The following is a 72,089-nucleotide window of genomic DNA, read 5'->3' on the forward strand; positions in this document are numbered from 1 at the left end:
AATCTAAATTTTTCGTTTTTGGAAAGTTTTATAAAAATTTTAATTTCTTCCATCTAAATCTGAAATAAATGATGAATATAGGCTTAGATTTATGAAATATAATAACTATATGATAAAGAACACTTACCCAGTTCGAAATCATGAAAAACTCCTTTGAAATCACCCCTAAGCCGAGTTATAATTGAGGGTTTGTGAAAAACTGGAAAATCTCGTTTTGGTTCTGTTTTAAGTCACAGGGGTCAGGTCTTCTTCACGTTTGCGATGAGTAGCAGCCCGTGGCTTTCGCGTTCGTGAAGGCTTTTCCCCCCTTGGCCTTCGTGTTCGCATGCCAGTGCTCGCGTTCGCGTATAAGGATAACTGACCCCTCCCTCGGGCCTCTAAAGCTTCGCGTTGAGCTGGTCGCGTTCGCGAAGGGTAAAGTCCCAATAACTACGCATTCGCGCTCCAATCTTCGCGTTCGCGAAGAAGGAAAAATCAGCCAGCTCAGTTTGCTCTTCGCGTTCGCGAGAGTACATTCGCGAACGCGATGAAGGAAATATCAGAAGCCCAAAGTTTGCAGAAAACCAGATTTCCTATGTCTGAAATCATCTCGTAGCCTATCCGAAACTCATCCGAGCCCTCGGGGCTCCAAACCAAACATGCACACAAGTTCTAAAACATCATACGAACTTGCTCGCGCAATCAAATTACCAAAATAACACCATGAACTACGAATCGGACACCAAATCAAAGGAAATTTCCAAGAAAACAATAAAACTTATATTTTTTACAACTGGACGTCTGTATCACGTCAAATCAACTCCGATTCTCACCAAATTCGGCAGACAAGTCATAATTATTATAGTGGACCTATACCGGGCTCTGGAATCAAAATACGGACCCGATGAAAATAAATCCAACATTAGTAATTTCTTAAAAATCATTAAGCTTTCAAGCTTTTAATGTTTCATCAAAATTCCATATCTCGAGCTAGAGACCTCGGAATTCAATTTCGGGCATACGCCCAAGTTCCAAATCACGATACGGACCTACCGGAATTGTCAAAATACTGATCCTGGTCCGTTTTCTCAAAATGTTGAACAAAGTCAACTTAGTTGAGTTTTAAAGCTCTATTTCACATTTTAATCTATTTTTCACATAAAAACTTTCTGGAACATTGTACGGACTTTGCACGGAGGTCGAAGAATGATAAATGGTGCTTTTGAGGTCTTAGAACATAGAATTACTTATTAAATTTAGAGATGACATTTTGCGTCATCACATGCTGCGAAGCCACTGAGCTTCGAACATTGAGTCCTTGGGTGAAAGCTTTAATGGCCCAATCATCAGCGACCGGTGGCAGGTCTATTTGTTCTATTTGGAGTCGAGAAATGAATTCTCTGAGCATTTAGTTGTCCTTTTGCCTTACCTTGAAAAGGTCCGACTTCCTAGTTTCAACCTTGATGGGCCCCAGCGTGTGCCTTTACAAAAAAATCTGCAAGCATAGTAAATGGGTCAATAGAATTAGGTGGTAAATTATGGTACCATATCATAGCCCCCTTCGACAGGGTTTTTCCGAATTTCTTTAGCAAGACAGATTCGATCTCATCATCCTCTAGATCATTCCCTTTGATAGCACATGTGTAAGAGGTGACATGCTCGTTCGGGTCAGTGGTTCCATTGTATTTAGGAATCTCGGGCATGCGGAACTTCTTGGGAATTGGTTTGGGAGCCACGCTCGAGGGGAAAGGTTTTTGCACGAACTCTTTAGAATCCAAACCCTTCAATATTGGCGGTGCCCCCGGGATTTGATCGACCCTAGAGTTGTAAGTTTCCACCTTCTTGTCGTTTGCCTCAATCTTCATTTCCCCCGACTCAATTCATTTTGTTAGTTCTTCGAGCATCTTCATGATTGCAGGATCAGCACCCGATTCTTTCTTGCTCGATTTCCTTGAAGCCGATTGACCCTATGAACAACTTCCTAGGACGGTTCAGGCTCGATCCTGTTCAGTGGGTGGTTCTAGTTTTGGAACTGGGCTATTGCTGCCTGTTGAGCCTGCAACATTTCAAAGATCACCCGCAGGCTGATCCCGCCCTCTTCGCTGCCATGTGTGCTTTGAGTGGCTGATCGAACATCCCTACGGACGCTGCCCTCGGGGTCGACGGCCAAATTTGCGGTGATGGCTACATGCAAGCTGACGTCGATTGGATCTACAATCGGAACTCCATCGGGGCCCACCGGAGGTACGTCGTTCCCTGGCGCTTTGTTATCATTTTTGCCGTGATGACTGAAATCATTATCCACGTGTAGGGGTGCTGACTGAGAGTTCGAAATTTTGGTCCTGGAATCAAAGATATTCCAAAGAACAAGTGTAAAATAGTGTGTGCTATAAAAGTTTGTACCAGATAATCACTATAATTCTTAGTCCCACGGTGGGCGCCAAACTGTTTATCCTCAAAATCGAATAACAATTGAATTTATACGCGGTTTTAAGGATACGTGATACAACTTGATACAAATTAAGAAAATAGATTGATATTGAAATTGACGAGAGAAGAATAAATGCAAACCACACGAATTGAACAGCCTTGGCCTTCGAGTTCGATCACCCTCGAACCAAGAAATGCTTCAACTGATGTATGAATAGAATAACAAGATGATAAGAATTAGAGATAAAAGTATATTGCTTTGTGCTACGTATTGCAATGTGTGTTACAAATGATCAGACCCCCTTTATATAGTAGGGGAGTCCTACTCTTGATACAATTATATACAAGGTAAAAAAAATGTAACGACCCGACTTGTCATTTTAAGAATTTATGCCTTGTTCAGTTACTTAAGGTCTTGACCAGCCTCGCAATATGTATTATGACCTGCGTGTGTGGTCGAGTTTGATTTACGGATAATTCGGAGAGATTTGGGACACTTAGTCTATGAGATGGAAGCTTAAGTCTTAGAATTTTTACTATAGTCGGAACTGTGTGAAGACGACTCCGGAATAGAATTTTGATGATGTCAATAGCTCTGTATGGTGATTATGGACTTAGGAGCATGTCCGAAAAATTATTTGGAGGTCCGTAGAGGAATTTGGCTTGAAATGGCGAAAAATGAATTTTTGGAAAGTTTGACCTGGGGGTTGACTTTTTGATATCGGGGCCTAAATCCGATTCTGGAAATTGGAATAGCTTCGTTATGTCAATTATGACTTGTGTACAAAATTTGAAGTCATTCCAGATTGATTTGATGTGTTTCGGCATAAGATATAGAATTTGAAATTTTAAAGTTCATTAGGCTTGAATTGGGAAATGATTCGTGGCTTTGATGTTATTTGATGTGATTTGAGGCATCGAGCAGGTTCGTGTTATGTATTGGGACTGGTTGGTACGATTGGACGGGGCCTCGGGTTTGATTCGGGGTGGTTTCGGACCAAGTTTGGGTGTTTTGATGATGTTGGTTGCTGGTTCTGGTGTTATTCTTCGCGTTCGCGAGGAGCCTCTCGCTTTCACGAAGAAGGATTTTGATGTTAGGACTTTGTTCTTCGCGTTCGCGAAGAGGTTCTCGCGTTCGCGAAGAAGGAAATTTTATTGTTCGTTGTCTGACTTTAGAGGCTCATATCTCGCAATCTATAAGGAATTTGGAGATTATTAAAAACTGAAAGGTGTAGCACTTTGTGTCTAGTTTTCAGAAAGGTAAATCATTTATCATTTGGGGTTGTGTAAAAAACGTTATGGTAGATATACTATAGGCTATTCGGGAAGCGTTTGGAAATCTCTGTTGCACAGGGCTGACGTTGGAAGCTTATATCTCATAATCTATAAGGAATTGAGAGATGAGCAACAAATAAAAGTTATATTCCTTGGAGTCTAGTTTTCAGAAAGGCAAACCATTAATCATTTGGAGGTGTGTACAAAAAGTTATAACCATTATACTAAACGCTATTTGAGAAGAGTTTGAAAATGACTTTTGAAGAATTTGTTCTTCGCGAACGCGAAGAACAAACCCCTGGGCAGCAGAATAAAGTCCAAATTCGTGTCATTCTTCCATTTTTGGACCAAGGAAGCTCAGGTGAGGCGATTTTTCAAGCGTTTTTCAAGGAAAATATTGGGGTAAGAATTCCTAACTTGATTTTGGTTAAATTACATGAATCTATTGTTGTTTTTATCACTAAATTAGTGAATTGGGTTGAAAATTTTAGAAAACCCTCTTGGTTTAAATTTAAGATTTGGAGGTCGATTTATTATTAGAATTCGATAAAATTGGTATGGTTGAACTCATATCGGAATGGGTATTCGGATTTCATAAAAATTATGTTGGGTTCCGAGAGGCGAGTCCCGCGTTGACTTTTATTTACTTTTTGGAATAAAATTTTAAGTCGACGTATTATTATCCGAAATTGTTTTTGATGAATTTTAATGAAGTTATACAATTAATTTGGATAGATTTGAGCTGTCCGGAGGTCAATTCAAGCAAGAACGTTATTTTAGAATATCGGCCTAACTTCAAAAAGGTAAGTGCCTTGCTTAACCTCGAGTGGGGGAAATTCTCCTTAGGCAATGAGTCTTATGTGCAACTTGGGTAATTGAAAACCATGTACGCGAGGTGACGAGTACGTACTTGGTTTATATGTGCAAATTTTATTGAGTTAAAGTCTTGAGCATATTGTGTAGTAAATTGGATAATTGTTAGAATATATTTTATCATCTACTTGTCGTGCCTAAACCCTTATTGTCGATTTTGTTGTTATATGACAATGTGATGTGATTGTTATTTGATTATTTATGAAATTTCGTAAATTTGCTGGCTTGATAATTATTATAATTTAATTTCATTTTTGATTTTTTTCTCTGCAAATAATTAATTAAATGAGCTTAAAAAGAGGTATTTATATAATTATTAAAAATTTGATCTTTTATGAAGACTTTGCTTTATGTTGAGTAATTTCTATCTCTATTGATTATTTTTGGGTGTTGTACACATTGTGTGGAGCATTTGGCTATCTGTTGTGAAATTAATTGACTTGGTTGTAGCTTTGAAATTTGGTTGTGGCCATTGGATAAATTGTGATATGAACTGATTTTTGTTATTTTGTTATGATAATTTCCCGTGTGAATTATTGTGTTGTGTGAGTTGTTATTTTGGGGAGATAAGGGTGGCATTTCACCGTTGATATTATGTGGTTATAAGGGTGCCATTTTACTGTTGTATTTGTTGGCTATTGATATTATCTGGGCGGAGCGATAAGGGTGGCTATTGTCAGGGACGATATGTGATGATGCGGGATTGTGGGGTTGAAAATTTTCATGTGATATTGTGATTTTTTTGTGTTTATTTTTATACCTTGTGCAACTTGTCTTGTTGTTAGTAAATTGATAATAATCTCATTTTGTTGAAATTGGGAGCCTGTGGCTTTTGTCAGGCGGTTTATAAAATGAAATGTGGGCACGAGGTGACGTGAATTGGGATATGAAATGGGGATATTGGCACGTGAATTGTCCATGCAGTTGTGATATAAAATGTGGGTACGATGTGCTGTGATGAAATGATAATGATATTTGGCACATAAATTGTCCGTGCAGTTGTGATATGAAATGAGGGCATGAGGTGCCGGGCAAATATGATAATTTAATTATGGGCACGATGCCGTAAAAATATAAAAATGGGTTGAGACCCGTATTTTGATGATTTTGAAATGAGGTGTCACATGGTGACTTTTTAATTGAAAGAATTATATTCAAAATATTTATTTGAAAGTATTTTTACTTAGAAAGTATCATATAAAAGAATTGTATTTTGAAAGATATTTATTTGAGGAAATTGTATTTGAAAAGATTTATTGAAAGAATTATATTTGAAAAATAATTATTTGAGAGAATTATATTTGAAAGAGAGTTATCTGGAAGAACTATGTGAAAAATATTTATTTGAAGGGCTTGATTTAATTGGGTGTAATTGTATTTATTAATTGTTGAGTGATATTAATGGTGTTCTTGTTGTCTGTTGTGCATTTCACTGGTTGTTTTATCCTGCCTTTATTATTATTTGTTTCCTATTATTTTGTATATTATATTGCACAGGTTATTAGACTAGTGAGTATCTTGACGGTACCTCGTCTCTACTCCATTGAGGTTAGTATTGATACTTACTGGGCACCGCTGTGGTGTGCTCACTCTACACTTCTGGACATTTTGTTGCAGAGCCAGGTATTGAAGATATCGGACTTGAGCAGAGTTAAAGCGCGATCATAAGGATTCAAGGTAGAGCTGCTTGGCCGTCGCAGTTCCTTGGAGTCTTTTCATTTCATTATACTATTAATTTGTAATCAAACAGTATTGTATATTCGGTACTCGTGATTATTCCATGTATTCAGTTAGAGTTTGTGACTCAGTACTACCAGTCTTGGGAGGTTGTGTATTGTAATTATTTTCGTTATTTAGATTTTATTTTATTTTTAAATGGCTTCAAAATGTAATAGAAATCGGCTTACCTAGTCTTAGAGACTAGGTGTCATCACGTCGCCTGTGGTGGTATTTTGGGTCGTGACAAAAAACTCATGATTTGCTCGAGATCGGCAAACTCATTATTTGGCTCGGTAAATTTTTCCCGATCTTGTTCGGTCCCGAGGTCACGAGCTCAACGATGTAACTTCACACCTTGGTTCGATATAACTCGAGATCGAGCTCTAACCTATCATGTTTCGGTTTCGATTGGTCACACAAGAGGCGAACCCGATTTTGACCGTATAGAACTATGTCAACGTAAAAGACTTTGATATCCAAAACTAAAAACTACGATGAAAAATAAAGAAGCACAACATAAAAAAAAATTACAACAAAAGTTAAGATGTCATGTTTTTCTCTCTAATCCATATACATGACCCTAAAGTATTAGTACTCAATTATGAAAAATCGGGAACAATAGAGAGAACTAATAATACTTTTGAAGAAAATTGCTTCTTTCTACATCAATACCTTTAGAGAACATTGAATAATGTAGAACAATGGCATCTTTTATAAGAATAACTGTCTTATTCTTTTTTTACATGGATTCATGTAATAAATCCTATGCAAATGGGAGAAGATTAAATAAGGAAGTATATTGTTGTCAAAAAAAAAAAGAATAGGCTAACAAAAAAAGTAGGCCATGATTGTAAGGAACAATAAAATATCAATCATGAGAAATTTTAATGTCTTGTTGGAGTAATTAGATAATAATGTTTTAACAAAGTTTCAATAGCCATCTAGCTTGTTTCTTAACGTAATGTATCGTATAACAAAATCTTTGTGAAATTAAAGAAAATAAATCATATAGTCATTAAATAACTTGATTGGATGCATAATTTTCTTGATCATAGTAACTCAAATAACATACATAATTTGAATACCTTGAAATTGGTGAGGTCGCGTGAGCTGCATGCATAACTACTATGACAGCTTATGTTAGATTCTTCTAATGTAGCATGAGTGTTCTACTAATTCGTCCGAAAAAGTAATTGAAATATTGTTCCTCCTACAAAAAAATAAATAGTAACTTAATTATTAGAAAAATAATCGTCTTAGATTTATATATTAATATTAATAATGATCGTCAACTTACTGGTGATCTTGGAGCTCCAAATTCATGAAAACACTAGTATTACTATTTTGCTTGCGTGATTGCACTTCTTCATGACTAACCATCTCTCCTATAACATTTATATTATATTAAAAAAATTTAATCATGATCAAGTTGAAAAAACTAATTAAACTAATTAAAAAAGCAAATTGGATAATTACCAAATAGGTCATTCTCGTCGATATCAAGTTAGTTTATCAATTTCTCATAAGTTCGAAGATTGAAGATACTCATATCAAATGTGAATCATTTGTTTCCTCCACTCGTTCTATTGGTAAATGGTAGCTTAAGTTGTGTTTATTGGTCTTATATTTCACGATATTTGTTCCAACAACAAAATTCTTCATAATATACAAACTCGGTTTATTTATTTTTTTCTATTTTGAACATACGAATAATAGACCTTTCTACGGTTGCATGAATACGATTTTCTTACAAATAAATATTTCATTAATAATATTAAGAAAGTCAAACTTTATGGGTACAAAAAAACATATTAATGTGATATTGAAAAAAAATGAAGTTTTTGGCTCATAACACATTAAAATATCTTATAGTTTTTGTATCCATAAAGTTTGTCTTCCTTAATGTTATTAATGAAATATTTGTTTGTATAGAGATTGTATCCACGCAACTGTAAGGTCAATTATCTGTATGTTCAAAACAAAAATAAATGAACTGGAATTGTATATTATGAAGAATTTTATTAATGGAACAAATAATGTGAAATATAAGACCAATAAGTACAAATTAAAGCTAACGCTTACTAATCGAACAAGAGTGGAGGAAACAAATAATCTACACTTCGGTATGATTATCTTTAATCTTCGACCTTATGATCAGTTGATAAACCAACTTGATGTTGATGAGAATGACTTATTTGGTAATTATCAAAGTTACTTGTTTATGTAGTTTGATTTGTTTTATTATCTTGATCATGATTATTTTTTTAAAAGGTAATAAATGTCATAGGAGAAGTTGTTAGTCATGGAGAAGTGCAATCATACAAGCAAGGTAGTACGACCAGTATTTGTATGAATTTGGAACTCCAAGATTACAAGTAAGCTCGCAACCATGATTAGAATTAATATATAGATTTCAAGATGATTATTTTTCTCAAGATTAAGTTGCTATTTATTTTTGTGCAGGAGGAACAATATTTCAGCTAATTTTTGGGGCAAATTTGTAGAACAGATCAAGCCACACTTAGATGGATCTAACAATAAGCCTGTCATAATGGTTATGCAGCTAATAGGAGCTCATAAATTTCAAGGTATTCAAATTATATATGTATATTGAGTTTTCTTATGCGTATAATTAACAACTTATGATCACACAAAAAATAATCAATCAAGTTATTTAAAAACTATAATATGATTTATTTCCTTTAATTTCATAGAGATTTTATTATAAGGTACATTACATTAAGAAACAAGATAACTATTGAGTTTTATTAAAATGATTTGATCTTATGACTGTCACGACCCCAAATTTCCTCCGTAGGATAGCGTGATGGCACCTAGTCTCTAGGACTAGGTAAGCCTATCAATGCGGAATAAAAATAGAAATCTGAAACTTCACATAATTACAACTCCCAAAACCTGGTAGAAATAAGTCGCAAGCTTCTAAGAATTTTATCCTCAATGTCTCTATATATCAAGATCTAAAGAAAAATAAGGAAGCAACATAATAATGATAGAAGGGGACTCCGGAGTCTTCGGACGCTGGCAGATATACCTTGAAATCTCCGTGCACAGGTAACTCACTGAAGACGGGGCTGGAAAATAGTACCTAGATCTGCACAAAAAGATGTACAGAAGCGTAGTATGAGTACATCACAGCGGTACCCAGTAAGTGCTAAGTCTAACCTCGGTAGAGTAGTGACGAGATTAGGTCAGGCCCTACTGGAAAATAATAATTTCATGGTAAAATGTTTAACAATATAATAAAGTAAAATGACAATGGAAATGAATCAAGTAGCATGTCACCATTTAATTACACAAAATAATGGCAAATAATATCTCGTGGAATCAAAACAGAATTTCTTTCAACTTTATGAAAATCACAACAAATAATCAAAGGCAACTATGGTCATAAATCAATATCAACAAGGCCACTCACGAGGTACTGCCTCATAGTCCCAAATCATGAATAAATTCACAATATCTCATTTTCTTATCTCACCGCGGGAGCCTTCACAATTTATTTTAAAGAAAATATTTTTTTTTCGAAATAGCATCCCGTGTTTTAGCCATCCTTATCACACCACATGACTTTTACTAGTTTTCCCTACTAGCCACCCGTATCAAGCCACCCTTATCTCACCGCATGCGTATCCATATCACAATATATCACAATTTGTACCTCAAGTGCTCAAATAATTTAACTTGCCAAAATAATTCAACAATAATATTTTTCCACAATAAAGAGCTCACGACTCATGCCAAAATAAATCATCAATAATATTTTTCCATAATAAAGAGCTCAAGGCTCCATCACAATGAGTACAAAAATCTTACGAAAATATTCAGGAATAAATAATTCAGAAAAATAATATTTCAAACTCTTTAATACGTTGCTTCAATATCAAATTTAAAAATGTCAAATACTTCATATTAATAATATTTAATTTAAAGAAAATCAACGTTCAAATAATGCACAGTATAAAAGAAACCAAGTTTCAACTAAACAGGTAAAACAATTAGTAAGAAAAGATCAAACAAATTTAAAGTATATATCTCACATCAATGATGAAGAATATAACAAGATAAAATAATTTAATAAATGCGCAACAGTGATCTATACAATTTAAAAATATAATCTTTCACATTTAACCAATGTACACACTCGCCACCTCGTGTACACGACTTTCAACACATTATAATTTATCACTTCAATACCAATCCTAGGGAAAATTTCTCCCACACAAGGTTAGACAAATCACTTACCTCGACTTGCTCTAATTTAATCACGTACTATGCATTTTCCTCGATTTTCCGACTCCGATCGAATCTTATCTACTCATAATTAATTCGATACAGTCAACAAAAATTATAGAATCAATTCCATAAGAAAATACTACATTTTTCAAAAAAAATCTAAAATTAACTCAAAAATGGTCTGTGGGGCTCACGTCTCGGAAATCCGGCGAAAGTTACGAAATATGAACGCTCATTCAACTACGAGTCCAACCATACTATTTTTACTAAAATCCAACATCAACTTGACCTTCAAATCTCAAATTCGCATTTTAAAATTCCTAGGCCCAAATCCTCTAATTTCACCTCAAAAACATGTAATCTATTCGAAATATTCAATGCTAATCCAATATAATTGACTAACAATGATCACATGTGACTTACCTCAAGTTTCTCCGTGAATTCTCTATGAAAAATCGCCCAAAACCGTGTTGGAAATGTCCAAAATAACAAAAATGTCGGAACCCCTCTGTTTTGTAAACTGGTCAGTGCTTTCGCACCTGCGGAACATGGTCCTCTTCTGCGCAACCGCACGTGCGACCGTGCCTTTCGCTTCTGCGCATCCTTCGCTTCTGCGGTGGGTTCAATCGCAGAAGCGGCTTCGCTTCTGCGGAGCTCTTTCCGCTTCTGCGGCTCCAACTGGGCAGCCCTTTTTCCGCTTCTGCGCGCCACAGCTCGCTTGTGCAAGTCCGCCCCTGCGGTCAGTCCCTCCACATGTGCAATGACACCAGAAGCTGCAAATTTCAAAATTTGCCTAAGTCCAAAAATTGATCCGATTTCGATTCGGATCGCACTCGGGGTACTCGGGACCCCGTCCGAAAATACCAACAAGTCCTAAAACATCATACGAACTTTGTCAAAACTTTAAATCACATCAAACAACACTAAAATCACAAATCACACCCCAATTCAAGCTTAATGAAACTTAAGAATTTTCAACTTCTACATTCGATGTCGAAACTTATCAAATCAAGTTCGATTGACCTCAAATTTTACACACAATTCATAAATGACATAACAGAGCTTTGAAAATTTTCAGAACTGGATTCCGACCCCGATATCAAAAAGTCAACTTTCCGGTCAAACTTCCAAACTTAAATTCTTATTTTAGCCATTTCAAGCCTAATTTCACTACGGACTTCCAAATAAATTTTCGATCATGCTCCTAAGACCAAAATCACCATACGGAGCTGTTGGAATCATCAAAATTCCATTCCGGGGTCGTTTGCACAAAATTCGACATCCGGTCACTATTTAAACTTAAACTTTTAATTTTTCATCAAAATTCTATATCTCGGGCTAGGGACCTCAGAATTTGATTCTGGGCATACGCCCAAGTCCCAAATCACAATACGGACCTACCGGAATTATCAAAATACTGATCCGAGTCTGTTTGCTCAAAATATTGACCAAAGTCAACTCAGTTGAGTTTTAAAGCTCTAATTCACATTTTAATCCTTTTTTTTCACATAAAAACTTTCCGAAAAATTTTACGGAATGCGCACGCAAGTCGTGTAATGATAAATAGTGCTTTTCGAGGTCTTAGAATACAGAATTAATTATTAACTTTAAAGATGACATTTTGGGTCATCACAATGACAATTTTGTTCAATTTAAAATCTATTTTAAAAGAGTAAAAAGGTCAATCAACATTATTCATTGAAGTTTCATGCTTTATAATAGTATCGATATATATTTAGTTTTTACTGATTGGCTTCCAAAGATCCAAAAGATTTTAAAACTTAAAACCCCACAACCTTAAATTGTTAAGGGCGAGCTAGCTCACTTGGTGTCCTCCCTTTAGATTATCATCCTTTTTTTCCTTTGTTCTCTCCTCTCGTGATGTAATAAAAAGATTATTAAAAAAAAGCTCACAAAGTCCAATAAATAATGGCTGCGAGAGAAAGATGGAACAAGAGTATGCCTGTACCGAGCTATTAGTTATGCTAATTAAGTGAACGTGAAATAAAGCAGGCACTCGATTCCTATTAAATTTAGATCTGTTATATTAAAAGTTTCTATATTAGACCCAGAAGTCATATACAAATTTTCCATAATCACCTATCCTAATTAGGTAAAACTCTGAAGTTGGTGGCGTAGTTTTGGCTTCCACTTTCCTTTTGTTCTTTTAAGCTTTTATTTTCCATTTTCGATTCGAATTGGCAAAAAGCCTCTTCTATTAAAATTTGGGTTCCATAAAATATAACTTGATCTCCAAGTTGTACAAACATGATCGAATAGGATCTGTGTTGGCCTAAGTAAGTTTGTCTTGATGATTGACAAAGGAACACACGCATGAACCAGGTCCATGCAAAGTATACACAGGGCAACGGGCAGATTCAAGCTCAAGACATGCACGTGAAGGGGATAAGCATAAGTGGTTACATCTGATATCTCCTGAACGAAAAGGTTGCATAATTGATAAGGAGCAGGACTCCTTACTCGAAGATAATTGTATCCTAAATAAGGGAGGAGTTAGAAGTTGAAGATAACTAGAACTCTTCCACCAAGGAAGAGTAAAGCATTAGAACTCTAGTTAATTCTTACTCTACTAACTCTATATATATCAATTGTGTTCTCTTTTACAGGCGACGCACAAACGCGGAAGTTAAGCAAGAATTGAGAGCAAAATAGCAAGGCATTTTGCAAGCAATTCATGTATGTTCAAGTGTGCGAACCTGAATCTACATGAACCAGATAGAAGAACCAGTTCCAAGTGTCTGTCTTTTATTCTAGTTCAGTTTAGTAGGGCTTCTGAGTTGTACATTTCAGCTTTTTGTTAGAAGCATTTGTACTAGGTACTTTGAGTTGTATTCTTCAAGTTAGAGTTAACTTAAAGTTGTCGCAACAGCCTGAGGCTGGTTTCCATAAAGGGTTAGACGTAATCCTTAGGTTTATAAGAGTTTTGTAAACGTTGTTTTTGGCTCAATAATTTAGTGGAGTGTTGAAAAAAATCCTACTGGAATGTAATGACCCAACCGGTAATTTTAACTTTTAGAACCCCGTTCCCTAAAATAAAACTTTCTGTAGGTGCTTGTATTGATTTATGACTTGCGGGGATGATTGGTTCGGGATTTGGAAGTGTTTGGGGTGAAACCGGAACACTTGGTTCCTTAAGTTGACCTTAAAGTGCTAAGTTTGACTTCGGTCAACATTTTGAGAAAACGACCCCGGAATAGAATTTTAATTATTCCAACAGTTTCGTATGGTAATTTTGGACTTAGGAGCGTGTTCGAAATTTTATTTGGAAGTCCGTAGTTAAATTAAGCTTGAAATGGCTAAAAACAAGAATTTAAGTTTGGAAGATTGACTGATGAGTTGACTTTTTGATACCGGAGTCGGAATCCAGTTCCGAAAATTTTCATAGCTCTGTTATGTAATTTATGACTTGTGTGTAAAATTTGAGGTCAATCGGAGTTGATTTGATAGGTTCCGACATCGAATGTAGAAGTTGAAAACTCTTAGTTTCATTAAGCTTGAATTGGGGTATGATTCATGGTTTTAGCATTGTTTGATGTGATATAGAGGTTCGACTAAGTTCGTATGATGTTTTAGGACTTGTTGGTATATTTGGTTGAGGTCCCGAAGGCCTCGGGTGAGTTTCAGATAATTAACGGATCAAAAGTTGGACTTAAAAAGCTGCTGCAATTTTCCCTTCTGCTGTATATTCTGGGCTATGATCGAGCCCCAGATCGAACCCAGATATCGAGCCCACGATCGAGGCCTGAGTCGAAGTCAGGTACGAGGCTCAGTATCGAAGCCACGATCGAAGGCAAGGCTCGAGGGCCATGATCGAAGGCAAGGCTCGAGGGCCAGGATCAAGACCCAAGATCGAACTTGATCGAGGCCATGACCATGTCCCAGGAACGAGGCCTGATCGAGGCCATGACCAGCTCCCAAGATGGAGCACCCAAGATCGAGCTCCTTGATCGATCTCCCAAGATCGAGCTCCCTGAGATCGAGCTCCCCTGATCGCGCTCCTTGATCGAACTGGACAGAGCTGTAAGTTATAAAAACAGAGGACATTCGTCCCATTTGCCATTTTTGACGAACTTGAGCTTGAGCAGAGGGGACTTTTGTCAGATTTTCAAGGGAAAAATATTGGGGTAAGTGATTCTAACTCGGATTTGGTCTACATATACAAGTATATCATTGTTTTCACCATAAATTAGTGTTTTGAGATTTAAATTTGGGAAATTTTTAGAAATCTCATAGAAACGAATTTTTGAGATTTCGGTATCGATTCGGAGTCAGATTTGAGTGAAACTGGTATGGTTGGACTCGTAATTGAATGGGTTGTCGGATTTCGTAATTTTTGCCAGATTTTGAGACATGGGCCCCACGAACGAATTTTTAATTAATTTCGGGATTTTTATTTAAAATATAGTATTTTCTTATAGAATTGATTCATATAATTTTTAGTGATTGTATCGAATTATTTTGGATAGATTCGAGCCAGACAGAGTTGGATAATCGTAGAAAAGGCCTTATAGTAGATTAATTGGAGCAAGACGAGGTAAGACTCTTGTCTAATCTTGTGAGGGGGAAATTATCACATAGGGATTAAATTGAATAATTATTGCTAATTGCGGGGGCTACGTACGCACGAGGTAACGAGAGTCCGTGCGTAGCTACTATTAATGCTAAAGTCCGGGTAGTTTAAGACTCAAAGCATGAATTACTTGTGTGAATTGTATTCTTTATTAATTAAAATAATTGATGTATATATTGTGAATTGTTATGAAAAGTTGAAAAATATGAAATTTTCATATGCTTAATTTTTGTTTAAATCAATTAATTGTTAAAAAAAATTGTTCTCCTCCCAAATTCATCTTATAATAAATATACTCTCCTTCCGGAGGCACATAAGAAAATGTCCTCCTTTCTTGTGGAGCGGGCCGAACGCCTCGGCAGGATAGATGCATCTATGGATCGCGTCGCACGTCCCTCGGCAGTGTACACGACACTCTGGATCGGGACGTACGTCCTCGGCAGAAATCGTGCTTAATAATAATAATTACACGATACTTTAATAATTTATTTCAGCTTGTGAAGCTAATTAATAAATTAAAAAATCCTTAAAATTTAATGAATTATTATTCTTGCTTGTTAAGGAATTAATTGTTACTCCTGTAAATGAGGTTTAATTGATAAATTAGAAATTATTTGAAATGAAGGAATTTAATTAATATATTGAGAATTGTTACATTTGAAGGAATTTGATTATTTTTGCTGATTAAATAAATTATTGTAAATTCTGTAAATCATGCTGATTTAAATATCCTAGTTTTATTTCAGTTATTATTATTGACCCATAGTGAGTGTCAAAGTCGACCATCTCGTCTCTACCACTTCGAGATTAGGCTTGATACTTACTGGGTACACGTTGTTTACGTACTCATACTACACTTGCTGCACTTTTTGTGCAGGATCTGAGACAGGTACTAGTGGAGGACCTATCATCACATACCCACGTCATCCCGAGGCATAGTGGTGAGCTGCCTTTCTGAGCCATTCTGCAGCTACCAATGTCTCTTCTTATATTTATATTCTGTCTATTTCATTTCAGACAGTATTTGAAATTTTATATAATCTACTAGATGCTCATGCACTTGTGACACCGGATCTTGGCACACACACATTGGTAGAAGTTGATATTTTATTATTTTCTTGGAATAAAAGTTTAACAAATGTACGTTTGACTTATTAGTTGGCTTGCCTAGCTGTAGTGTTGGGTGCCATCACGACCTATAGGTGAAATTGGGTCGTGACAGGGAAGTAGGTAGTGGTTTTTTTTTACCTTTTAAGCCATGTGTTTTTTACTTTCTGTCAGGGGCGTATCTAGGGGGTTCCATGGGGCACGTGAACCCATGTTCCCCGCCCTAAATCATGTATAGTAATGTTATATTTTTTCAAAAATATTTAAATATATGTGTGTGCACCCATGCTCAAACTATTATATGATGTGATAGTTATTGAGTGTACCTCTCGAGGTGAGGTTGTGAGTTCAAATCTTATGTCAATCTTGTTATTTTTTCCTTTTCTTTTCTAAAAGTAGACGCCCACGGGAGATGAGTGTGTTGAGTGTTATTTTTTGCGTATTAATTAAGTACTTTTTATTTTTTTTGGTTTATTCGTTCAACATTTTCACACATTGAAATTCCTATTCTTCTTTTGTCGCTGTAAAATCTTAAATGATTAAACAAAATGTATATATTAAAACTAGTAGCAGTGTATGATGTAGCATGTAGTCAATGGGTTCAACTGATCTCAATATATTCAACATGGAAAATAGATATAGATGTAAGAAAATTACTATTTTAAAAAAATTAAACTTATAATTCCAAAAGTGTAATGGGTACGCAATCCTAAGAACTAAAGGTTGAACCCGTAAAATTTATATTCTGGATCCACCTCTTCTTAATAGTGCACCCATCCTGCCAAAATATTGGATCCGCCTCTGCTTTCTGCATTTACTATTCCGCAATTGTATTGTAAGGATTACGTAGAAGAATAAGGTCCTTCTATAATCTGTGCACGCAAAAAAAAATAGACACCACACAAATCACACACATCCTCTTGTGTGGTATTGAAGTACAAAATATCAATTAGTATCAGAGCGGGTTATCCTTGAAGAGGCTAACACCTTAGGATAAGATCAAGATGAGTGCACCACCTGAAAATTAGGAAGGGTAATATCACTAATCTCTAATGATATTACCCTTATTTTCTTTGAAGATTAAGACTTACACAAGAGAATTCTCAGTGAAGAACCTGGTTCATCAAGATTACATGGTATGTACTCTCCACTCCACATATTTTGAAATAACTGTAATTGGATCATGATAAAAAAGAGAGACCCATTTAATCCCAATCTCCTTCAAGCCTATATATCACAAACAAACCAGTTTCACCAAAGGAGTCTCACTTGCCATAATTGCCTAAAATCTAGGAAAGAGCCCAATGTCTATTCAAACTGGCTTTCCCAGATTGATAAGACTTCTAAACTTCAAAAATCTGACGTTACCCATTCCAACTTTTCTTCTTTAAATTGATTGAACTCTAACAATTTCTTCACTTTTAATCTTTGAATAAAATTCAAGAAGCCAAAAATTCTTACAACCTTTTATTATTTCTTCTACACTCATCTAATGGCCAACTCTTGTACCCCCCCCCCCCCAAAATGGCAGAGAACCCTTTTTCACCACCCAAAGAACCATCACTCATACCCTCAACCACTCAAACTCTCAAGAAAGGACGTGTTAAGGTGCTTACTCGTAAAACTGTTGTTGGTAGTGAACAAATCAAGAGACTAAATGAGAAATTAAAAGCAAGCCAAGTAGAGAAACCCCAAAAATCAAATGAATCTTTCAATTCTGCAACTGAGCGTGAAGAACCCGTTTCATCTGAAACAGAACGGGTAACTTCTAGGCAAATATTTATAACTGATGTTGTTTCTGATGTGGCTGAAAATCTGGAGAATAGATTTGTTCTTGTTGGTACTATAGCAGGAGTAGAGTCTGAGTCTGTTAAAATTGGTAGTAAAAATAAAAAGGGAAAAGAAAAAGAGAGTGAGGGTGAAATAGAAGATGTGAGGGGAAAAGGAGAAAAATGAGTGGTTGAATCTTTACCTACTCCTATTGGGTTGACTGAAGAAACAGGGACAATGGTGATATGGAGTGAGGAAGCAGTTGAGGCGAAAGAGAGTTGGAGAGAAGAAGGAGGCAGTGGATCTGGAGATGAAAATGCAGCTGAGGGGCTGGTTAGATTGAGGATGAGGTTCCAAGAACCTGTTCCATCTGTGAAGGAACCCCTCGAAGATTTACTAAAAAGGGTGTATGATAGCTACAATTAAAAAAAGAAGAAAAGTTCAGGCGTTAAAATCCCTAGAGCTGCTAGGACACACAAAAAGAGAAAGGTTGCCTCTTCTATCCCTGTAGAGACTCCTCCCATGAGAGGAAGAGCTACAAGTAGTCAGAGGATGCAGAGTGAGGCTGACCTTGAAAGGGCCCTGCAGAGAGTAAAAGAAAAGATGCTGAAAAGCGAAAGAAGAAAGTGAGTGAATTAGTTGAGGCAATTAAAATTGAGGAGATGGACCTGGTCCTACATGATGAGGACGAGACAGAGGAGGTGGAGGATGTGACTCCAAAATCAAAGAAAAGAAAGACTTCCAAAAAGAAGTCTCCTTCAAAGCCTATCAATACAAAGCCTTCTGCCATGGGAAAAAGAACCAGGTTTGTCAGAAAATCAAGGAAAGTGCAAATAGTGGAAGAAGAAGAGAGTGAGGAAGAAGAGGAAACTGATGAAGAACAGGACAAGATGGTGAAGTTTGGCAAGAGAACAATTTTGAAGGGTAGACTCCTTAGGGACTTGGAGGAGGAAGGAATGGTGATGCTGTTGGAGAAGCTAGAATTTCAGAGACGGAAGGACATGGTCCTTTAGATGAAAGGAAAACTAGCCCGAGCAAAAATTGTGGAGTTCTTGGCTAACTGTGAGATCAAGAATGTTAGTGTAACCAGTGCAATGAATGGGGTGACTGTGAGCTTTGATGACAAGGAACTAGGAGAAATTCTAAGGGTACATGCTGAAGGGTACAATGATCACAAGAAGCTGAAATGACCAAGCCTAGAAATTTGCCATTACCAAGAAATTTGTTGACAAGGACTTAGAGCTACAGGCCAGGGCTGTGTACATGAGTGGGATGAAGCCTGCCCACAAGCTGCTCTTTGAATTTGTCAATAAGGTTGTTCTGCCCAGGTAGGAGAGAAGGCACATTGCAACTTTCAAGGACCTGGTCCTTATAGAGTGCCTGGATGGTGGGAGGCAGATCAACTGGCCGGGGTTTATCATCCAGCTCCTTGATAGGGTACTCACTGGCACTAAAACTCATACCATACCCTATAGGTTTCATTCTTACGGTTGTGCTTGCTCACTTCAAGGTTCCCCTCAAGAAATGGGACGTTAGCACAAGTAAAGGTCACTTTGGGGCCAATACTTTGATTGCATGTGACTATGAGGTCCATGCTGCTCCCAAAGAACCTGGTTCATCCAAGAGGGTGCCTGTGAACAGCAAAGTGAGAGCTTTGGAATAGGAGAGTGGGGCCAAGGATGCTGAGATTGAGAGGCTGAAGAAGAAGCTGGCTGAAATAGAAACTGAGAGGGGTGCTCTCATGTCTGAGCTTGCAAAGGATAAAGAGAAGAATGAAGGCATTCTTCATGACATGTTGAAGGTACTTAATGCTAGAAATCAAGAACTTGGTCCTTCCCAGTATTAAACCCTTCCTAGCCTAGTTAGAAAACAGTGACCCGAATGGGATGTTTTTTTTTTTTGCTCATGGTGCAGTACTTTTATTTCCTTCTATGCTTTGTGGATGACTCTTATCAATGATAATCACTGCTTTTGCTCTAATTATTTGTTGATATTTTTTAGATGGCTAATATCCTTAGATTGATAGGTGATACTTGAATCCATGATTGCATTTAAAGTAGCCTCAGTGGCCATTAGTAAGATTTGCTAAAATCTTGTTATATCACTTAATTATGCAACTTTTCGATGATGCCAAAAGGGGGAAGATAGGTTGTACTTTGATAGGTTGTCCTTTGCTTTGGACTGTGATATTTATAACCTAATGAACCTGGTCATTGACGATTTGTGACTGTAAATGGAAAGTGTTCTAACATTGTATTGGTGTTGAGCTAAGTTGAAACAGGATTCATGCTTATGAAAAGCACCGAGTTTGTCATCATCAAAAAGGGTGAATTTGTTGGCATGGGGTAAGTTTGTTTTGATGATTGACAAAGGAACACACGCATGAACCAGGTCCATACACAGTATGCGCAGGGCACGGGAAGATTAAAGCACAAGACATGCACGTGAAAGGGATAAGCACAAGTGGTTACATCTGATATCTCCTGAACGAAAAGGTTGCATAACTGATAAGGAGGAGGACTCCTTACTCAAAGAGAACTCTATCCTAGATAAGAGAGGAGTTAGAAGTTGAAGATAATTAGAATTTTTCCACCAAGGAAGAGTAAAGTATTAGAACTCTAGTTAATTCTTACTCTACTAACTCTATATATATCAGTTGTGTTCTCTTTTACAGGCGACGCACAAACGCAGAAGTTAAGCAAGAATTGAGAGCAAAATAGCAAGGCATTTTGCAAGCAATTCTTGTGTGTTCAAGTGTGCGAACCTGAAGCTACATGAACCAAATAGAAGAACCAGTTCCAAGTGTCTGTCTTTTATTCTAGTTCAATTGTAGTAGGGCTTTTGAGTTGTACCTTTCATCTTTTTTTAGAAGCATTTGTACTAGGTACTTTAAGTTGTATTTTTCAAGTTAGAGTTAACTTGAAGTTGTCGCAACAGTCTGAGGTTGGTTGCCACAAAGGGTTAGAGGTAATCCTTAGATTTACAAGAGTTTTGTAAATGTTGTTTTTGACTCAGTGATTTAGTGGAGTGTTGGAAAAAATTCTATTGGGAAGTAGGTCATGGTTTTTTCACCTTTTGAGCCATGTGTTTTTCACATAAAAATACTTGAGTTCTTTATTTTCTGCAGTTACTATTCTGCATATGTAGTGTAAGGAACACGTAGAAGAATCAGGTCCTTTTATAATTTGTAAACGCAAAAAATTAGACACCGCACAAATCATCCCCCTCTTGTGTGGTATTGAAGTACAAAATATCAATCTAATTCGTTCATTCTACCGCATAAATACAATTCCCTTTGTTTCAATTTATATGATGTAGTTTGACTTGACACAAAGTTTAATAAAAAAAACTTTTGAAACATGTGGCCGTAAAACCTTGAGGGGCAAAAGTTTTGTGGGGCCATAATATTTGTGTGGCTATAAAAGCTTCTCATTAAGGGTAAAGTGGGTAAAATAAATAGTTTAAAGTTAAATTATTTCCAAATATAGAAATGTGTCATTCTTTTTTTAACGGACTAATAAAAAAAGTGTGTCATTTAAATTGAAACAAATGGAGTATATATATAGGTCAATATTACTTTTTATACATATTAATTAGATAATTACAACATAAGTACAATCCATACACATATTTTGCAACTGAGTGGCTCAGTCATAATTTTTTAAATGGAAATTTTACCTCTTATAGCAAAAGTATACACCCTATTTATTATAAATCAAAATTATTTTAAAATATTATTTTCTATAGCTACCTTATATATTTTATAGCAAAATAAGTATTTATGGTATATAATATCGTTGAGGCATAAAATAAGGCATGAAATACGCTATTTATGTTTTTCCTTTCTTTTAGACAACTGGACATACCTATTTTTAAGGTGGTTGTTGTTACTGTATTCATGAATACATGGCGCGAATACATGTGAATACATGCGCATACACCTGGACTGCCCTGATTTTAGGCGCTTTTTGTTGTTGTATTCATGAATACATGGCACGAATACATGTGAATACATGCGCATACACCTGGACTGCCCTGATTTTAGGCGTTTTTTGTTGTTGTATTCATGAATACATGGCGCGAATACATGTGAATACATACGCATACACCTGGACTGCCTGATTTTAGGCGCTTTTTACTGTTGTATTCATGAATACAGCAGCGCGAATACATGTGAATACATGCGCGTACAGCTGGACTGCCCTGATTTTAGGCGCTTTTTGATGTTGTATTCATGAATACATGGCACGAATACATGTGAATACATGCGCATACACCTGGACTGCCCTGATTTTAGGCGCTTTTTGTTGTTGTATTCATGAATACATGGCGCGAATACATGTGAATACATGCGCGCACAGCTGGACTGCCCGATTTTAGGCTTTTTTTAGTGTTGTATTCATGAATACAGCAGCGCAAATACATGTGAATACATGCGCGTACAGCTGGACTGCCCTAATTTTAGGCGCTTTTTGATGTTGTATTCATGAATACATGGCACGAATACATGTGAATACATGCGCGTACAGCTGGACTACCCTGATTTTTTGGCGCTTTTTGTTGCTGTATTCATGAATACAGCAGCGCGAATACAGCGAATACACTACCGTAACAACTGAATGTAGCTATAGAAAGTTAATAGCCACTAAACAATAGTGGTTTCTAAAAATTCCTCTTTTTAAATTTGTAACCTAAAGATAATGTCCCAGATCCAAAAAAAAAAAACCAGTAATTTATCACACAACCAACATCTGCTGCGGCCTAAGCTGATCGTTCAACATTTCTATTGCCTATTGCTGAGGAGCTTAGAATTTTTACATATTGCTTAATCTGCAAATTTTTCAATAAATCGACAAATTGCTCTAAAGAAGAATTTGTTGGGAGACATGCCATAATTTCTTTGCCAAGGAAGCATCGAAGCCAAAATAACATATAGGTGTAGTAGTATTTTGTAGTGCAATCAAAACCAAAGCCGAAAGCCGAGTGTCCGTCAACCTCACTGTTTTGACCAGCTGTGAACAAATATTATTTGCTAGAAGTAGAACCACTAATTCCCTAGTCAATTAGAATCAATTTCCAAATTCCTACTAAAACATTAGCGATAACAATGACGGATGGATTGGGAAGTACTATGAAAATCAAAGAACCACAAAGAAAATGAGTAAAGGAGGTTGCCCAGCTCTCTTCCTCGTTGTAATTTTGTTGCAAGTTCATAATTTGCCAAAGAAATTAACAAGTATATCGACTTTATACATAGATTATTCGAGAAAAGATAAGAAAACATACAAAAAATTAAGTTTTGAACTCCTCCAATCGATTGAAACAACATTTAGTAATGTTTCCAAGCAAATCCAATAACATCCATTTCGAAATTAATCTCAAATCTCAAATTGAAGTTTGGCTTTCAAACTCTAAATCTTAGATATGGTTCAAACTTAAAGGTTCAACTCTTCAATGGACCTTTTTTCAATCAATCAAATTTCAGATATGAGAAACTTGAGCTCCAACAATGGAGGTTTTCTTATATCTTCGATAGCATTTGATCTCAACGTATTCTTATTAGAAAAAAAATAATCAGCAAAAACCAACTTAGATTTTGTTGATCAAAAAGTTGCGAGGTTGAGATTCAGTGGAAATGTTAAACGGCTGGGTAGTGGTGGCCGCCGTAAAAGAAGTAGCTACGGGGTGGAGGAGAAGGCGGCGAATGAGATTTTGTAGTGAAGTTCTGTGAAGCCTAAATATAGTAGCCATGGTTGCAAAAGTTGAAAGCACTCGCGTTAATTTCTATTGAACGAACGAGTTTTAAAAGGGTAAAATATGCGCCCCAATTTGGTAGGAATGTTGCCCCAACTGATAGAGAGAATTTTTTTCTTTATTAAATGTTGAATAAAACCTCTATATCAAAATTATTGATTCCGTACAAACTAAGCCTATCTTAATGTTTTACAAGGAGGTGCATAGATTTCAGGGACCTTCATGATTCCATCCATGGAAGAAAACATTCCCTGTCGGGCAGAATTTAAGCAGAATCTTCCTATATTTCTATAAGATAAGGTAGGTTAAGAATTTAAGCCTGTTTTGTTCCTAGATAGAATTGCATAGGCTAAACATAATCAACCATTAATTAATCAGATCCAATTTCTTGCTCTCTTTCAAAGTAGAATAAAAGAAAACAAAAGGGCATTTGCTACACCAGCTTAGAAACACAGACAAGATGAACTTCAGGTGCAGCTGGCTGACATCCAAAAGTCTGAATAATCAGGGAACAAAAAAGAAAAAAGAGAAAAGAGCAAAGACGCTTCAGATAAAAGATTGCCTATGTTACCATCCCATGAATGTATAGTACATGGCAGAGAAAATAACAGCGCAACACGTAACAAGAAGAGGTACAACAGATATGTTATTTGATACAAGCTAGCATGGTTTACAAGAGATAAACTCGGTACAAACAGGTCGAGTGTAAGGGTTATCATTAGGTTACAAATTATTGCAACTTGCGATAATTTCTTTGTCGACACAATAACCAGACTCCATATTATGAATAGTTAGCTCTTCAATGCTGCAGAACCTAAGCTACACAATGTGACAACAATATGTAGTTTTGCTTACCCCAACCAGCTACAGTAGGTGGTATTTACAGGTAAACGCCGTGGACTCATGGGTAAGAGGAGAAAAACTTCTAGAAAAGAAAAGGGAAGTGATTCCAGATCATGTATGGGAGTACAGCTGCAATAACAGACTGCTTATTTCTGTGAAGTATTGTTGGGAATTTACGTGAGATTTAGCAGATGTGAAATCACATTAATCATATCGCTAAACCTGCTGGAAGAAGCTCTCCACTCCGGGAAGTTGGTGTACATATATAAAAGAATGCAGATATATCGCTTTCTCAACGAGAAATAATAAGACTGACTTTTGATTAGCTGTATTCAAGTATAGCACCTGTATGATTAAACCCGCATGATATTTGCAATGCTTTCATGTGTCTGTGAAAGTTGACTATTGTAGGCTCAATGTAATCAACATCACTTCCTTGACCCTGCACACATCCACTCTGTATTAGGCCAACTTGAAGCAACCCACACAAGGATTACAGCGTATAGCAAGATATGATATCTCGATGAAGGAATGCAACGGAATAAATCACTTAAATCTCTAAACTAGATATTGCTACAGCCAAAATTTGAAAAACAAACTTGTGAAAGTGAGGGAAAATGAGCAAAGACAGAAAGCGAGCAGAAGTTTCCACTCTCAGAGGGCAAGGTATTGATTTATCAAACAGGGATCTGCTTGTCCCATAAGGTCAGAGAGCAATTGAAAACTCTTCCACAGAGCAACGAGATAAGAAAGAAGAGGATATATTTAGCAAGGTTTCCGAACCTCTTTAGAAAATGACATTGAGCAAACAATTTTAGAACTAAAGTGACTTTTCACTGTGTAGCTTTGAAAGTTCTTCATATCTTGACTAGGTTTGAACTTACTATTAACAGGATAAGTCTATTGACCTTTGAAGTTCTAATATTTATTAGAAAGTATCTAAAAGTCGATAAAGAATGTAACAGCTTCATTTGAAGTCTAAGGAACAAACCAATTGTCCGCCAGAAGAATGTCCTTCTACAGAAAATGTCCCATGGGAGCCTCCCCATCCCCAAGTGTAAACATTTCCTCCTGAAGGTCAAATGTTGAGGTTATGGTAATAGTAAGTAAACCAAATAACTCACTCATTTGATGGGAATATATTATCATTCGAATGTCAGAACAAATAAAACCAAGCAGTTGTGGACAACGAATGAATTACTGATACTGAAAACTAGAGAAGTAAAACAGTAAAATGGTACTTCTACAACTACACAGAAGCATGAGACTTTCCCATCCCACAAGCACGCAACAATCAGGATAGAGGAATATGGCAACAACAAAAAACTGAGGATATCAGCATTAACATTATCAATGGGACATTGGGATTCGTTAATGCAACTGTAGCATAAAAAGTCTTAGTTTGCAAAACGTGATCAGGACAAAATCTCCTTTCCTAGGAAGTTTCCTTTTAGATTAGAATGATAGAGAAATGAAGTAAAACTCCATTTTGCTTTCAGGACCAAGTCCTTGCTGTGTCTTCTGAGGTTGTCTCTTTGGTTAATAATACCGACATTGGAAAAAAGATAATATGAGAATTTCCAGTTCTCAACCCACTTTCATTTGGAAAATTGACGGACATAGGAATTAACTAGGTTTTCATGGTTACAATCTCGAGAATAACAATGGTCCAAAGACGTTTTCTAGATACCTAAAAAGCCAGCTTCAAAAGTTGTGGTGATGTTTCATTAGAAAGAGATGAAGGTTAAGGAATAAGATGGGTTCAATCTGTCTTGGATCAACCAGATAATAAGATGGTTGAAGATAGTTTAAGTTCAAACCGTGTTTGATGAAGAGTAAGTACAGACATTGTCTGAAGCAACAGCTAACACCTCTATTCCAAGCTAGTTGGGATGTTTCGCTTCATTTGAACCTGTTTCTTTCCAATACTCAACAATTTGTTTTTCATAAAAAATTACGAGTTTTCTAGCATCTGAGGTTCTATCTTCCATGTGTACTACTTGTACTTTTGTAAGTCCGCACAACCATGTGCCATGTTAAAGCTGACAAGTTAGTTCAGTGAGTTTTAGTAGAGTTTGATTAAAAAAGAAGGCAGAGAATATCAACTGTTATATTGTTCATCATTTTACATCTTATTAACAGTTTCTACCAATAGGCATCCACTTCTCTCCCTTGTATCATCTTTCAGAAGAAGTGTTCACGAGGAATATGCTTGAGAATTGAGATAGATAACAAGACTCCAAAGTTTTCATTAATCATTTCTCTTCACCTCTTCATTCCAGACTATGAGAATGTGCTATGATATCATAGTACATTTCTTTTCCTTGACAGGGAAGTAACACCAGAGAAAAAATAATTTGCATCAACTTTGTTGTGTAAAAAACAAGATTGATGTTTGCCGAAAGCAACAAGTGACTGGAAAGTCATCTATGCAAAGATGAATTACTGCTTATTCAACCAGTCCTACCGCGGCTTATTAGGATAGGACTTAAGCACAGAGGCAGGGGAGAAGGCACGTCATGTAACATTTTTATCCTTCAAGACGACCGTAGCAACACCAGTGTTCTGCCTTCTATAGCTGAATATGATTTCTCTTTTTTCAATTCCAAAAGATGCTTATGAAGCTTAAGAAACTAAACTAAGTCACGGTACACCAAAACAAATTTACATTGCACAATGGAACAAAAGATGCTTGTTTGCAGCAGAAATGAGTGTTGGTTGAGTGGAAGAGGATTAGATTTTAAGAAATGATGAACAAGCACTAAGACATCTTAGCATCTATATAAAACAACTATGATCTTTTTACCAGAGATTGCTGCCGTATGCTTCCAACCACAGGATACCTGCCAAGACAACAGGAAAGATATATGACTTCCATTCATATTTTTTAATCAATCAACCCCAAGCAGAAAATCAGGTGGTATACACCTTTGTTTTTCAAGATAGTTGTATTCTGTTGAAACATTCATAACGCTTATGCTGAAACTTTTTCTGGCAGAAAAAGGTAAGATACATGAAGCCCATTCAGAACAGAATTCTGCCCCTGCATTCTTTCTTCACATAAAAAATTATATGCATAACATAGGCTGCGCACTAGTAATAACATATAGTAATAGTTTGCATTTTCTCAATACATGGTCATCTACATTGGATTTGTATCCCTCTTATACCTACTTTGTGCACCTCTATAACACTTGAACAAATTGGAATAGGTAGCCAAAACAATGCGTTCACTAAAAAATTAAAAAGAAATTCAAGATGGAAAACCAAACCTCGGAAACTGAATGCCTCAGAAATGGTCCTTCAACTCTTTCAGGTGAATGAGCAACATCTGTAGAACTGACATAAGCAAAAACGAAAAGTACATCACAATATAAAAAATTGAAAATGAGAAATCATAAGGGTAACTTGACCATCCAACAAATTCAACTACCAAGGAATGCAATAAAAGAGTACCCAATACCAAGACATCCATTTTCATTAGTGCCCCACACGTACAGTTCTCCACCACCTATGAACAAAAACTGAGTAAATACAAAAGTTAAAGCTTACCAAGAAACTAGCCTTTAATTCCAGGTAATGCACTTGATCTCATGAAACAACATTATTTAAATCACGTCATTTCATGGCAAACACTGAGAAAATTGGTAACAAAATTAGCTCATGAGGCAAGGTTTCCCCGGTACATATAAGGAAACAACAACCTATTCCCTCAACCAACATGGGATATTTAACACCCCCTGCATGGACAGGACTAAAACATCTGGTGTTTGGACAATATAACATGAGGATCCAACATTGGAACCAAGAATAAAGATGGGCGAATAGCGTAGAAAAGCAACAACATCCATGGGTTTGAACTTTGAAACAAAAAGTGAAGCGTGAACTTACGAGAAATTAAAAACTATTCATAACATGAATTTATTACTACAAAAGTTAAATTGTACTGAAATAACTAATTTCAGCATCCAATATACAATATCACTAATATAGATCCAACTCCTTAAGATTGAGATTCAAAGAAGTGATCTTGTTGAAATCACTCTATGTGTCGCCGTTTTGAAGTGCACACTTCATTTAAGTGTATGGCTTCAGCCATGCAACGATAACCCTTCACTTTGATGGCGTTTAATAACAATAGGTCTAGCTCTGATACCATGTTAAGAAGAATGATCCTGGGTATAACTCAACTCTAAAATCTAGCTGACGAGACGAGAATTTCCAAATACCATATAAGGAAACAACAACTCCTTCTGCAGCAGATGTGGAATACTTAACAAAAAGGAGAACATTCTCTCATTTGAAACATGAAAAATCTTAAAATTCAATATAAGATCAAGAAATTCAAACTAAAAAAAAGATAAAAACAAAAGCTATATTTGAGTCCCTTTGGATCATCATAATTTGAGTCCAACTTTCTGCCCTTTCTTCCCTCGCTCGTACACCTTCCTAAGGAAGAAGATAGAGCATTCAATTGTCTCCTCATGTTGTTGCATCTTGTATTGCTTCTTTTCCATGGCTTCTCAATTACTGCATTTCTTTTCAACAATATTGTGACTATGCTTTTCCTGAGCCGAGGGTATATCGGCAACAGTCTCTCTACCTATACAAAGTGGGGGTATAGTCTGCGTACACATTACCCTCCCCAGACCTCACTTGTGGGATTTTACTGGGTTTGTTGTTGTTTATCCTTACATTTTTTTTTTGGTCTTTGAAACTGGTTAGTATTGATAATTTAAATGTCAACAGCCAAGCACTAAGACTGTGCTCGTGAGTTACAAAGATCTGAGATCCCCCTATACAAACGACCATCCTTACATGGTGGAGGATAGAGTATATAACAAGGCAAAAGGAATTTAATATACCGTTCTGGTTGGCCAGAGTTCATTTTCTCGTAGAAGCAAAGGAAGATACAAGGATTAGCCCTACCCCTACCTAAAACTTGGTGGGTACTGGGTATAGTTACCTGGTACCTGTGTTGGTAAGAGGTAGCAGGTACCCGATGGAATAGTCAAGGTACACGCGATCTGGCTCCTACAACACCGTTATAAAAAATACACAAGGATTAGCTCCATGGAGTTGCATTTTTTTTTTTTTGGGGGGGGGGGGGGAGGAGAGGAGGGTGGGGGTGGGGATAACTCCCATGCAATTTTATTTTAAAACATGAAGCCTTGAGAATAAATAGACCATCTTAACCAAGTAAATTAAGGTTGAAGTCCTTGAAAAGGAAGAACATACTTTTGAAATGCTCAAGTTTAGGCTTTACCATTTACCGTACCATCTAATTGTTCCCTACTGCTATTCACATTGGAAGCTATTCCATTGCTTCTATTTCTCGGTTAAACCAAATGACATCATTGCACAACACAGCCGCTTGTGCCGTACAGGCACACTTTAGGCAGGCGGTGTAACATACTACTATCCTATAGGAGACCTCAAGGAGAGAGAGAAGCTTCCTCCATATGGAATCACTTAGTTACTAGTTTTAAATATGATTTTCTGGATGTTCTAATCTACAAGAAAATAGTAGGAAATCAGAGAGACCAAGGTAACATGACGGAAAATTTTGAAAGCCCAAACTTATATATGTTTTATTAGGATGAAGAAGTTCTCGGATTGTAATTGTGCTTTACCTACAACTAGGCACGTATCATGAACATAAAATTCCAGATTCTCTCTTTAGAAACCTATTTTTTCCTACATTCTGGAAACCTTCTAAGACAACCCAACAGAGTTCAACCACCTTCTAAGTTGCGCGGACTCTTCACTTTTGGTGCCGCACCCGTGTCGACACGACGTGGGTGTGGGATCCGTACCGGATTTAGTCAACCGATTTTGGATACTTTGACCAAAATCGACAGAAAAATTCAGGATAAATACAACGATTTCTGAAATCAAAACAAAAGCTAATGTGAAACTGAAAAAAAGGGATACCTTGAATATAGAAATTTCTATGTCTTTCTTGGAATACCTTGTAAGTTTTTCACATAATGTCTCATAACTTGAACATATTTTTGATACTCTAATTGAATTATTTTTAGCCGAATCACCGCACCCATATCTGTACTTGGATCCGTACCACCAAATCTTAAAATTTAGATCGTGAAGGATCCGCACACGTATCGGACACCCACACCCTAGTCCGAGCAAAGTTAGATCACCTTCACATTCAAATTTAAAAGCAGTACTCGATCACCTTCTTCCCTTTACTCAGACATGCAGAAAACACACAGTTGCAATAGCTCTGGATTGTGCTAAATAATTGCTCATATTTCTTTTACAAGGTCAATAGTTGCTCGTGTTTAATGTTACTTAACGAAATAATTGCTCTAAACTGCTTAAAAATTCATAGTTAAGATATGGAGATTACTATCTCCAAGGTTTAATAACTACCTTGTTCATCCAAACAGATGCAAACAACCTACTGAAGTTGCCCTTTCATGCACCGTTGCTGGATTTAAAATAATAATTAATTATCGAACATTGAACTTGTAGAGGAACAACATAGATTTCTTTTCTTTTTTACCCAAAATAGATGCACGTTCTGATATCGACATAAAAGGTTGGCCACAAAAAGTGGAAATGCTTGCACAAGAATAGTGTGTAAGACTAGATAAACCTATCATTTATGTCGACTTAGTTTAAATATGACACTTGATCCTACACCAACATATTTTCATCAAATATAGGCCATATCCTCAGATTTTTAGGAGTCAAATACTCACTTTGTTGCTTCTCAAAGACAGAGATCAAGTGAAGAATATTGAACCAGATAATTTACCTGTAATAATACAGGTATGATAGCCTCCACATGCAGCCTTTTCAGAATATGGAATTTCATCGACCATAGATGGTACCGAATTATTGGATGCTTCACCATAGCCCTAAGTTTTTAAATAAAAGCTAACATTATACAAATTAAATAAAAAGTGACATGACGATACCAACTAATAGCATATTTGTAATTATGAGCTAAAACTTGCAATACTAATGTATAGATGTTTACCAATTTCTTTTTTGCTCTTTCACCAAAAACATATACAGATCCATTCTCTGTGGCACATAGAAAAGGTTAAAACATAAAACGGAGGCCTTTCTTCAACATCGAAGTACTTTCTGCAAATTATAATGAGTTACCGCTAATGCAGACAGAATGCAACATTCCAGCAGCAGCATTCTTAATCTATTTACACATAACCAGAGTCGTCAAAATGAGCCAGCAGCTATGAAGCATGCATTAAAAACTTTTAATTTCCTGAAGATGAAAGTATATAATTGAAAATTGAAGGCATCACGGAGAACAGTACCTTAAATCCCTCAAGTTCCTTAACAAGTCGTGGTGTGTATTCACTGTTTTCAACGGCAAGAACAAATCAGTTGTTTAATGGAAAGAAGAAATTACAGTTATACCTGTACCCTAGGTATTACCAACAATAGCCAATTGCTTATTCACTAGAAACACTTAAGTAGGCAAATTACATAATAAAGTAGAAGAGTTTGCTGTCAATGATAGCATCCTGTGACATCCAAGAATATGAGACACGTACTCATTAAATAACTCAATATGTAATCTATTTTGGACAAGAGAAAATCATCAAACAAGAGTAAAAAAAATGTTGGTACTAATTCACAACACCGGAAAGAAAAATTCAATTCAAGCAAAATGCAGGGGATTATTAACCATCCAACTAACCTGTCACTTTTGAAGAGTCCCAAAATGCCTGACTGATGTCCATGACCAAGTCTTCCAGATCCTCCCCCACCCCAACTCAAGGTCTCACCTTTATCTGGCCAGGAAAAAGATAACATAGTGATGACACGAAGACAATGGTCACTCAGGATGCAAGCAAAACATATCTCGTTTTTCCTTAACAGGCATTAATAGTGGAATAATGTATTTGAGTTTGGATTTTTATTATGTAAAGAAGAATTTAACGAAATAGATCCCATACCTGTTACAGCAATTGAGTGTTCAAAGCCTAAAGAAATGATTTTGACCGTGACTCCAGTCAAGAATTTAACTTTACTGGGTGTAGAAAGTATTGTAGCAGCTTCTGCAGATGATTATACAAAATTAAATGATATAGAACAATTTACGGCAGTCTTTACCAATCAAAAAATTAATAATAAAAATTTATGGTTTAATATATATATGTATATATATATATATATATATATATATATATATATATATATATATATATATATATATATATATTGATCCACTCATAGATTTTCTTCTAAATTAGCTACAGAATTAGCCGCGTTTCAATGTTCAACTTGGAAAGTCTAATGTTCAATGTTATCAAAAAAACTCAAAGTTTCTTCCACAAAATTCACACCATACTCATAAAAAAAGTAGTGACAAAACTAAGAAGACGACAAGATAGTGGCTGCAGTCCTAGGATATGTTTTCCCAAATAGAAACTAAGCAACCAGGCTGGATGAATTTAAGAAGTCCCCTTTCCCTCTTGTACACTAATAAGTGGAGAATTTAGCCACTTATCACTGTCTTTTACTCTTGTTTTGAGTCCAAAAGTAACCGTTTCATACCATGTTCTAATGAAATTTGTCTGATTTTAGGAAGTGAAGCAGCTAGAGAAGGTGAAAAGGTCAAGAATGGAGTTAAAAAGGCAAGTTCGGCAAAAGAGGCCCATTGTGGCCACAGTAGACTGAGTGCGGGCCGCAATGGAGTGAGTACTGACCGCAATGGAAGATATGCATCCCTTGTTCCCTCCCTGCCAAACCCAAGGCAAAAAATGAAAGAAGAAAAAGAAGAAACGAGCAAGTAGCGCCATATTAGTATTCAGCATATAAAGGACATGAATCTTGCATTTGTTATTGAAGAATTAACCCAATTAGCTGCCCACCCAATCGCATAAACTAAAAATAGCCAATGGATAATATATGTATATTCCATATATAATACGTGTATAACTAGTGTATAATTTACGTATTCGGCTAGAAAAAGTAAACATTGAATTTAGCCGGCTATTTGTGTAAAAATTCCTTTGTTATTTAGTAGCAATGAAAATGGTTAAAGAAGAAGCCACAAAAAATCCCTTTGTTATTTAGTAGCAATGAAAATGGTTAAAGAAAAAGCCACAAAGAATATAATACAAGAGCATAGGTATTATTACTCTTTCCGAGGCCAAGCTGACCATTTGTGTTCTTCCCCCACATATAAAGCTCTCCGTCCACTGCAATAAAACCGCAGACTATTTTAGGAAGCTAAAATATTTTAAATGTAAATAAACCACCTAATTTAGGAATTAAGGGAAAAGGGAAATGAAGGGAGGCTATAATTCATGAAAGAAGTATGAATGCTAAGAAACTTAAACTGTTAAATGATCTAGAATGAAAAAGAAAAACCATCGAAAATATATAAAAAGGCTGATTAGTGCTAACTGTTGAAGTATGTAACCCTCTCATTTAAAAGCTTGAGCTCTTAGAGAGAGCACACTTTTATTTACTTAATTATGTCTTCAACACATCCCCTCCCCTCCCCCCTCACATGCGGCCTTGATTCTTTTTTACGAGCCAAGCACGTAAAAATTCTTTTTGATATTGGGTGGAGTGAGACTCGAACGCAAGACCTCTGCCTGCTCTGATACCACGTTAAAGTGTGTAACTATCTCATCTAAAAGTTTAAGCTATTTGAATGAGCATACTTTTATTTACTTAATAATATCTTCAACACTGGCCTCATTGGTCTATACTTTCAAAACAAATGTAATTAGCCAGCACACCAAGTTTCCATTCTACATTTCTAAACTATACATAGATATCTCATCTGTCTACGTAAGCTTCCACATTTCTTCTTGGTGAAAAGAGAATTACCTTAATTCAAATTTCAAACACAACAGGTTCTCTATTTTTCCTTTATGTTCTTTTTTTTTTTGGTTCATAATGCTAACATATTTCTGTATATATATATATATACATAGATAGACATAAGCACAAACCATTTTTTTGGTTTTGCTTTATGTTTTTTGTATAGAGTTGTTAGGTTTTGATGCCAGCTATCCTCTTTTTCTTATTTTTTAATTATAACATCCTGCCAAATAGGAGCCCAGATATCACGGGTACACTCCCGAATTAATTACCTACTCTTAAGGAAGGGTGACAAAGGTTTATGCACGGATTGTAAGGTTATCCCGAGTGAGAATCTCATGACCCAACATAGGCTCCTGGTAATGGACTTGGAGATTAAGAAGAGGAAAATAGAGTTGTGTATGGTCAACCAAAGATTAAGTGGGGAACCTTGACTTAGGACAAATCTTTGAAGTTGGGGGAGAAGCTGATGGTAATGGGGGCCAGGAGGGGTAGTGGGGACGCGAGTAGCATGTGAACCGGGACCACGAATTGCATTAGGGAAGCAGCTAGAGAAGTGTTAGAGGTCTCAAAATGTTACTCGGACACAGAAGGGACAGCTAGAGAAGTGTTAGAGGTCTCAAAATGTTACTCCGACACAGAAGGGACTGGTGGTGGAATGGAGAGGTCCAATGGAAAGTGAAAGCTAAGAAAGCGGAATATTTGAAGTTATTGGAGAGCAAAAGGGTATTGGAGGCCTATAAAGCTGAGGAGGTTGAGGGGGGCTATTATGTAAGATGAGCAAGGGTCGCGACCGGACCAGATGAGATCCGAGTAAAATTTTGGAAGAGTACGGGCAGGGCAGGCTTGGAGTGGTTTACTAGATTGTTTTATGTCATTTTAAGGACGACAAAAATACCCGAAGAATAGAGGTGGAGTACGATGATACCGTTGTACAAGAACAAGGGTGATATTCAAAATTGCAATAATTATAGAGATATTAAACTGCTAAGCCACACTATGAAAGTTTGGAAGATAGTGGTGGAGAAGAGGAGGATGAGTGTGTCTATTTCCAAGAAATAGCTCAGATTCATGTCGGGGCAATCGACTACAAAATTCACCTTGTAAGAAGATTGGTAAAGCAGTATAGGGAGAGAAAGAGGGACTTGCATATGGTGTTCATTGATCTAGAAAAAGCTTACGACAAGGTCCCAAAGGAGGTTGTATGGAGGTGTTTGGAAGCTAGAAGTGCTCCTGTAGCATACACTAGGACGATTAAGGACATGTATTATGGAGGACAGTGGGATGAGACTCGAGACACTTCCTAGTCGTGATGGGGCTGCACTAGGAATCAGCTCTTAACCCGTTCTTATTTGCCTTGGCAATGGATGAATTGACACGACACATTCAAATGGAGGTGCCATGGTGTATGTTATTTGTTGATGACATAATGTTGATTGACGAGACACCAGGCGGAGTTAATGTCGGGATGGAGGTTTGGAGACAGACCCTGGAGTTTAAAGGTTTCAACTTGAGAGGGATTAAAACAGAATACTTGAAGTGCAAGTTCAGTGATATAACTCGTGAAGCTGAGGAAGTGAAAGTGAGGCTTGATACACAAGGCATCCCAAGAGAGGAAGTTTCAAGTACTGTGGGTCAGTAATCCAAGTTAATTGGGAGATTGACGATGATAACACACATCGTATTGGAGCGGGGTGGATGAGATGGAGGTTTGCATCCGGTGTATTGTGTGATAAGAATGTGCCACAAAGACTTAAAGGTAAATTTTACAGAGTGATGGTTAGACCGGCTATGTCGCATGTGGGAGGAGTGTTGGCCAGTTTAGAATTCTCATCTCCAGAAGATGAAAGTAGCAAAAATGAGGATGGTAAGATGAATGTGCAGGCATACTATGAGAGATAGGGTGAAGATATTTGGGACAAGGCGGGGGTGGCCTCCATAATGGACAAGATGAGGGAAGTGAGGTTGTGATAGTTTGGGCATGTGAAGAGGAGATGCACAAACGCCCCAGTGAGAGGCATGAGAGGCTGACAATGGTGGGTCTAAGGAGAGGTAGAGGAAGGCCGAAGAAATATTAGGAAGAGGTGATTAGGTAGGACATGACACATCTTCAACTTACCGAGGACATGACTCTTGATAGGAGGGTGTGGAGGTTGAGGATTAGGATGGAAGATTAGTGGGAAGTCGAGCGTTTTTCCTTTTCATACCAGTAGTTTAGTATTATTCTAGTATTTTCTTATTCTTAGACTTCTATTACCACCTGATGTTTCTGCTTCGATTATGTTATTATCTTATTGTTGATACTTTCTTTTCCACAACTTCTTCAATACTATATATTTCTTTTTCTTTAATGTTATGATTTTGCTTGCCTTGAGCCGAGAGTCTATCAGGATACAAGATAGAGCAAGGTCTACGTACACACTACCCTCCCCAGACTCCACTTGTGGGATATGTTGTTGTTGTTGTATATCATGGGTACATTAATGGTCCTCGTGCAATTCTGTTTCTAGTTTGTACCTAGATGTGGAGTCTGCCATACGCGAGGACTCTATGCATACTAGCAATGCTGATACTTTGCAACAACTAAGTTATGTTTACCTACTATATGCCACACTCATACAAGTCAAGGTATTGCTATTCGATCTAGGACTGTTTCTTCCTACCAGTCTCTGGCGGCGTTTGAACAGGTTATGAAATATTTCTTTCACTTTTTTTTGGATAAAATACAAAGGAAGTCAAATACTAACTGCCAGGTTTCCCTTTCAATATTCCTCGACTTTTCAGTTTAAAACATTATTTATTATATGAATTTGCAGCTGAAAGCATGTAATAAGCTAGCATTCAAAGATAGGTACAACTGTTCAATTAATGAGTAGACAGTCTCAAGAGATATTGTTTTTTTCTCTTTTACTAGGGAGGCAAAAAATATCCAAAATGTTAAAGCCTTATTCGATCTTTGATGCTGATGCAGAAACAACTCGCTAGCAAGGACCTGTATGAAGAAACAGAGATCAATTGAGGCTTTATCCTATTTACTCATCGCCGCTTCGCATAAAGGTGTTCAAAATTAGCAATAGATTAATTATACAACATCCAATAAAATAAAAAGGTTTTAAGAAACAGAAAGGACCTCAAGTCATGTCTTCGCCGTTTCGCATAAAGGCGTTCAATATTAGCAATAGATTAATTATACAAGATCCAATAAAATAAAAAGGTTTTAAGAGACAGAAAGGACCTTCAGTCACGTTTGGAACAAAATTGATGCATTTGGCTTCACGCTAAAGTAGAGCATGTGATTCTTCACAGACTTTCTCTAATATGAAGGAGTGTGTGAGTTCTATTTAGAAAAAAAAATCCTCTCGTAACAACTTCAATGCCATATCATCTCCTTTTTTTACCTCTTCTTAATATGCCAGAGCCACACCTACATCACTTGGATCAAGATCTCTGATCTCCCAAGGGATATATTATGTACTGGGATACTCTACCCTTTGTCATAATGTTTCAATTGGATGCTCAAATTTTTTCCCACATTATCATATCTAAATTTTGGTGAGCACAGCTTCTCGGCAAACAGTTTCGTTATGCTTGTCGTGCAGTTGCTATTGTATCTACCTATTTTCAGCTGCATTGCGCTTCTTTCTCAATTCAATTCATTTAGCAACTAACTCTACTCATGGGTCCACCTATTTTCAGCTGCATTGCGCTTCTTTCTCAATTCAATTCATTTAGCAACTAACTCTACTCATGGGTCCACCTCTCAACTTACTGAGTCCACTCTTTCTGCTCCAAGCTTCCTCATACTCCAGGCCTACTCTTCACTCTGTTAAGCCTCCTTAAAAATCAAGCCCATCAAGAAACAAGAAAATAAACGAAAAATGTTCTGTCAACGTATAAAATCTAAAGCCAGGTTATACATTCAGGAAGGTGTTAGAGATATACAATGTTCCACACTAGTTGTATAAGGACTTACAGAGAGTCTTAAATTATAATGGCCACGGTTAATCCACTCATTTCCTTAGTTGTGGCTGGATACTCATATTTTTATAACTAACAATCCTTTCTAACCTATCAACAAGTTAAATAACTTGGCCTTGATAAAAGCAATTAAAATACAGAAGCAGTGGATGGATGCTCCCATGCAGGGGACTACAAGTCTAAGACCCAGCAACATCTAACACCAAGGAAGACAAGTAATTAAAAGAACAGAAAAAATTCATCAAGTGTCAAACAAAAATGAAAAGGGAAGCATCAACCAGAAATAGATAACTGCTACAACCAAATTAACGAAAAAAGCAGCAGATCAGAACTAGTAAATCCAATTATAGTTTTTTAGCATACAAGATAAAAGATCCATCATCAATCATAATAAACCTGTAATAGCAGAAGAATGATGATAACCAGCTGAAACTTTTAAAATTTCTTTGGGTAGTCCAGCAACTTCAAGTGGTTCCTGCAATTTAGTTAAACCAAAAGTTTAATGGTGTGGCTGAGACAACTGGCTTAGCCAAGAAACAGAAGTATGACAGTTAGTGACAGAGACTCAAGGCTCAGCGTTTTGCCTTATGAGACAACTTAATCTCGAATAAAACTCCGCATTGCTTATATGACAAATGTCAAAATGGATTTAACAAGGTCCTGGACTTCTTTTGGGAGTTGTGTGCCCCTTTTTTGGGGTTTTGTTTTTTTTTGTTTTTTTGGGGGGGCGGGGGGGGGGGGGAGGGGGAATCCAAATAAACCTTTTGACATTTCACAGTAGGAAAATAACGTTCTTGGTTTCGAGGAGAAGGTCAATAGCAAGACCCAACCCTAGTTGAAACCAAAAACCCTAAAATCAGACCCCAACTAGTATTGGGTCTCGTTAATTGGAAGAGGAGAGTTTTGGGTTTTGAGCAGGTAAAGATCTCACATGAGCTATTGTATCCGTTAAATCTTAATAATCGATTCAAGGAGGGACAAAAAGTCCACCAATTTGAAAAAATGAGGACTATTGGGCCTTTTGTTCCTAATATTATCTCTACATTACTAATCACCGTTTTGTTTCTGCTATAGAACTCCGCGTAACTAATACTTGCATACTTAAGTAAGAACTTATGAATTAGTTCAAACGAGATACAATGTGGAATAAAAGTACACGTATACACAGATAAAGCCAATTCTTCATCTTGGGATCGCAATCTCTAGCTTACCTCCCTGGCTCTCTCCACGTCACCACTAGTTCCAAAAGCTCACCCTCTCACTCTTTTTCAGGGTGAGGGGAGGGGCGAGGCGGATGAGGGGATATATAATTCTTCCTTATACACCAAACACACTCGTGCCTAATAGTGCATGAATTGGCTTACAAGAAGATATACCTCCCATGAGGATGGGAAAGACATGAGCTCCTCAAAGCCGTTTGCAATATTTTGCTTACACTAAGAAACGACAGATATAAACACATATGCTTTAATCTTTAGAGTCTATGCAATTATCTTTCGAGCATCCTGATTCCTTTTTGGCCACCTACACATGAAGCACATAGGTACTTTTCCCACCCTCTCTCCTCTCCCCACTTCCCACTTCAAATCCCACACCTTTAACAAGTTCTCCCTCCCTCCATCACCTCTCTCCACAAGGCACACGTATCAGAAATCACCTTTTCAGTTCTCCATTCCCTCTCACACCCATATGTCACCCTGTCACGTTTAATGATACATCTTTTTCCATTAACAAGGTGGTATTAGTTTTTCTACTTGATTAGCCTCCCAGCGGATTTCCCAATAGGATTGTTCCACTACGTTCACATATACCTGTTAATCAGGCCGGGCTGACCCGTTTACAACCCGGGTCAGCCCGGTACTGTTGCGTGGGGGCGGGCGGGGAGCGGGTTTCAAACGAACAGTTTTTTGATACCGGTGCACCGGAACCCGCTAAGCCCGTTAACGGGTTGTTAACGGGCTACAGCCCGGTTCATCCCGATTTTTAACCTTTTTTTTTTTTTGGACCGTTGGCCAACGGCCCTTTTTTGCAGAAATGGCCATTTCGGCCTACCCCCTTAAGAAAATAGCCCTCACACCCCTAGTATTTGATAAATTACAATTTTAACCTTTTAAAAACTATAAATAGCCCCCCTTCTTCTTCATTTTTCCTCACAATTCACTCTCTTACTACTCTAATTCTCTCTTGATATTATTGATTATTATTCTTAAATTCTCAATTACTTATTATTTCAAGTTTCATCAAATATTTAGTTTAGCCATTACAAAATTATTATTATCAAATATCAAGTATTCAAGTGAAGTATGGTATCAACTATCAAGTATCGATCTATCAATTGAAGTTTGGTTTTTGATATCAAATTTAGTGCGGCATCCGGAATCCCGGTACACTCGTTCTATATCTTTCTCTTCTTTGGTATACATTTATTTTATTATTTACAATTATTAATTTAATTTACATAATGGATATATTTAGAGCAGCCAAAAAAGCGTGCACTAGTAGAGGTGGTAGTAAGAAAACTTCCAAAAGATCAAGAGGTGGTGCTTGTTCTTCTAGTAGCTTTACATATATTTCTGAAAGTTCACGTGAAAATTTAAATGTAGATTATGAGGGACTTCAAGAAAATTATGGTATAGATGATGATTTAGATGATAATTTAGATGATATTCCATTTCCATCACCTGATAATCTTAAAACACCACCAGCTACACCTGGTAATGCTAGTCAAACTCAAAATATTAGGGGTGGAAGTCGTGGTAATACAAGTAGGCCTCCCCTCCCTATTAAGAAGAATCGAAGATTAAGAAGTAAGTGTTGGAATTTTTTTGACAGACTAGAAGAAGATAAAAATTATGTAAGATGTAGAATTTGTAAGGATATTTATAAACATGAGACCGGTAAGGGAGGGGGAACGGGTCAACTTCGTAGGCACATGGTAGACAACCACCCTCTTGATTGGGGAGTAGATGAGGAAGATGGGCAACAAAAACTTAACCCGGGTACTGGAGGGTTAATGGGTAAATACGATATTAAGAAAGATCGGGAAGAATTAGCTAAAATGATTGTTTTAGGTTGTTTACCTTTTAGTTTTGCTGCTTCACCATATCTTGTTACTTATATTCAAAGAATTTATAACCCTTTGTTTAAAGGTATTCCTAGAAGTACTTGTAGAGCTGATATCTTTAGGCTTTTTGGACAATATCAGACATATATACGTTATTTGTTCGCCAGTCTTTCTTGTAGAATTTCTCTTACTTCTGATATTGGTCGTGCTGTAAATGGTAATGATTATTTGACTGTTACATGCCATTGGATAAATGGTAATTTTTGTATGCAAAAACGTATTATTGCTTTTAAATATGATGAAGATCAAAGTCATACTGGTGCATTTATAAGTAATACTATCCATGAAGTTGCTATGTTTTATAATCTTGCAGAAAAAGTTTTGTGTGTGTCATTTGATAATGCTTCTAACAACAATGCTGCTATTACAATATTAAAATTGCATCGACACCCACCACTTCCTGAAATATTTCATGTTAGATGTGCATGTCATATTTATAATTTGATTGTGAAGAGTGGCCTTGAATTATTTAGAAATGATATCACTTTAGTTAGAAGAGCTGTTGGTGTAATTCAAGGAAATAATAAAAGAACTATATTAAATGCATTTAAAGAAAAATGTGTACACTATGGACTAAAACCAAGACTCATGCCTAAAGAAATAGTTATTGGGTGGAATTATACTTATTTATTCTTAAAATGTTGTTATAAATATAGAATGCCTATAACTGAAGTTGTTAATTCTCATTGTACCGATCCTAGCCGTTTGTTAACATCTAGAACTTGGGATGTCATTGAAGATGTTGTAAAGTTTTTACAAAAATTTTATGTGGCTACACTTGAGTTTTCTGGAGCTTATTATCCTACTATTGTAAATGGTTTAGTTCATATTGCTAAAATTTCTCTTTTACTACATAATTTGAAGAAGATAGAAGGATATACTTCTGTTGTTGAATCTATGCTAGATAAGTTTAAAAAATATTTTTACCCAATTCCCCTTATTTACATAATTGGTGCTATTTTAAACCCTTCTATCAAAATGGCTACTTGTCGCCAATTAATCACTGCTTTATATTCTTATATGAATATCGGACCAACTGAAACTCCTGATATTGACACTTGTATTTCTGATCTACACAAACATTTAGAAACATTATATAATTATTATGCTAATATTGTTGATGCTTCTTCTGCTGTAGATGCAAATATTCCTTCAAGTTCAGTTTCAACATCTGGGACCAGTGCTTTGGATGATAATGATGGTGTTGAAGATTATTTGATTTGGTTTACAATAGGGGAGCATCAACAAACCAGTAGCAGGAATATTGATGAACTTCAATTCTACTTGCAAAAGTCAGCAGAGCCCCGCACAAAGGAATTTCTACCACTGGGTTGGTGGAGGAGCAACTCAAATCAATTTCCTGTTCTTTCGGCCATGGCTCGAGACGTGCTAAATGTGCTGATTTCAACAGTCGCATCAGAGAGCGCATTTAGCCAAGCAAGGCAGCAACTAGGAAATACCTGTCATTCATTGGGTAGCAACGCTTTGGAAATTCTAGTGTGCTTCAGAGATTGGATAAGATCAGAACAACGAAATCAAGGGCGTGACGAGGTAGATGAAGCGGAGGACCAAGAAATTGGAGATATAATGGTTTATGGTTCTGATTCAACCAATGCCGGAAACCAAGAACCTCATGTTGACATGGATGAACTTACAAAAATGATGCAAAGCATGTGATGTATTATTTCTTTTTTTATAATTGTTGTAAACTTTTAATTTGCAAGTTCAAAAATAACAAAATCAAAAAAGAACTTGCAACTTAATTTGAAGTATTATATATTATTCAATAAAAATATCAAATGAAAGTCTTCGGAGCTTGATCCTTACATATTGCCTATTGGTCTTATTAAATAATTTTTTGTAGCCACTTACTTTCAAATTTCAATTTTAAAATTATAAAATTCAAATTTCAAATTTCAAATTTTAAACTTCAAAGTTTAATTCTACGCCTTAAAAGTTTGCAAACACTTAAGTATCAATAACATTGAATTAGAAAAACAAAATTTACTTTAAAAAAAAAAAAAAAATTCCACGACCTGCTAACAACCCGCTAACAACCCGCTAAACCCGAACCCGGACGGAAAAAAAAACCCAAAAAAGTACAGCCCGCAACGTTAAACGGACGGGCTGATTTTTTTTGTGTCCAGCCCGTCACAGCCCGCCCGTTAAACACCCATACGTTCACAACAGAATCAGGTTTAAGCAACAAGGATATGAAATATCAGGCGGACCAAACAAAGATGACCTCTATTGGATATAAAAATATTTCTGGCACCTTGCAATGTGCTTTGCCCCTAAAGGTAGGCTCAAATAAGTAACAGGGAGCAGGGGAACCCTTTCATTACAATGATCCTTTTTTTTTATAAATCCCTTTCGTGACGAACACTAGGGGTGTTCATAAAAACCCGAAAAACCGAACCAAACCGACCAAAAAAACCGATACTTTTTAGGTTTGGTTTGGTTCTGGTTTTGAATTTTAAAAACCGATCAAATTTGGTTTGGTTTTGGTTTGAATCAAAAAATAACCGGAAAAAAACGAACCAAACCGACTATATATACACACACACACACACACACACACACACACACACACACACATATATATATATATATATATATATATATATATATATATATATATATATATATATATATATATATATGTGTGTATATTTTTATATAAAGTTTCTAAAATTTTATGGTACATATTAGTCGTTTGTATTTTTAGTCTAGTTCTTTGCTATTATAATAATCTAATTCTTTGCCTTTACATTCTAGTTTGATTAGTAGTTATCTTTTGCTAAGTACAAGAATTTATTTCATGTTAAAAATAATCGATTTTTAGTTGAGTACTTAAATTATTCATCATTATTTGATTCAATTATCATCAAAATATCTTGGTAAATGATAAATTTCTCAAAGAGCAATTGGTTTGATAGTGTTACGTTGAAAATGTAGTCTCCGGAATATGTGTTCGGTAGTATATGTCTCATATTTAAGAAAAAAACCGATAAATAACCGAAAAAACCGAAAAACTGACAAAAACCGAATCGATAAACAACCGACTTAATTGGTTTGGTTTGGTTCCAATATTTGAAGAACCGACTTATTTGGTTTGGTTTCTTTCTAGGGAAAAACCGATCCAAACCGAACCATGAACACACCTAACGAACACAAAGAGCATAGTAGAGGAAAGATCTCTTTGCATCAAGCCTCCTTTAATATAACTATTACCTAAATTATAGAGAATTTTACTGTAAAGACAAATCTTTTGACCTAACCTCCACTATTTCCCAACACTTTTGCCCAGCCTGTCAACACGTTTGGTGTTTCCATCCATCCTAATGAACTGCAAGTCTCTGATTTGTAAAGCGTCTAGGATTAGATTAAGCATCTGGCAAGTTAGAGCAAAGATAAGCACATGATACCCACGGCGAATCAAATGACCCAATAAACCCGGTATAAATGTTATCTTGAAAGAATCTTCATGTATCACAGAATCGAAGTTCTACTAACTGGGGGTGAACACATATTTTCTTCAAGAAAGTTTAGCCAAAGGGTTGTCTGAGAGGGCCCTTTTTTTCTTTTTTGAAACTGGTAATGTTCAGTCTGAGTGGGCAATCTTCCCCTTCAAGAAATCTGTGTAGAGTTCCCGCTGAGATTTCGTCAATTTTAAGCCACACAGTAATCTCATTTTTCTTCAGACTTCCATCAGGAAATACTTCTTCAAACGTCGCAGAAGATATGGTTCAATCTTTTGCCTAAGTTTCTTTGCAGTTTCTGAGCTCCAATGCTTTACTCTGGTAGAAGCATTTTCATCACTTCCATGAAGAATGGGATCCTTATAAATCTTCTTAAACCAGTTTTTGTCACTCAGCAGCTTAGGGTAGCAGAAGTTGAATAAAGCCCATATTTCCTCAAGGTTGTTTTGAATGGGTGTGCCAATTACAATGATCACAATCAATCTTACGCACACTTTCAGCCACCAGTGCATTGGGATTCTTTATGCAATGCCCCTCATCAAGAATCATATAATCCCACCGACCATGACAAAAAGACTTTACATAAATTCTTAAAAGATTGTAGGTTATGAGAAGAAAGCCTTTGCCCTGAAGAACTTGTTGAAGAATATCATCCAGGATAGCTAGCCTTTGACGAAAATATTTCTCTACTGAAACATAATACACATCTCTGAACTCGTCAGCCCATTGGTTCATCAAAGTTGCTGGAGCAACCATCAAAATCCTCTCGATAAGCCCTGAATTGTATAATCCGGCTAAGAAGCCGCAAATCTGTCCCGTCTTCCCGAGACCCATATCAACGCCTAATATCCTACGTCTACCCTGAGTATGAAGCGAGCAAAGCCACTCCATATCAAAGCATTGGTGAAGATACAGTTCTAATTCCCGGAGAATGTTGTTAATAACCACACTACTAAGATCTCTTTTCTCCTTTTTCATTGTCCCAGGAGGTTGTCGTTTAGACTCTTTTTTATCCTTTGATTCAACATGAACTAATTTACAGAGGCGGCGATAGCCTTCCTTCTTCACATACTTCATTGCCTCAGGAGATTGTCACTTTGATTATCTTTTATCCTTTGATTCAACAGGAATTGACATCTTCTCTTTTTTCATTGACTAAGGAGGATGTCGCTTTGATTGTGGTTTATTCTTTGATTCAACAGTAATTGACATCTTCTCCTTTTTCATTGTCTTCAGAGGTTTTTGCTCTGATTTTTCAATGTCCTTTTCCTCAGGAACCAATTGACAGACGCGGCGATAGCCTTCCTACGTCACATACTTCATTTTTATCTACGAGTATTTCTGTATAGCTAAAATTCCCATTCGAAGCAAGAACGAACAGAGACCACAGAGTCTACATAAAGCGAATGACCACAACTCGAACTAGTGGACCCCTCTTTACAATGGCGTAGCCAGGAATTCCGCCAAGGGTGTTCAAACTTTAAATAAGTCAATAATTTATTTATTTATTTGTCGACGAATGGTGTACCAAATTTTTTAAATCAAACTATGCAACATTTAGCTAAACAATAAATAAACTTTTAATATAACCATAGTTTTATAAATCAAAATTAAAATAACAAAAGACAACATTAAAAATTTTACTGATAAAAGTAAGCATAAAACCAAAAGAAAGAGAGAGTCGAGAGAATTTATAGTTTGTAGAGAGTTTTTGTTAGACAAGAGTGAGTTGCTCTAGTGGTGAGCACCCTCCACTTCCAACCAAGAGGTTGTGAGTTCGAGTCACCCCAAGAGCAAGGTGGGGAGTTCTTGGAGGAAGGGAGCCGAGGGTCTATCGGAAACAGCCTCTCTACCCCAGGGTAGGGGTAAGGTCTGCGTACACACTACCCTCCCCAGACCCCACTAGTGGGATTATACTGGATTGTTGTTATTATTATAGAGAGCTTTTGTTAAAGAAATATTGTAGAGCTTGACTTTTAAATTATAAAGTTTAGTTAAGAAATAAATTTTAGTTAAAAAATTACTTTTGAGATTAGTTGTTTATTTCTACACAAATTTTAAGTTTTAAGAGTGATTTTATTAGGAAATTTTTTAGATTGAAAAAGAATCAAATAGACCACACATATTGGTCACTGTTTAGTTTTGGCAAACAAACTAAGCAGAACTTTGAACCCATGAATAACACGTCACTTTGACACCCTGAACCGTTGGACTACCTCAGTCGTGCACAAAGCATCCTGCATATAGTATATATATGGGCTGGAGATCCGGAAAATTTCCTTGATTATATCCTCCACCAAAAAACAACAACAACAACAAACCCACTGCAATCCCACACGTGGGGTCTGGGGAGGGTAGTGTGAACATTAACTTTACCCCTACCTTGTTAGTTTACAGCATGTATATAGTGTAGTATTGTCCCACATTGGTAGAAGAGTAGTATGTCCTTGTATAGTATAACTATAAATATGGACCTCTTGTATTGTATTGTTCATCCAATATCAATAACATATTTTCTCTCGTGCCTTCTCACATGGTATCAGAGCAATTGTGAGAGACTTATCACTGTGCATAAATTTCAGCGATTCCGGGAAAGAGAAATCAGTATTTTTTAAGGCTGTTTTCTATCAGCTTCATTTCTGTCAGTGTTGTACAAAATCCAACACTACCACAAGAGTCGTCACTGTCCGGCGACCAACCCCAGTGAAAAACTCCGGCAGCAGCCTCCTCACGTGCCTCCACGCGCCACCAAAAGCTCACGCGCGTGAGCTCACGCGCCGGCGCATACGATCACTTCCGGCCATTTTTTGAAAATCTTCCTTCAGAACAGTTGGGTCGCCTGGTAATTCTGATCCTACCCCTACTGTTTTCATTTCATTCCGACAACTTTGAGTTTTTTCCGGCAGCTACAGTACTATTCCGACAGCTACAGTACTATTCCGACAGCTACAGTAGATTCCGGCAGCTACAGTTTTTCAGTATTCTGTTTCTGTGTTTTCGTACATTGTTTCAGTGGATTACAGTTGATTCTTTCTCCTATTTGGTAATAATTTGCAACAATGTCTTTGGGATTTGATGCTTTTGGGTCTAGAAACATGAGTTCTGGAAGCTCTAGTGCTATTATTACCTCGAAACCTTTAATGGGAGGTTCAAACTACTTAGCTTGGGCTTCATCTGTCGAGTTATGGTGTAGAGGTCAAGGTGTTCAAGATCATCTAATCAAACAGTCTAGCGATGGAGATGAAAAGGCAATAGCACTTTGGGCAAAAATCGATGCTCAGTTATGTAGCATCTTGTGGCGATCTATTGATTCCAAGTTGATGCCCTTGTTTCGTCCATTCCAGACATGTTATTTGGTTTGGGCAAAGGCACGCACCTTATACACTAATGACATATCTCGCTTCTATGATGTGATATCACGGATGACAAACTTAAAGAAGCAGGAATTGGATATGTCTACTTACTTGGGTCAAGTACAGGCAGTCATGGAGGAATTTGAGAAGTTGATGCCAGTTTCTGCTAGTGTGGAAAAACAACAAGAGCAGCGACAGAAGATGTTTCTCGTTCTTACCCTCGCTGGACTTCCTAATGATCTTGATTCAGTACGCGACCAGATTTTGGCTAGTCCGTCTGTCCCGACAGTTGATGAATTATTCTCTCGATTACTCCGCCTTGCTGCAGCACCAAGTCCACCAGTGATCTCATCACAGATACTTGATTCCTCTGTTCTTGCATCCCAGACAATGAATGTTCGGGCATCTCAAACTATGGAGCATAGACGAGGAGGAGGTCGTTTTGGAAGATCTAGATCCAAGTGTTCTTATTGTCACAAACTTGGACACACTCGTGAAATGTGCTATTCCTTACATGGTCGTCCACCCAAAAATGCTTACATTGCTCAGACCGAGACTCCAGGTAACCAAGGATTTTCTTTATCTAAAGAAGAATATAATGAGCTCCTTCAGTATCGAGCAAGTAAGCAGACATCTCCACAAGTAGCCTCAGTTGCTCAGACTGATACTTCTGTTTCTGGTAATTCTTTTGCTTGTGTTTCCCAGTCTAGCACTCTTGGCCCATGGGTCATGGACTCCGGCGCTTCTGATCACATCCCTGGTAATATATCACTTTTGTCAAATATTGTATATTCACAGTCTCTTCCCACTGTTACTTTAGCCAATGGATGTCAAACTAAGGCAAAAGGAGTTGGACAAGCTAATCCTTTGTCTTCTATCACCCTAGATTCCGTTCTTTATGTCCCTGGCTGTCCTTTTAGTCTTGCATCTGTTAGTCGTTTGACTCGTGCCCTCCATTGTGGTATATATTTTATTGACGATTCTTTTATTATGCAGGACCGCAGTACGGGACAGACAATTGGTACAGGACGTGAATCAGAAGGCCTTTACTACCTTAACTCACTCAGTCCTTCCACAACATGTCTAGTTACAGATCCTCCAGATCTAATCCACAGACGTTTAGGACATCCGAGTTTATCCAAACTTCAGAAGATGGTACCTAACTTATCTAGTTTGTCTACATTAGATTGTGAGTCGTGTCAACTTGGGAAACATACCCGAGCCTCCTTTTCGCGTAGTGTTGAGAGTCATGCAGAGTCTGTCTCCTCCTTAGTTCATTCTGATATATGGGGTCCTAGTAGAGTCAGTTCATCCTTGGGATTTCGTTATTTTGTCAGTTTCATTGATGATTATTCAATATGTACTTTGCTTTTCTTAATGAAAGATCGTTCTGAGTTATTTTCTATATTCCAGAGTTTCTGTGCTGAAATCAAAAACCAATTTGGTGTTTCTATTCGCATTTTTCGCAGTGATAATGCCTTAGAATATTTATCTTCTCAATTTCAGCAGTTTATGACTTCTCAGGGAATTATTCATCAGACATCTTGTCCTTATACCCCTCAGCAAAATGGGGTTGCTGAGAGAAAGAATAGGCACATTATTGAGACTGCTCGCACACTTCTAATTGAATCTCGTGTTCCGTTGCGTTTTTGGGGCGATGCAGTTCTCACAGCTTGTTATTTGATTAATCGGATGCCTTCATCTCCCATCAAGAATCAGATTCCACATTCAGTATTGTTTCCCTAGTCACCCTTATACTCTCTTCCACCTCGTGTTTTTGGGAGCACGTGTTTTGTTCATAACTTAGCCCCTGGGAAAGATAAGTTAGCTCCTCGTGCTCTCAAGTGTGTCTTCCTTGGTTATTCTCGTGTTCAGAAGGGATATCGTTGTTATTCTCCAGATCTTCGTAGGTACCTTATGTCAGCTGACGTCACATTTTTTGAGTCTAAACCTTTCTTTACCTCTGCTAACCACCATGATATATCTGAGGTCTTACCTATACCGACCTTTGAGGAGTTTACTATAGCTCCTCCTCCACCTTCGACCACAGAGGTTTCATCCATACCAACCGTTGAGGAGTCTAGTGTTATTCCCCCTAGTTCCCCAGCCACAAGAACACCACTCTTGACTTATCATCGTCGTTTGCGTCTTCCATCAGGCCCAACTGGTTCTCGTCCTGCACCTGACCCTGCTCCTGCTGCGGACCCTGCTCCTAGTACACCGATTGCACTTCGGAAAGGTATACGGACCACACTTAACTCTAATCCTCATTATGTCGGTTTGAGCTATCATCGTCTGTCATCTCCCCATTATGCTTTTATATCTTCTTTGTCCTTGGTTTCCATCCCTAAGTCTACAGGTGAAGCGTTGTCTCATCCAGGATGGCGACAGGCTATGAGTGACGAGATGTCTGCTTTACATACAAGTGGTACTTGGGAGCTTGTTCCTCTTCCCTCAGGTAAATCTACTGTTGGTTGTCGTTGGATTTATGCAGTCAAAGTTGGTCCCGATGGACAGATTGATCGACTTAAGGCCCGTCTTGTTGCCAAAGGATATACTCAGATATTTGGGCTCGATTACAGTGATACCTTCTCTCCCGTGGCTAAAGTGGCTTCAGTCCGCCTTTTTTTATCCATGGCTGCGGTTCGTCATTGGCCCCTCTATCAGCTGGACATTAAAAATGCCTTTCTTCACGGTGATCTTGAGGATGAGATTTATATGGAGCAACCACCTGGTTTTGCTCAGGGGGAGTCTCGTGGCCTTGTATGTCGCTTGCGTCGGTCACTTTATGGTCTAAAGCAGTCTCCTCAAGCCTGGTTTGGTAAGTTCAGCACGGTTATCCAGGAGTTTGGCATGATTCGTAGTGAAGTTAATCACTCTGTGTTTTATCGGCACTCTGCTTCAAGTCTCTGTATTTATCTGATAGTCTATGTTGATGATATTGTTATTACTGGCAATGATCAGGATGGTATTACCAATCTGAAGCAGCATCTCTTCCAACACTTTCAAACTAAGGATCTAGGCAGATTGAAGTACTTTCTAGGTATTGAGGTTGCCCAGTCTAGCTCAGGTATTGTTATTTCTCAAAGAAAATATGCTTTAGACATTCTTGAGGAGACGGGGATGATAGGTTGCAGACCTGTTGACACTCCGATAGATCCGAATTCTAAACTTATGCCAGGACAGGGGGAGCCGCTTAGCGATCATGCAAGCTATAGGCGGCTGGTTGAAAAATTAAATTATCTCACAGTGACTAGACCCGACATTTCTTATCCTGTGAGTGTTGTAAGTCAGTTTATGAATTCTCCCTGTGATAGTCATTGGGATGCAGTTGTCCGCATTATTCGATATATAAAATCGGCTCCAGGCAAAGGGTTACTCTTTGAGGATCGAGGTCATGAGCAGATCATTGGATACTCAGATGCTGATTGGGCAGGATCACCTTTTGATAGACGTTCTACGTCTGGATATTGTGTTTTAGTAGGAGAAAATTTGGTGTCCTGGAAGAGCAAGAAACAGAATGTAGTTGCTCGGTCTAGTGCAGAAGCAGAATATCGAGCAATGGCTATGGCAACATGTGAGCTAGTCTGGACCAAACAATTGCTCAAGGAGTTGAAATTTAGTGAAATCAGTCGGATGGAACTTGTGTGCGATAATCAAGCTGCCCTTCATATTGCATCAAATCCGGTATTCCATGAGAGAACTAAACACATTGAGATTGATTGTCACTTCGTCAGAGAAAAGATACTTTCAGGAGAGATTGCTACAAAGTTTGTGAGGTCGAATGATCAACTTGCAGATATTTTCACCAAGTCCCTCACTGGTCCTCGTATTGGTTATATATGTAACAAGCTCGGTACATATGATTTGTATGCACCTGCTTGAGGGGGAGTGTTAGTTTACAGCATGTATATAGTGTAGTATTGTCCCACATTGGTAGAAGAGTAGTATGTCCTTGTATAGTATAGCTATAAATAAGGACCTCTTGTATTGTATTATTCATCCAATATCAATAACATATTTTCTCTCGTGCCTTTCTCACAGACACAAAACTGCATTAAAATCTCCTTTCCGATAAACATATCATCCACCACAACTTTCATAACATTTTCATCATTATTTATATCCCTCCCAAGTTCTCCGTAGTAGGAAGGCCTTTGGAGCCATCTCACACCACCCACAAACTCATAACCCGTCCCACCATAGTATTGGAACCAATTGAAGGTTGAAAGCATAAAATCTAACAGCAAAACCCAATGTTGCAACAAATGGCTGTGAGTACTATATAATTATTGTATGATTTCAAAAATGTCTTCAATTAATTGATGAAGTTATGTCCTATCCAAATACTACATGCTTATTATATGATTAAAAACTATGTTCAATTAATTGATGAAGTTATGTTTCTAACCTATCCAAAGTATGAAATTGTATCAAAAAGGTCAAGATAGCATACAATTATATAACCTCTATCATCTGCTGACACCCCTAGCTGTCCATAATCATTGAGCCCACTGGCATAAACATGGCCATTTTCTGCAAAAATAGAGGGCAATTAATTTGTAAGTAAAGCCTCTGCTGATGCAACAGCAGTCTAAAACATTATTTTAGTGAGAGATTCTATAGGAACCGGACAATCCTATTTGGACAAATACCTAGCTACAAACTCTTATATTCCTTTCATTACATTATCTCACAAGTAGTTTTATCATGACATAAAATAGATTGATGCTGGTGGACAAGTTTGAACACAATCTTCAACAAAAAAGACAAAACTCAAAATGCACTAGAAAAATGGAAGCACATATTGACAAAATCTAGGGAAAACAAAAGCTAGCATTAACTATTAAATATCCGCAAAAACTTTGCATCGAAATTTGATCAATCAATTAACTTAACTTTAATCCCGAACTAGGTGGCTTCGACTATATGAATCTTCTATATCCATTTTGCTAAAGGCCTAATGTAATTTTGTTCAGTCAAGATTCAAGTAAAATAGACATATACAGTTATTATTTCCTTTATGTTTCAATTTAAATGACACGCTTTCCTTATTAGTCCGTTCCATAAAGAATAACACATTTCTATATTTAGAAACAATTCAACTTTGAACTTTTCATTTTACCCACTTTACCCTTAATGAGAAATTTTTATGACCACACAAATATCATGGCCCCGCAAAGCTTTTGCCCCTTAAGCTTTTAGGACCACATGTTTTAAAAATCTTCTTTTTTTTTCCTTAAACTTTGTGTCAAGTCAAACTACATCATCTAAATTGAAACGTAGGGAGTAGAAAAAATCTGCTCTTTATTTTTGAAGTGTTTTTTTAAAAGTGGTTTCATTTTTATTTTTTTTGATAACTAATATTTTATTAAAAAGTAGTATCAAGAAAATACTGCAGCAAGTACAATAGAGCTAGACTAGGAACATCAGATCTCTATAAAATCTAACAAGTCTAGCAAATCCTGAAAATTAAAAACATTGTTTCCATTCTTCCAATAGTACAAATTTTGAATGCATCTATATTTTACTACTTGAAGTTGCTCCCTTTGCCCTCAAAACATCTAATATTTCTCTCTGTCCAAATTGCCATTGCAATGCGCAATGGATGGTGATCCGGATCTTCTTCTTATACGTCCCAGCATAGATTGACTTCCAGCACCATAGCAAACCTCTGAACTTCTCAGGAATAAAACACCAAAAATAGCCATAAACATGGTCCAAATCTGCCAGGTATAATGACAGTGCATAAAGAGGTCATCCACAGATTTACAGGAGTTCTCACATAGATAGCATCTACCACACATATTAAAGCCTATTCGTCTCAAATTATCTTGAGTCAAGCATGCTTCATGAGCCGCCATCCAACCAAGACAAGCCACTTTAGTAGGTGCAAATGTCTTCCACATTAGCTTCCAAGGCCACACTGTGTCTGTCTCCGAACAGATTTAATAAGTTCTTTGTAGTAAGAATTCACAGTAACCATTCCATTCTTATTAACATTCCAACATAGTGCATCTTCCTTCCCCTGATTAAACATTCACTGAGAGCCTTTTTTGCAAAAAATCCACTCCGTGCAGTTCCCAATCAAAGAAGCTCCTCCTAAACCAGAAACTCCAACCAGTTTCATTCGAAACATCAGCTATTAAGACATTAGTGTTACTCACCATTCGATAAAGACGAGGGAGCTGCTCCTCCAAGGTCCTAAACCATCCCAATAGTCTTTCCACAGCCTAACTTTTTGCCCATTTCCAATCCCAATGTTGACATTCTTGCTGAATCCCCCCCCCCCCCCAAGCTATTTGTCTCCATACAGCTACTCTGTGTCTGGAGTGTAAGTTCAGCAGCGTGACGGGGAAGCGGACATGGTAGTGAGGCTCGACTCACAAGTCATCCCCAAGAGAGAAAGTTTCAAGTACCTAGGGTCAATCATACAGGGAGATGGACGAGGATGTCACGCATCGTATTGGGGTGGAGTGGATGAAATAGCGGTTAGCGTCTGGAGTCTTGTGTGACAAGAAGATGTCACCGAAACTCAAAGGTAAGTTTTGCAGAGCGGTGGTTAGACCGGCTATGTTGTATGGGGTTGAGTGTTGGCCAATGAAGAATTCACATATCCAGAAGATGAAAGTAGCCGAAATGAGTATGTTGAGATGGATGTGCGGGCATACTAAACTGGATAAGATAAGGAATGAAGATATTCGAGAAAGGGTGGGCGTTGCCCCGTGGACGACAAGATGCGGGAAGCGAGGCTTAGGTGGTTCGGGCACGTGCGGAGGAGAACCATAGATGCCCCGGTTAGGAGGTGTGAGCGGTTGGCTTTGACAGAGACGAGAAGAGGCAGAGGGCTGCCTAAGAAGTATTGGGGCGAGGTGATCATGCAGGACATGGCGCAACTTCAGATTTCCGAGGACATGACTCTTGATATGAACATGTGGAGGTCGAGCATTAGGGTGGTAGGCTAGGAGGTAGTCGAGAGTTCTTCTCTCTTTGTACCGGGTAGTCTGATAGAGTTTTATTTAGGTTTGTTAGCGGTCTATGTTGTGTTCATATTGTTGTTTTGCATAGTTTTGTGTTATTGTCCTTTCACTTATTCGTTGCTGTTATTTATCTTTCTCACATCGTTTGTTGTTACAAGCATTTTCTTTTGTTTCTCTTCTAATATTATTGTCTCTTCTGTTGAGCCGAGAGTCTCCCGGAAACAGCCTTTTTACCCTTTTCGGGGTAGGAGTAAGGTCTGCGTACACTCTACTCTCCCCAGATCCCACTTGTGGGATTTTACTGGGTATGTTGTTGTTGTTGTACAGCTACTCCGTGTGGAGTTTTCACAGCCTTGGGAGCCCAAAGCCCCTCGGTAGAAAAAATCTGCTCTCTTTGGCCCAATTTATGTAGCTCACTTTCTTTTTTAGTTTATTTATCGCAGAAAAGAATGACACATTTTTATATTAGAAATAATTATAACTTCCAAATTTCCATTTTACCCTTATTAGGGGTCGTTTAATTACAGGGATAAGGATACTAATCTAGGAATAGAATTTGACATTACGTTTATCTAGTACTTGGTTATGGGTAATTAACTAATATTGGTATAAATTTTGTACCAAAATCTTTTATTAGTCCCACATTGGGTGTAGGATAATAATCCCAGAACAACTTTGTTAGCAACCAAATAAATGTCTATGGCTGCCCATTCAAACAAGGCCACATAAAATGGACGGAGGGAGTAAAATTACATTTTCTTCTAAGAATCCCAACTGCATATGATCAAGTTAGAGAACATTTAAAGAACCTGTAAGGAAGAGAGTATGAGCACCGCCACAAGCAATCTCACGGAGGCTTTGATTATCGAAAAGAGAAGGAGGCAGAGCCTTAGGGCTCCACTGCGACTCAAGACTCCCTTGCCCTAGCCTTCCGTAATCCCCGTTTCCCCAAAGGGCTGCGAATCGCTTCCCACTCAGCTCTGCTTCTTCGGGACCATTACTCGAAACTGAAATCCACCTCCCAAACCGTAATTCAGAAAGTTTTGTTTCATTTTTCAGAATCGCTCGCAATGATGATCTATTTGCAAATGCTCGTCCTATCATCTCTAATTGTTTTGATGGATTTGAAGTGAAGATGTAGAAGTCGAAAGGGGTGATATACTGTACATCAGTCTAAAAAACTGATGGCTTCAACTGTGGCAACGTCTACTCCAGTGCTCTTCAGAATTCAAAGCGCTTACCTAACTGACACTTGTTAACAGCGCAGTGTTTTTATTTTTACTTTTAAAAAGGTGTCCACAGGGGTTAAAGAGGACATTGCACAAAATTATAAAAAGCAAAAGATAGCTGAAGATTTTAACTAAGAGGCCGTTTGGCCATCAAATTTTTTTTCTTTCACTTTTTCTATTTTTAATTTTAGCTTGAAGATTATAAAATAAAAAATTAAAATTTTTCAAAAATTTAAAGAACTCCAAAAATTTATTTTTCAAAATTTTCACTCTGATCACTCACAAAAATAAAAAAACAACCCAAAATTAAATTCATGTTCAAACACAACTTTAATTTTCGAATATCATTTTCACTTTAAAAAAAATTACTTTTTTTGGAATTTTACAATTCTTATGTCCAAACGCCCACTAAGGATCGTTTGGTACAAAGATTAGTTATACAGGGATTATAATTTAGAGATTAGTTATGCAAAAATCAATAAGGCATAAATTATTAGTAATAAATGAATTATTTCTATTGGGTGTTTGGTTCATTCCACTAAAATTGAATATATAAGATATTATTTAAATTATTTATTTATTTTTTAAACTAAAAAGCAATGAGTTTATAATTATACCCTTGGATGCTTGACTTTTATTGACTTATGGAAAAAAGAATAATTTTGTCCTTTTTTTCTTTATTCATGTATAAGTTAAATATGGATTAATTATTCCATATTAATAGTGGTATAAATTTATACCAAAATTGATGTATAACTTTATACAAAGATTAGTTATACATGATTCAAAATCTAAACATGAATTATCTTTCTTATACCGGACGTCCCCTTAGAGCTGTCAGTTTAGAATATAGCCGCTATTTGCCAAAAAGTTAAAAAGTACTAGTTGTATTTGCAATTGCAATTGCAACTGCAACATTTAATTCGGAAGATAACTGCATCACATGCGAAGCCAAAAACACAACAATTAATAAATCCCTGGACTCCCTAAAGCATAAAAAGGTAAATATCTTCACTAAAAGAATGTCTTGACGAGAGAAACAATTTGCGATTGCATCATTTATATACTCGAATAAAATAAATCTCGCTATAATTTGTCATCAATTATGTTGCCATGGTTCGCATAATAAGAAGCCAAAAGTAGTTACCATCACATTCTACATCCACTTTACACAATTTTCCTGAAGTCTGAATTGCAATAACTGAACTGCATTTTTAAATTATGATTATTTTTAAATTATTTGCAAATGTTGTATATATTCTAAACAACATGACTAAAAGCGGTTAACTAGTATTGTTTTTTTAAACAAAAATAGCTAGCTTCGAAAAAGAGATATAAAAAGAATTACATGGAATTTGCTTCCTTGAATTATGCGAATGGTCTAGATTTGCTCTTCAATAAAAGTTGTGATCATGCCTTTGTTAATAACAAAAATGAGTTAGATTTCTCCTTGTTGGCTAACACCAAACTATTAATACTAATCTCCACCACTAATGCATAGTTGAAGGGCAAAATATTGGACAATGTGGCATAGTTCAGATGCAAAGACATGCTGGAATTCATCAAAATTCTTTAATCCCCAATTCCATCATAGTTACGATTCATCATTAGCTTGAAACCCCAACAAAAATTTATACTAATATATATCTGTATCTATATCTATATTAAAGGAATAAAGTTTGTATTGTGGTTAAGCCAAATGGCAAGCTAATATAAAGCCACTTCGCAATTTAGGATAATATTTGTTATAGTATTTAATTTAAATTGAAAGAAGATATTTTTTTTATTTAAATAAAAAGATAGTAAATAAGATTCTTTTGAATATGAATGGAAAGAAAGTTAAATTTTAATTGATTGATTGATTAATTAGGAAAGCTAATCAACACATAAATGTTCCAATTCAAACGAGAGGCGCAATGAGTGAGGCGAATTGTTCTAAATAATCAGAAAGAGTCTTTTGAAATTTGAGTTCAAAACAAAAAAAAAAAACTGAAAAAAGGAAAAAAAATGTTTGTAACGAGAAATAAGACTAAAAATCTAGGTTTGAACCCGTATCATAATCACCGAGATGTTGGATTTTCATAACTAACTTAGGTGATCAATAGTGTTCCCTCCTCCGTGTGCCCCTAAAACGTTAATTCAATAGATTTAAATATAACAAATATGAAACTAAGATTTATATTATATTAGTAGTGATAGCAGAAGAGTGAAATATAAATTGAAGCATCAACTTGTATGGTGATTAATAAGTGAAAATTTGCTTTGTTGATAGAGCACTTTCTTCACCAACCAGTAAACTCAATAATCAAATCAATCTATATATATATATATATATATATATATATATATATATATATATATATTATTTATATTAAAGGAATAAAATTTATATTGTGGCTAATTTAAGTGGGCAGTGACACGCTACTATAAAGTCATTTGGCAATTTATGATAGTATATATAATAACATAGTTTAGTGGGATTTACTTCTAAAGACAGGAATTCTTTTTCATCTCCCCTGTCAAAGTCGACGTCTTAACCTGACTTCCTGAGCTCAGTTGATTCTTGAAGCAGTAGCTCTGGATCGAGAGTTGGATGCTTACCTTATTATTATGAAGAATCGGAGTTTCCTTAGGTAGCCACCGACCTATAGTTATCCTTAAACTTCCGTGCTTGGTGGAGAAGAAGCGAACAAAAGTACGCTTCTCAAAACAAAAGCAGTACCGAAGATAGTAAGAAATCCGGATAAAACCTTCCTGTTTTTGGGGAAGAAGAAAGTACCGGATTAAGTAGGCAATCTTAGGACAATTCTTTTTCTTCATTAGGGCTTTTAGCCCCGAGTCGATCGAGGGCATTTCACCGTTCCTATCAATAGAAAGATCTCTTTCTTCTAGTCGTGCGTCTTAAAAGCGACTTACTTCCATTTATATATGTAATTAGCATTACAGCTTCCAACAACTCCTGCATTATTTATCTTATATATTCGATTAATCCTCCTCTTCGTGTTCTATTGATCAGAAGCATCCAACAGCGCCACGTGAAGCAGCTTCGTTCCTTGACTTCTTTTCTCAGTCAAGCTTCCTTTTTCTTTAGTGTAGTCTCGGTGTGGTACTATCTCAGTCTAAGGCTTTGGGAGCCTGCATGTTGGATGACGGAACGATGACTTCATGCTTAAATTCTAAATTTGAGATTTCTGACCTTGAGAAATGACGCATAGAGTGATCTTCTTCAATCTCCGAGTTCGAAGGGTAGAACAAGGGAAGGTCAAGGCTTTCCTCTCATTAAGATTGCAGCGAAGAATTGATCTGAAACGGCGGTACCAACTACGACTAGAAAGCGGTCACTCCTGTCAATGAATACCATTCATAGTTGTCTATGTTAGTAACATAGCCATAACGACTTTGTTTTACTGCTTGAGGTGGGCTCGGGTAGTCCCCGTTTCTGGTGTTTTAGTCACCTTTCAATGGCTCCCTTAATTATGTGCGAGGAACTCTCGCCTATCGAAGTTCTGTTCAAAAACCTCGTCCGAGAACTTGTATAGAGAAGGATTTCCCGCGGCGCAACAGTTCTTCTTTCCCAAGCATCTGGTAATTCTGGCTACCTTTCCACTCCTCACTTTGGTTTCCACCAAGCCAATCAAATCTGCCTCTTGTGCTCTTATATAATCTTTGGCCTCTCTCTGCTTCTCGACTTTACCGATCTTTTTGACGCAAGAGTTGTGCTCACCGGGTAAATCCGGAGAAGGGGAACTTCAAGGGGAATCGGGCATCGGCCCTCTTGGATCCGGTAGGAGCAGGAGTAGGTAAGTTAGTATCGATCCGGTGAAGCTCGCTTTGGATAAGATGCCATAGTATAAGAAGAAGGCCTTTGTTTGCAAAGATGACTTTCCCCCTTTCTTGCGTAAAAGCGATCAGAATTCGAACACGCCACGTTTTACTGGGAAGGATCAGGGTCCCCTGGCTGACATAAAGTTTCAACATAAAAAAAATCGCGCGGAGGAGTAAAAAGCAACTTTCGATTCAAATTAGAGAAATGCTGAGCTTTATCCATGAATGTTATAACTCCTAATTCTTTGGTAGCAGACCTCTTTGATAGTTCGACCGTTATCCCTTTAGTTCATTTGCAAGAGAGAAGGCCTAGAAAGTCAGTCCACTAGCAGTGAGACATTTGTTTTCATGTCTGGTGTTTTTTTTTTTTAGTGTAGATCTACTCCGGTGCCTACTGGAGATAGACTCCAATTTTAAAGCAATTCCTGCCAAGATGAGGCGCTTTGGAACACTGCCCTTCAAAGCTACTTTCTCAATAAGCTCTAGCTCTAGGGCTTTGTAAAAACTCTCTTCTTTATCATACGATACGAGGCATCCAAATAAGCCCATTGTCAAAGGATCGTTTCGCTGGAATGCTTGCTTGTATTGGAAATCCAATCTGACTTCTAAAACGGAAGTGAGCACAGGTGAGAGGACCCCACTTTCCCGCATTCCTCTCCCCACGAGCGCCCTTCTTCCGTAAGGATGGATTCGGGCTTAAGCCAACTCGACCAAGGGGGGAAGGATTTTGAGGAGGATAACTCCCTCTTTCTTGTCCTTCTACTTAAGGTTAAGGGGCAAAGAGAAGCGCTTTTGCTACTGAGAAAGCGAACATACACCCGGTACCCAGCTTCCCGTAAACGATACGACAATGGAAGCTCAGTGAGCTTTTCAAGATAAGCATGGTATGTCAAAAGGTTCGAGACTCCCAACAATGGGAGTAGTAGAGCTATCTATCTCTTCGAAAGGGTTGAACACCGTGAAGTCCACCCTTTTAGCCTAGAGGAAATTTTTAAGCAACTTTGTGATGAATCATTTTTTTAGTCTTCATCATTTACTCCCCTTTATTTTAGTAGGCGCCAGTCTTCTTCATCTGGCCGCATTGCATCAATATGTTTACTATCAGAGCTAAAAGAGTTGGAGGGAATGAAATAGCAATAGCCGCTACTTCTGTCTGCGGCTATCTTCTCCTAAACCTGGATCTCAGGAGAACAAATGCTTGTGCAGGAAGGCGCGGGAAGGCTCAGCATCAAAAATAAGTAAGAAAAGGCTGAAAGCCTTGTCTATTCCTCCAAATACCATTTGCCTTTTTCTCAGCCGACCAGCAAAACATCCGGAAGCTCGTAGCATTGGTCCGGCACAATTCCCAAACTTAAGAAGCTGGGGGCGTGCCCGCTGGCCCCTGACCTGCCTCCGATTACTGAAAGTGAATTCGTTTTCAATTATCCTAAGCCGGCCTCATTCGACAAAGAGCCCATGCAGGACTTGTTCGGAACTATTGGAATGATTCAGTTACCATTCGATTCTTCCCAAAAATTGGATGGGGGTCATGCTTCTTGCCTCTTATTTCAAACTCAAGCTCTTTGGCTTTATTAGCGTCAACTGAGGCCTCTCTTTGATCATTCCTGTATTTCGGAGCGTAGCACGCACGCTCTATGCTTTTCGCCAGCGTAGAATACTTGACTTTTCCATGTGCAAGACCACAAAAAGCTTATTTGAGACTACTAAGGCAGGCGGTGGACTCTTTCATTAGGTAAGGGAAGCAGCTTTTCTAAGAAGTTCTGTTCCTATCAATAGAAAGAACCATGGCAATTAGGATCTCAAGACGCAGCAACACCTATAATGCAAGGAATAACAGACTTACATCATGGCACGAGCGGAGCAAAAAGAAAGCAAGGGGAATCTGTTTCACTATCTGCTCTTACTGCTCTCGTTGCCGGTGTGTTTCCCGCATTCCTCTCCCCACGAGCTGCAGATCTCAATCTAGCGACGGCATCTGGAACCACACTGCTGCCGCTGCCCTTCGGGCACTCCTAAAACGATCTACTAAATAACGGAGAAAAGGCTATGCCCAAAAGGGGGTCCGTAGTAATATCCTAATTCGGCTACCTCTCCCACTCATCAAGGCAGACATCAGAAACGAAACCCTTTCTTTGGTTTCTTTTAAGAACCTTTCTCTTCTTTATTTTTGTTTTATCCCTTCGACGAATTTCGGCTATGACCAATGCCCCACTAGCTAAATAGGCGTAAGAAAAAGTTAGTGCGAGCCGACATGCTCAAAATTACCTTTTGAACTTCTTCCATATTAGGAGGGCTCGTAAGCAATACTATTAGTAATCGACTCTATAGCTTCTTCAATAAACGCTGGTTTTTCGATCAAGTTTTGGCGGTTACATAGATGATAACCGGCTTATACAAAGGTTTGTTTGTTGGAATCTTCTTCTGTCAAAATTTCTCCTGTAATCTATCTCTCGATAAGAAGCTTTCTTTTGATCCGGGTTAATCTCGACTCAGCGAGTGAAATAGGTTTTGGTATTCCTTCTCGAGCTTCTATTTCTTCCGTTAAAGGAGATTCGAGAAAAGATGGAATAGGAAGACGTGTTTCCAGAACGAACAACCGATGCTTCCTTGGCCGTGTGGAACATGGATTAGCATTATGACATTTAATTTAATTTAAAATTTATAAGATAACTTTTTTAAACCGAACGATAGTAAATAAAATTCTTTTGAATTTGAATGGAAAGAAAGAGAATATTTTATAATGATATAGCTAATTACCCTATCTTAACTAGTAAGGTTTTGACAAAAAATAAAATAATTGAAAGATAAAAATAACATCCCTATATTAGCTAATTATAAAGATAAAGATGGAGTATCACTAGTTCATTCAGATAAAATATAAAATAAAGATAATAAATAAATAATACTCAAAAATATTATTGATAAATTTTAATATTAATCTAAGCAGTAGAATAAAAAAATAATGAATAACAATTTTCATTACAAGGAAAAGAAAAACTAAAATCATATATTAATGGGAGTTGTGGACAATAATATGAACAACTCTAAGTTATGGGTAATGCAATAAGGTGAACAAAGAATAAAATAAAGAAGAAAAAAATGTAAATAACTAATTTAAGCAGTAGAGAAATATAGAAGGATAAGACTTATTTGATCTTTGAGAAGAGAAGATTTTTTAAATAATAATGAGATAAGTCGTATTATATGGATAAGATACGCATATTTAAAACCATTATAATAAATTAAACTAAAAAATATAGATAATTGATATAATTTCATAAATTAAAAATATAATTTAAAATCTTATATAATCAATTTAGATGGAAATTATCAAACTTCCATATAAATAAAATAATTATATAAATTTTCATAGTAGATAAAATAATATAGGAAGAAGGAGGTATAAATATAGTGTGAGTAAATTGATACTTTGAATAATTTAAAAATGAATCTATATCTTTTGCTCAATTAGCATTTCAGTTTTGAGAATCAAAATGTGTAATGTATGTAGTTTGAATTCGAATAATTTTAAAGTGATTCTCAAAAAGAGAATGGTCATAGAAATATAGTTCGATTCGATCAATTTTAAAGTAACTCAGATAATATTGGAAGGGAGTTAAATCAATTATAAATTTACACAAGAACATAGGAACTGGCGACATACATTTTTGTGGGGGTAATATTTTAAAGTATTAAACTACTCAGACATCAACTAAATTAAATGTCAATTGTGTTGCCTTACGGTGAAATTAGTTATCCAATATTTTTTAAATTTATTTTATATCTCAATTGTTTGGAAGCAATACATACACTTTTTTTTATATTAATGCTAACAGTTGCTATGCTAAAATGGATAGGAAGGGGAGGATGAATTCTTCTGTAATGGCTCAAGTATGGACTATGACTTCTTAGCCCATTGTTGATACTTATGTTCTCTTAAATTGTACGAGTCAATCAATTGAGCAACCGTTGTGGTCGGTATATATGTGTCAATTAGAATGAAATAGATTTGAAAAGGATAAACATACAAATAAATATAATTGCATTATTTGGGGTGGCTATTTACACAAAATAAAGTAAAATACAAAAATATAAGGTAAGATTCATTTAATTCAGAATTACCTGTAAGATTCATCTTCTTTTATGATACGTGCATAGTAGCAGAAAAATATTTAAAGTAGGTTAAAATTTATTTAATAATAAAATATTAATTATTAGAAAGTGAATTGCTAAATAAAATTGAAATTCATAATGCCGATTAATTTTATCAAATATTCTTACTTACAAATATGATATGAATAATCCACTATGTCCCAAAGCTATTATTTAAATTGTTAAAAGTAACGTGACTTTAATTGTGTGGTTAAAATTGAAGCGATATTACAATTGTAGAGCAAATTACGATCCAACTGTTCTATATATGGGTAACTCCCAAAAGTTAGAATGTGTTGGTTGTCAATAAATCATCATGTATGTATATATTAATTTGTCATTGAACAATTTTAGGTTGGTAAAAGTTGATATTGATGTGAGAAGTCATTATGTTGAGATAATAATATAATATATTTTTTATAATTTAAATTAAGATATTACTAAATATATTTATTAGTTATTACTCTATTAGCACTTCACTCTGTTTCATTTATATGAGTTAATTTGATTTGGCACGGAATTTAAAATCGAAAAAGAAGACTTTTGAAACTTGTGGTATTAAAAGCTTTGTGGGACCATGATATTTGTGTGGCTATAAGAGCTTTTCATTACGAGTAAAATGGATACAATAAAAAATTTAAAGCTAAATTATTTTCAAATATAGAAATATGTTTTGAAACGGACTAATAAGAAAAATACTTCTTGTAAATTGAAAGTGAAGAAGTATTTATTTTTGAATCATATTACACTTTTATTTGTTTGTATCGCGGACTATATGTGAGGTTATAATATTTAAGTTTATGCCAATAGTTATTCATATTTTATTTTTTTTAATTTGTAACATTTAGAAAGATCATTATATTATCCGCACATCGTGCGGGTACTGATAATAGTTTGACAAAAAACACCCATAAACCTTCCCACCTACTATTAAACCAACCTTTGTAGCTTTGTTGAATCATCTTTAACCTTGTGAACAAGTCCCCGCAAAAAAACAGCTTAAAATTTTAGTAATTTCCCAAATCTACAAATGATAAAGCTTTTTGAGTTGCGTAAGGGAATGAAAAATAAGATGTCGGCTTTGGTACTGGTGGAGATGAAAACAAGGTAATATTGTTCAGACGTGAACTTTCGTGAATTGAAGGTGGTATAGATAATGGAATAAGCATGGCCATAATATGAGTAAGTGGAGATCTCGTTCAGTTTCTTAATAGCTGATCATTAGTCAACAAGGGCAAATCTCATTCAATTTCATAACAGCAAGCGTAAATCTAATCTCAATTATTGACAGAGCAAATTTAGACTTTCTCATAGCTCAAGGGAAAATTTGAACTTCTGCCCATAACTTCATAAGACATTGCTCTCTCTTTTTCCTTATTTTTATTTCACCGGTGGTGTTGGAGGTAGCCAACCTAGCTCAACTGTTTCACCAAGTACTTGTTATCTCTCTGTGTCTAACAAAGTTTAGGCAGGTGGAAAGAAATAATCTAATAGAATTTGAACCTTGGTATCTAAGATCTGCAACACTACTTGGAAAAAAGCTGGAGTACTTTGGACATAGAAAAATGACCAATACACCAAAACATGCCGAGGCAGGGATACAGACAACAGAAGAAAAGATCTAGTCCATAAGCTAGTAGATATAATATACATGCCTCCCAAGAGAAAGCGGAAAAGAAGTATTAAAGCTGTCAATGCATGGTGAAATACAACATAAAAGAAAGATACCTTCATGTCAAGAAAATTTCAAGCAAAGCAGCTAACAACAAAAACCTACTTCTCAACACTACATGGGAAAAGCTAATACCGACCCACCAAAATGAAATCATTGTCATCCAAAATTTGGACATCTCTCTCCCCTATAAAGTTCTCTCGTCCAATTTCCTTAACAATTTTCACAAACTCCTCTCTCTTTGCCTTTGTAAGTGGAACGTATGGAAGGCGAAAGACTGGCCTCACAACCCCAAGTTGAGCTAAAGCTGTATTTAGAGCAATGGGGTTTGGTTCATGAAACAGCCATTCCATCAAAGGCATCAGCTTTGAGTTCAAAGCAGGGTTCTTTCCTCCAAACATCAGTTCTCTCATCAGACCGGGAACCAAGTTGCTGGTAACAGAAATAACTCCTGTAGCACCATAATCCCACCTTGAAACATGGCATTCATCATCATTGCCACTCCAAACGACAACCCCATCACTTGTATACTGCTCCACCCTATCATTTCCAACACACTCTTTGACACCAGCAAGGTTAGGGCTCTTTGCCATTGTCTGAATTACACGTGGAGGGATGTCTTGACCAGTTCGTGATGGCACATTATAAATGATAGTAGGGCCCATAGGGAGCACGCTTTCAAAGTGAGAAATCAAACCCTCTAAGGAGGTCTTGCCATAGTAGGGATTAATGTGAAGAGCTGCATGCATACCTACAGCAAATCCCTGTTCAGTTGCATGGATTGCTTCCCTTGTGGAGTTGCTTCCAGTGTTCCCGATGACTTTGATGGACCCTCCAAAACAATTGACTGTGTGACCAATGAGCATGATGTGTTCATCCCAGCTCATCAATTGACCTTCACCTGTAGTGCCACCAACTATCACACCCTCAGCGCCATTTTCGATTTGCAAATTTACTAACGTGTCATAAGCCTCAAGATCGAATCTGCCATCCGGTAGATATGGGGTTTTGATTGCAGTGATCAATCGAAGTGCTTTTATGTCATCGGCGAACGTCCTGCATAAGAGAAGGTTAACTAAATTCGTGTAAACATTGCGTCTTCATGTATCTCTTACAAAGTATTAGATGCTCATATTCAATTAATAGCTGATCATTTTAACTAAAGTTACAAGTTTATCCATTTCCCATGCATGTATCATCTATTGCTGCTAATAGGTAATCAGAATAAGAAGATAATGAGTGACCCGTTTTTCTCAAAAACAGCAATATGCCAATACCTAAGCATAAAATAGTACTAGATAGTTCCTAAGGATATCTGTTCACAGAAGACAGACGATATGAAATCCAGAGGTGGACCTCACTACAAGGCTAGGAATAACATACCAATCACAAGAACCATTCATCAAATAACACACACACACACACATTGAGAGCAACAATAAAACTATGCTCAAGCCACCACAAGTGCCTTCTATCCTAATCCCTTCTTCCATAATAATACGTTTTGCTAGCTCTGAAACTGTCAACTATACTATTAAGTCAACCGTGTCTTGCTATCATGGTTAACATACTTTTCTTTTGTAAGTATAAATTGTGAATATATTACATTTGTTTTCCTACCATCTCATCTAAACACTTATCTTCAAATAGAGTTAACTGTCCTTTGCTTTTAAACCCCCTGCAGCCTGTGGCTTTTCATACCCTTTTTGCCTTTTACAACTCTGGCAATAATCATATGTTAATTGCATTTATATGTCAATAATCAGATACACTTATGTTTTCTCAAAGAAACTGTAAGCTCATTGAAGCAATCCCACCCCCACTCCCCCACCCCCAAAAACAATAACCAAGACCACACACCCACCAAAAGAAAGAAAGAACCAAGCACTAGCTTAAGTATCAAGTTGCAACGTTAAGGCTCTCTAGCATACACAAACAAGCAGCACCAAAAGTGACATGAATCCAATATGCACAGACCGGTTGAATTAGTGACCAGTCAACTGAGCAACACCTAATTAGATGTCATTTACCAAATCAACTCGGAATAATAAGATTACTGAAGGAAATAGAAGGAAAATGAAAAGGAAAAGGAAAAACTTCTTTTATGCCAAGATTACATAACCCCGAATAAACTCCATAGAAGTCCGTAAGAAACTAAAATTGCATATTACCTATTTTTAACTTCATTACTGCGCATTGGGAGATGAAAACTTGGAATTACTGCTGCTCTCGGGGACCTCCATCTTGTAGTCCTCCTGCTCACAAACAACAGAAACAGTAATCATTTAGCAGTACGTAATTTACCCCTCAACTTATCAATTTTCTGACTGCAGTAAGCTAATAACTTGACCATCATCGGCAGAATCAAATCAACTTGACTTTCGTCGGCAGAATCAAGTGAGCTTGACTTCACAAAAGGACGATAAAGCACAAAAATTAAATGAAAACTATTCTATTTTTGCTCTCTAAAAGAATCATCCCATCAGTTGGCTATATTAACAGCTTGTTTGGATGGTTTTTATCAATTGTATTGTATTGTATTGTCTTCTTAAATACGATGTTCTTTCTTCCGAAAAATCAATTCTAATAGGATTGACGAATTTGCCTCCGGCACCATACCTCTTCGTTCCGGCAGCTTCAATGCTATCTGCTACGAAATGGCAGCGACCTATAATTGATGATGACATTTCTCCTTCCCGGAGACGTAAATGGAGAGATGAAATGAGAACGACGGCGAGTGAGAGAGGACGCGATAACGAGACCAGGTAAGAGCGCTTAGGTTATACTATCATATATGCTATTCTATTCTTCTATGATAGAATTTATAGCAGCCCTTTTAAAAATATTTTTGCCAAAATATAAAAACCATTTAGACTACATATTAATAGAAACTTTTTTTTCTAAATATAATCGTATTTAGTATAAAATATTTTACTTCCAAAGTAGGACTATGGAATACCATGTGAGAAATTGAAAGAATATACTTTTACAGGTGTACTCTATACTAATAAGTATAAAATTTAAACACCATACAAATATTAATAAATGTGATTGAGTTATAAAATTTTAGAAAATAACAAGCGTATTTAGCCTACTTAATAAAGGAAAAATTGTGCCAAACAAAAGTACTCTAATTCTTTAACATATCCTAAGTTGTGCAGTTATTTTAGTAGCTTAGATATAAAATACATGTTGATTTGTACTCAAATATCATACAATAATTCAATATTCTTCATGGCCTTCAAAAAATAAATTTTATTAATACGAAATTGTAATTATAGGAAACAATTTATGAATTACTGAGAAGTTTAAATTTGCTGCAACTAGGATATAAAAAAATTTCTATTTAATGTTGAAGTTTAAATCTCAATGTCATGGATCAAGACCACGATAAAGCGTCTCAAGCATCTACAAAAAGAAATTTGTTTACCACTAAACAATGTCTTATTTGTTTATTTGATTGATATTTGTTCTTCACCATGACAAGATTGAGAGCCACGCAATTTAGTTTAAGAATATTTCTTTTTTAACAAAAGTGCTTATGTTGCATAATTAGATAAGGAAGAAATTTACACAAAATAATTAAATAATCAAATTTTCTCTATAATTTAAATAAGGAAAGACTTAATGCACAAAATTTATTTGGTTTAATATTCTAAATATTCGGAATATAATTAAATTTTATCTAGTATAAAAATTATTTTAAAGGGTAAAGAGACGAATAATATTTTGCTAAAAAATATTGTGTTTTTAATATAATATAGATTTTCAAAAGATTTAATTTATATGCACATATTCTTGTATTATCAGTCCATTTAACTGGTCATCGTTGCTTGACTTTTATATCTCGTACTACTAACCACCTAGGTATAACATCTAATGCACAAACTTATTTTCCAAAAAGTTAATGCTCTACCTAACTGTAGAAAGAGTACAGAAATAAAGGTAATTTAGTCAAGTAAACCTCATAACTAATGCTACTAAATAATTTTCTTAATGAATACGTCCAAATCCTAAAGGATATATAAGAGTATTTGGCAAAAGACTTATTTTATAAATTATAAGGTTGTTGCTGGCAAAGGTTAATGTTCTAATAAGTGGTTTAATACTCCCTCCGGTCCATAATAAGTGGTATTTTGACCTTTTTTTATTTTTATAACGATCCGGCCAGTCGTTTTGAGAGTAATAGCCCTGATCCCCTATTAACTACTTTCCCCAAATCTTTTTCTGCTATTGTGACTTGCCGGGATGATTGGTTTTGAGTTTCGGAGTGTTTTGGGACACTTAGTCCCTAAATGAGAGCTTAAGCCCTAGGATTTGGACCGTAGTCGGAACTATGTGAAGACGACTCTGGAATGGAATTCAGTTGGTTCCGTTAGCTCCGTTAGATGATTTTTGGGTTTAAGAGCGTGTCCGGATTATATTTTGGAGGTTCGTAGCTCATTTAGGCTTGAAATGGCGAAAATCGAATTTTTGGAGTTTTGGGCAAGTAGTGAAAATTTTGATATCGGGGTCGTTTTCTGATTCTGGAAGTTGGAGTAGGTCCGTAATGTTGATTATAACTTGTGCGCAAAATTTGAGGTCAATCGGACGTGATTTGATAGGTTTCGACATCGGTTGTAGAATTTTGAAGTTTCAAGTTCTTTTAAGTTTGAATTGGAGGGTGATTCATAATTTTAGCGTTGTTCGATGGGATTTGAGAGCTCGACTAAGTTCGTATGGTATTTTTAGGATTGGTTGGTATGTTTGGTCGAGGTCCCGGGGGCTTCGGGTGTGTTTCGGATGCTTAACAGGTGAAAACTTGGACTTAGAGGAATTTCTAAACTTTGCTGGTTCTAGTGTTTTCGCACCTGCGGAAAAGAGACCGCAGGTACACGAGCCGCACATGCGGAGATGGAAGCGCAGATGCGATAAATTGAGAGTTGGCCTGGGGTCGCAGGTGCGAGGACATTTCCGCATCTGCGATGTCCGCAAATGCGCAAGGATGTTCGCACATGCGCAAGATGCGCAGAAGCGGAAGGGACTCCGCAGGCGCAAGTGCGCAAATGCGGCCCTTTTGTCGCAGATGCGAAGGCAGAGTAGGTAAGTGAGTTGCGCAGATGCGCGCATTTTCCGCATAAGCACACCCGCAGGTGCGAGCCCAGGTTCCGCAGGTGCGGAAATACCTGGGTAGTGATTAAAACCGAAGGGTTTCGCGATTTTTATCATTTTTGGCTTTGCAAACTCCGGTTGGGGCGATTTTTGAGAGCATTTTCTAGGCATTTCTTAAGGTAAGTTCCTTGTGCTTATTTTTGGTCAATAATCTTGCCTTGCCATGTATTTTCTTACCTAGTTAATGTGTATTTAAGGTGAAAATTTGAAGTTGGAGGCTAGGGATTTGGAAGTTTGAATTGTGGATTGGAGGACCACTTGGTGTCGGATTTTAGGAAATTTGATATGGTTAGACTCATGAGTGAATGGGCTTTCTAGTTTCGTGAATTTTGTCGGGTTTCGAGACGTGGGCCTCGGGGGACGGGTTTGAGCCAATTTCGTTTTTGACCTAATTTTTGTAGTTTTTCTTGTGGGATTCATTTCATTAGCGCGTATTGATGGTATTATACTGTTTTGAATAGATTCGGGCCATTTGGAGTCGGATACTCGTGGCAAGAACGTGTTATCAGGTTGATTTAAGCGGTTCGAGGTAAGTGACTTGCCTAACCTTGTGTTGGGGACTTTTCCCTTAGGATATCTTGATATTATTTGGTGTGTGGGCGCCGAGTACGTATACAGGCTATTATTGCAAAAATCATGTTTAACCTTTTTAAATCATAAATTGCTTCTCTTATTAATTGTACTAATATGTTTAATTGTGTCGTTTAGACTAGA

At 36.8% G+C, this 72,089-nt stretch overlaps 2 protein-coding genes across 8 annotated transcripts; both read right to left on the reverse strand.

Moving 5' to 3' along the window:
- Positions 1-24,383: 24,383 nt before the first annotated feature.
- Positions 24,384-56,603, reverse strand: LOC107823497 (ultraviolet-B receptor UVR8). 7 transcript variants are annotated; one of them, XR_012697973.1, is made up of 16 exons: positions 56,156-56,603; positions 52,823-52,902; positions 38,804-38,882; positions 33,736-33,795; positions 32,548-32,649; positions 32,289-32,382; positions 31,903-31,945; positions 31,733-31,778; positions 31,602-31,648; positions 31,377-31,479; positions 28,052-28,106; positions 27,868-27,934; positions 27,524-27,586; positions 27,402-27,438; positions 25,587-25,666; positions 24,384-25,037 (listed from the first exon to the last, which is right to left on the reverse strand). XR_012697973.1 is itself a non-coding variant. In XM_016650143.2 (16 exons), exons 1-16 carry the CDS (start codon positions 56,448-56,450, stop codon positions 24,918-24,920), a joined length of 1,341 nt encoding a protein of 446 aa, XP_016505629.1. In that variant the 5' UTR covers positions 56,451-56,593; the 3' UTR covers positions 24,384-24,917. The 7 variants fall into 7 exon arrangements, 5 of the variants coding, with proteins under 5 accessions (XP_016505629.1, XP_016505630.1, XP_016505631.1 ...); XM_016650143.2 differs by lacking the exon at positions 27,524-27,586 and adding an exon at positions 33,301-33,333 and having other exon boundaries at positions 56,156-56,593; XM_016650145.2 differs by lacking the exon at positions 24,384-25,037 and adding an exon at positions 33,301-33,333 and having other exon boundaries at positions 56,156-56,593.
- Positions 56,604-61,626: 5,023 nt separating this feature from the next.
- Positions 61,627-68,951, reverse strand: LOC107823498 (4-hydroxy-tetrahydrodipicolinate synthase, chloroplastic; the record flags this gene model as incomplete). The annotated part of the gene is given in 5 exon segments (NM_001326120.1): positions 61,627-61,661; positions 65,904-65,924; positions 66,176-67,280; positions 68,396-68,479; positions 68,844-68,951. Coding segments are annotated over 3 exon segments (1,080 nt in total). The 5' UTR covers positions 68,912-68,951.
- Positions 68,952-72,089: the final 3,138 nt, after the last annotated feature.

Source organism: Nicotiana tabacum, chromosome 13 (assembly GCF_000715075.1).
Source record: "Nicotiana tabacum cultivar K326 chromosome 13, ASM71507v2, whole genome shotgun sequence".
Classification (NCBI taxonomy): domain Eukaryota; kingdom Viridiplantae; phylum Streptophyta; class Magnoliopsida; order Solanales; family Solanaceae; genus Nicotiana; species Nicotiana tabacum.

Coding starts and splice junctions, on each gene's coding strand:
- LOC107823497 (XM_016650143.2), bottom strand. CDS start 56,450: ATGATAGGACGAGCATTTGCAAATAGATCATCATTGCGAGCGATTCTG. Junction 27,439..27,867: donor TGAGGCATTCAGTTTCCGAG/GTTTGGTTTTCC, acceptor TTGTCTTGGCAG/GTATCCTGTGGTTGGAAGCA. Junction 25,667..27,401: donor GCATACGGCAGCAATCTCTG/GTAAAAAGATCA, acceptor TTTGACCTTCAG/GAGGAAATGTTTACACTTGG.